General features: G+C 38.9%; 1 protein-coding gene across 2 annotated transcripts; it reads left to right on the top strand.

Annotated features, from left to right (window-relative positions):
* The first annotated feature begins 10,499 nt into the window (after positions 1-10,499).
* Positions 10,500-52,664, top strand: PLPPR5 (phospholipid phosphatase related 5). Of its 2 annotated transcripts, XM_030455124.1 has the most exons (7): positions 10,500-10,765; positions 31,663-31,795; positions 34,026-34,276; positions 42,891-43,067; positions 44,698-44,817; positions 45,136-45,150; positions 52,565-52,664. In XM_030455124.1, the coding sequence occupies exons 1-7, from the start codon at positions 10,535-10,537 to the stop codon at positions 52,595-52,597; spliced, it is 960 nt and encodes a 319-aa protein (XP_030310984.1). In that variant the 5' UTR covers positions 10,500-10,534; the 3' UTR covers positions 52,598-52,664. The 2 variants fall into 2 exon arrangements, with proteins under 2 accessions (XP_030310984.1, XP_030310983.1); XM_030455123.1 differs by lacking the exon at positions 45,136-45,150.
* Positions 52,665-62,633: the final 9,969 nt, after the last annotated feature.

Raw genomic sequence — 62,633 nt, forward strand, 5'->3', positions numbered from 1 at the left:
TTTTCTGATCTTGGAGATTGAACTTGATAATCTATCAAGGTCCCTTCAAACTCCTAACACTATGTGATTTCTGCAATTCCATTAACTATTCCTGGCTTATGATTTCAGATACAGATACAATCCAAAGAGGTGTCACAAAGAAGTTGCTTTACGAAAATACATGAGATTTGAAGTAGGAACTGAATTGGTCAGGCAGTCTTTGTCATTAATTTTGTCCAGGATGTTACAGAGATCATCTTACAGAGCAATTTTCATGACTGACTACCCTTTAACTCCACCCCCACCCCCACCCCCCCCAAAAAAAAAAAAAAAAAGAAATTATTGGTTCTTTTAAAATGTTGCTGACTTTGATATATCAATCATTTGACAAGGAGCATGGAGAGAAACATGTATCTAGAAACTGTATGTGAGTCTCTGATTCCAAGAGATTCTTCTCTTCCTTTTGGAAACAGGCAGGCTTACCTGCTCAGAATCTGAGCCTTGGAAAGGATGTTGCCATACACTAACTAGCCTACATTTACTGCACTGTTCATTCAAGTAGCTTTTGGATAGAAATTCTCTCACATGAAAGTGATTCTTTCACTGTTTTTTCAGTTGCTAATTTATGTAATTAATTTTAGTAATGTTTTACAAAGAAAAATATGTATGCCACAATATATATCTGTTCTGTCATTTCTCAACAGGAATAGTCTGCAGTTAGAAGCAGTACCCAGGGGGCTCTGGCTATCTCTGTAGTATTTTACTTTCAAGAATTGCAACATATTTTATTTGACAATACCCTGAAAAATTAAACTTCCAACCATACCTAACAGGATGATAAATATTCAGAGAGAAGAGGATTTCAACACTAATCATCTACTGAGAGCAATATGACTGAGAAAAAAAGAACTGATGCTGATGAAAAGCATTAATTGTGCTAATGAAACTTTTTAACGTCTTCTACTGACAAGGCAAGCATTGCTTCTTTGAAATGGATAAAGCATATTAATAAATATTCTTTATTTGTAATGTAATCTCCCCAAGCAATTTCTGAGCTTAGCTCTCATAAACCAGTAACACCCTAGTAAGCAATTTCACTGTAGCAGATAATTAAGGACTTGCATAATAGAGAACCAGATGCAAGTAAATGTCCTGCATGTAAGGGCTGTGTCAGTCAGCCCAGGCAGTGCAGAAACGAGCCACCTCCTTCTCTTTGTTCATGTTCACCTGCTGGTACCAAATGTGATTGTAGCAACCAATAACATGAAGCAGACAGTGTTTCTCCTGCTTTTCACAATGCCTGTTTTACTTCTAAAGAATAGATCAAAGCACAAGAAGGCAGTTGCTTTATAAGTTTCATTACTTTATTTCTTTAAAACACCCACAATGGTGATGTTTTTCTTGAAAACTGAAATGAAAAGATTATGTAGAAGGATCTATTCATTACATAAAACTAGTAGAATACAGCCACTGGTGCAGGATTGAACTGCTGTGCCTAAACAGCAATGAAAATTTCTCTTTCCAAGATTTTTTTATCTTTGGGGAAGATTACATGAAGAAAGCTGCTGTGCATCCCCATTTTCACTACCCCTGTTTCAGGAGTTGCAACATTATTGTAAGACAGCTGAGATATTAAGTAGAGTGTGTATGATTAGAACCTGCATGGTTGATAAGCATTTTTTACAGTTGTACATAATACAGCATGTGTGGTTTTCCTAAACTTCTTGTTAACTTTGGCTGTATAACTTTTGCCAAGATCAGCTGGGACTAATCTGATATTGTTCCCATTCCTGTGGAATTGTTTTTCTTCTTTTTTTTTCTGAAATGAAATTTTAAATGTTTCTAGTGGAATTAAACACTGGACATTAGGATGCCAAATAAGTTAAATAATTAGCTTAAATCAAATTTGGATACTATTCTAGTTATTTTGGAAGTAGTATTCAGCATGCTGGATATTGGCATTGTTCTATGAAGAGAAGGTTAATGCCATAAAAATTATGTGTCCTAAGAGGGTTGTATCTTTTTAGCAACTGCCTATTCCATTTCCCAAAGGTTAATTTTTGTGCTGGCCTAGTGAGGATCTAATTCTGCAGCCCTTATGTTCTGAACTCAGATTTCCTACTGATTTTAATATCTCTAAATTAACAGAATTCTTATGGAGGTGGGGTGAGGACAAACATTAATAATATTTTAATGTCTATTTCTGAGGTAGTTGCACTTCATATTTACAGCTTTATCACTCATCAGTCAGTTCAAAGTAAACGAGTGTTATGTGTGTCTGAGAATGGTAGTTTCTGGCAATGTTAAGAGTGAAAACTGCATGGTGCTTAAAGGCTGTAAGAGTAAAGTCAAAACGCAATTATAAAATAAAAGATACTGATCTTAGGTCTGGCAGGTATCAATCCTCAACCAAAATTTATCCTGAATATATTTTATATTCCTTGATACTGTCCTAGCAATGCAGCCTTCTTACTCCTCTACCACCTGCCAGGCCTATGAAGAGACAGATTTGTGTGCATAATCAAGTTCTCCTTATACTTTCCTCCTGTCACACCAGTGTGCTAGTTGCCTGCCTGAGCTCTTGAACTGCTACCTTTTAATCCTTTTGCTCTGGTAGGAGCCTACAGAATTCTCCCACTTACTGAATTTCCCAGAAGAAACCTGCAATTTCAACTTCTGATGTTCTGATGACCAACTTTCTGTCCTTGCACAAATCTCACTCTCCTAACTTTCCCTTCTTTAACCATTTTTTCCCCAAGGATAACATGCCACTTCTTTCTTTTAGTACAGTTGGATGGCTGGAGTTAAGCTGGCTAGCTGGATGAATAAGGCATTGAAAGAGTAAGCATTTCCAAAAGCAGTTATCAAAGAGTTATGTATTAACCAAAAAAGGATACATTTTGTTGCATAGTAATCTGACAGTGTGCCCTATTCTATCTATGATATTCAAATTCTAATCTAATAAATTTCTTACCCTTTAGCCTTACAGTTTGTTAAACATGGAATATTTTTTAAAGGTGAAGCCATCTCAAGTAAGTTTATTTAGCAAAGAGCTTAAAATTTTTCATTCTTAATAATTCATGGTGCCAAAAATATCAGGCTACCACAAAGGATCTTCATAAGCTGCTTTATTTATTTTATCCTTAGTCTGGCTGTTTACCTTTTCAGCTGCTCCCTGCAGTTCAGGATTCACTCCTCAAAGCGAGCAAAGGCTGTTGCCACATCTCTCAGAAGTGACTTTTCAACCTACTTATTTCCTTCCTTGCTACCTTCCTAAGTCTCCTACTAAAGCTTGACAGAATATGTTTTGCCTGGAAAGAAATAATGAGAAATAATGACCAAGTCAAAGCGGTAGCCTCTCAGATTATTTTTGAAGGACCAGTCATGTAACAGGTTTTATGTAGCGCCATATTGGAGCATATGAATACATGTATATGTATATATATATGTATGCATGTATAAGACTCTTCCTTTAGAAAGGGGAAAATGAAGACATGACTTTGTTGCTAGCAGATGGCAAGTGGATGAGTAGTTTCACTTTGTACTAATTCACCAGTTCAGAGGAAATCTGATTTTATTTTTGGATATGAATTACAATAATCAAGTGAATTATGAAAACTGCAGTGGATTACAATTAGAATTGATCATAATCATCAAGAGTAAAGACTGCACATCTATGGGTCAGAGTAAATCAGAAGTAATTCTCAGAATCACAGAAAATTTTAGTGGACTCCTGGTGGTCCTGTAATTCTCCCATGTGTTCGGAGCTGGGCTGACTTCAGTTTTAAGTCAGGTCCCTCAGAGCCTTGTCAATGAAGTTCTGAGTATTTTCAAGGATGTAGATAGCTGGACAGAAGGAAAGTATCTGAATAGTGATGACTGCAAATGGATGCTTCCTGCAATTAATATATTGTAGGAATCCAGCCATTCAGAGAAATGCACTTGCTAGCTGGTGTGAGCAGGCCTAATGGTGATTTTATTCATCCTGGTCTGGGCTTAGCCTTGTAGCTGGAAGGGATTGTACAGGTGGTGTTCTGCAGAGGGTGAGGGCTTCTCAATGTGCAGAGGTCTCTGCCCAGCAGCAGGCTTGAAAAACACAGATTTGTGAAACAAACCAGTTTAGGATATTCCTATGAGGTGTATCCTCACTGGCCTGGTGCTGGTGTCATTCATGGCAGTATCACAGGGCTGTGTGAATGCTTTGTGACTTCGTAGCTGACTACTTTTTTTTGTCACTAGATTTGGCTTTTCCCCTGTCCTGATTTTTCTGTCTTGGTTACATGTTCATGATCAAGCTACAAAAGAAAGGGCTTTTTCAGAGGACGTGTGTGAAAACATGAATGTAACATGAACATTTTGGTGTTGAATGCAAAAGTGTGATAGTCATGGCTCTTGTAGCTCTATGGATCACAAATGCTGAAGGCTACACCAGGGTACAGAAGAGCTGGGCTCTGGATATAATTATTATGAACTGGTCTTTAAATATTTTTAATATTTAAATTTTTCCAAGTAATTTAAGAAAATAATCAGCTCACTTTCTAGCTTTCTTGAACAATTAACTGATAGCAATAAATAGTGTATATAGTTCTGCTTGGTCAATCCTGTTTCCTTTATCTCCATTGAGCCACTGGCTAATGGCATCCTGAACTTGCTCTTTATATGCTTTTCACCTTAATTTTATGAAGTAATGGATAATATCCAACTTGAGAATGGGAGTTCAGGTGTAATGCTAATTAGAAATGTCTGGTATAATTTGTAAACACATAACTAGTTCTAGTGCACAACTGTGTGTGAACAAATCCAGCAGAAACTGTTACAGAGGATATATTGGGACTCCTGCCAGTATGAGCTGCATGCATTAACAGATAACCAAAGCTGGAAGTATGCAGTGATAATGGTGCATAATTTATGATATTATCTTATTTGTGTTTCCCTTTTGAGAGAAAGTTAGTAAATTGGTTAATTTAATCTCATGTACAGACTTCAGCTTTAAAGTATTTTTGGAGTCTTGTATACCTTACCTGTTCAGGATGCAATTGCCAAGGGGAAGCTTGGCTATGGAAAGAGATAACTTTGCAAGTTTTACTATGCAGCTTCCCCTGAATTAAGGAGTCCTCAGTCTTGGAAGGACAACCTCAAAATTCCATGCAGAGCCTCATGACAAAACGAAAGTCTAATTTCTTCTACACACTTCTGGAGGTTTTACATTTCCCCTCCTCAGTATCTCACAATATTTTATTCCCCAGTAGCAGAACTAAAAGATAATGATGGCAAGTGTGCAGAGTGAAAACCTAGTCACATTTTTGCTTATGTGTCATATTTAAAAAATGAGAGGGTGGATTCATCCAGGTAGAGACCAGACTAAAACAGCTCTGCAAGCAGAGAGGGAGGGATTTTTCATGCAAGTCTTCTTGCAAATGAACAAGATCTCCTTCAGTTAAAACAGATGTTTATCTCCATCTCTGTGGTAATTTCAGCTGTTGCTCACAGATCTTTGAGCAATGTGTTTAACGTACGTGTAAAAGCCCTGGTGACTGCCAGAGTCCAGTTCCTATAGGCAGCTAAACTCTAGGTCAGAGCTGAAGTAGTCACAGAAAGGTGTCTAGATGGGTTAGCTGTTTCCTTCCTTCAGACTACTGTGTGTTCAGATTAATGAAAGTAACAGACTGATGATGCTGACAACATGGAGTCTTGAAGAGTGGGCAAAAATTTACTTAAAGCACAATCTCCTATGGATGTGCAGAATATTTAGATGGTAAATTGTATTAATTACCCTCACTATTTGTAATTTTTAAAGTACTGAGAAGAAGACAAATTACAACACAGCAATAATCCATATTCAAACGAGGAAAATTTATTCAGTAATATGTAAAAGGAGTTTTAGGATTGAGCTGTATAACCTTCAGGTATTGTACAAATGTCTGAACGAATTTCAGATTATATATTGACTGTACAGATACATACAGTGTACTGCACAGAGCAGGTCTGTGTTTATTTCCCATTTGACTCCCCCACCATGAGTAGGTTAGTGCTGTGCTTATGTCAGCTGCTGTTCTATGATCTGCTGAATCAATCTTTCAGGGCATCACTGGTTACCTCCAAAAGGGGCTTTTCTCATCAAAAGATATGATAAGAAACAGGAAGCTTATTCCAAATTCCTGAGGTTACTTATATGACTTTTATCAACAAATTACGGCAAAGATTGACAGGCTTACAATCAGCTTGTATAAAATTGCAGTTACCAGCAAGGTGCCTACCAATGAAGAGAACTTCATAGCTGTGGTAATAATTTTCTCAGTGATGGCTTTTTCCCTAAGTTTATCTTAGGTAACATTAAGTAATTGTTATTTGAGCTTTCTAGTATCAGTGTTTCATTTCATTTTGCATACACAAAACTGCGTTCTGTGGTTTTGGTGTTTTTTTAATAATTTTTTTTATTACTACATAGTGGTTGATAATGCTAACAGACTTTAGTTCTCAAGGTATCCAGGCCTTAGGCAAATGGTGTCTCTCTGGCATCCCAAATTTCTATTCTATGAAGAACTTGTACTTCTTAAGTTGAAGATAGCAAGCAGTTTTAAGATTAATTATCATATTGATGTAAAGACTAACTAGGCAACTAATGCGCTGTGACAGCTACTCATTATATCAAGTTCAATCATTTCATTGTTGCCTTGTCCTCCTCCTCATTTGTTTCATCTCCATCTGCTCATTCTGTCATACACTGGCACTGCATTGTATGAGGGGCCCAAGCTTGCTGGGGAAAAATGCTGTCTTCTATGGAAACAGGGTCTAGGTGTACATAATCCTGCAATATAAATGCAGTATTAATACTTATGCTGCTACTAATTCAACATTTTGTCCCCGTGTGGCTCTTGAAAAGTATAATTCCTTATTTGACGCTAATTTAGCTATGTGCAAGTGAAAGTTAAGACTAGAATTGATCACATCTCTCTAGAGCCCTTTAAAAGAAGAGTGCTAGCCTAAGGTAGTCATCAAAGCTTGTTCCATTATTCTTGCGAGTGTTACCATCAGAGGCTGGTATTTCTTTGGATGGAATGAATGACATTTTCAGAGGATGATTCATCCTGTCCTAGTGTAGTAGAGCTTAGTCACCTCCTGGAGTTGTCTTTCTCTGTGAACTACATATTAAGACCATATGGAAAGCTTAGACTTGGTGCCTGACTTATTTGAATCTTACTATAAGAGTTCTGGGCAAGCCCCAATTTCTGATTCTGTGCTGTGCTCCAACTCCTAAAAAATTATTTTTCTCTTGCATTATAATGGTCCTACAAGCATACAAGCAGTGAATGCTGTGGGCTTTAGACTTAAATCACTGCATTTCATTAAACAACGGATACTAATTTATGATCATTAAAATAAAGCACTATTTGCTTTATTGCTTTTGTAGAATTCTATGAATTGTGTGGACCTTTGACCTGACTTACCTACAAATTCCGAAGCATTTCTAAGCATACAAAACAGTAGTCTGCACAGTGCAGCCGTTAGCTTCTATGAAGAGAACAGTAGCAATCATCAGGTGCATTTATATTTTTCAGCAAGTGGAAGTCAGGCAGGGACCCATCCAGATTTTAACTTAACTTCATGAGCTGCACAAAACCAAGCCTTCCAGACATGTTCTAAGGAAAAAAAAATCTTCAAAATGGGAGAAGTGGAAGAAGGGACTGAGAAAAGATGACAGTGACAGAGAAGGCCTGGCCTGTATAAGAATAAATATGCAGTTCATGATTTTTTCAGAAACAGACATAATTTAAAAGATCTTTCAAAGAAACAAATAATTGAAGTTTTTATATACCATCTGTTCTAATGTTTTTTAGCATCTCATAATCTATTCTGTAGTTAAGCCTTTACTATTCAGTAAGGTAACCTGGCTATTTTTCTCATCTAAAGATCTTTATTCTAACTGAAGGTTGAAGAAAGGAAATAATTAATTCCCTTAACTCCTCAGTGAAGTATCAACTTGACAATCAACTACTTTGCTTATTGAACACCATTTTTTAAAATGAAAAATAGTCTGACATTTTCATATTTTAGTTGTTTTTGTTGGTGATTTGACTCAGATCACTCTGAGCTAACTCTGAGATGACTACCAATGAAGCTGATTTTAAAACTCCTCTGACTTAAATCCTTTGTTCTCTGGTTGTAATTCTTTTAGCTGGCCAGTCCACCTATATTTGAAGCACAGGCACTCAAATGAGCTAGGCAATGAAAATGAATATTGTTCCTAATAGTTTTATTATGGCCTGTTGCACACCATGTTTTTAAATGCTTCGAAGATACATGTTGAAGCCTAAATAGTATCACTTTTGTAGAGTAAGAGAAAACCATAAAGACAAACTCTTTTTACTGTAACCCTCCTTGAGAATTCTTGTATTAGACTTACTCTTCAGTCAATATATTCTTACTAGTGTATGTGTAGCAGCAGAAAAAAGCACTCAGGATAGAGATGTATTCCTGTACTACCAGAGATGTTACCAATTTTGTTTAGCCTTAGCAAGAGAAGACCAAGGGCATTTCTAACAATTGTTTACATCTGCCTCGTAGTAGTGGGGTGCAGAGAAAGGAGATTCAGATTCTTCTTTCCAGTTTCCAATGAGAGGAGGATAAGTAGCAGGATGGAAAAAGAACCTAATAGAAAGAAAAAATGGTTGCCTAGAGTGCTTGTGGAATCTCCATCTGCCCTTTGAGGTACTTGACAGTTCACTCATCTGAGCAACCTGATCTGGTAGGTGCTTTGCTGAACAGGTGATTGGACTAAGGCGATTCTTTCCAAAATCGATGATCCAAAATCCTTCAGTGATGTTGACAGTAGCTTCAAAAAAATTATGTAAAAATAGAGCTTTTAATGTCCTATAATTCCTGTATACAACAGCTCAATTGGTATATTTATAAAAAGAAGTTCATTTGCAACAGCAAAGTGCAGGACTATTTCTTTAACCGGTTACTGGAAAAAAGGTTAATTTTCCCCAATGCCAATTTTTGAAAGAAATATGCCACCAGTGTTTTTCTGGGGCATCCACTCAAATAGAGCCAAGGAGCTGAGGGTCTAGTGCTCATTGCAGTCCTGCTGTTGACTCTGGCCTTTGGATCAGGCCTTGTATCCTTAAAATGGGCATATTTGCATGCAATCTCCAGGATGAAAAAGATTTTTTGTGCATGATAATGAATATTGGGCTGCACTAAGGAAATGGGGAAAATAAATTCTGTGCTAGGCAGAATTCACCACAAGATGTCTCATGTCTCACTACATATTTTACACAAAAGTAGGGAGCCATCTGGCTAAGGCTGGTGAGTGCAATGCAAATTACATGATTTAGATTCTTCTGGGGGTTATGATAAGAACACATAAAAATAGACTGGATATGGAATCCAGGCATGAAGAGTGTGTTCTTCAAGGGTGGATTAAAAATAAATGCACAGAGGCTGACTTGACTGAATATGAACAAAAATCTCCAGAAAGGGGAGGAACAGTTTTAACTGCTTAACCAAAGCAGAGCACTAGAAGAAAGATGCCACATTACAGAACAGGGAGATGGAATCTTGTTTTCTAACAGCCTTTGCTAACTAAGCCAAGTGGAATCTTTAAAGCTAAGGTGTCCCTTTAAAGATGGTTTCCTGGCCATGTAACATCTTGGGGCAGCGGTAACTGTCATTCAAGTAATTACCTCATTTTTTCTTTCAATTACTTTCATTTTTCTTCATGTAATTTTTTAAACATTTATATCTGTTGGCTTTGGGAAACCAGACTACAGCCTTCACGTGGGTGAACCATTGGACACAGCTGCCTACTCCTAAGTCTACATGCTATAAATGTGTTTTTAAGTGGAACTCTTCGGTGTTCATAGATGGGTGATTTCTCCCAGCACGGGAGCAGACTCTCCTCTTTCTCTGGGATGTGAGGAAAGGTCCCTCTCCAGCCACCCCTTTTCTTTATAGGTGTTAAAACGAAGTTTTAAAGGTTAATTGCTTCAATAGTTATGCATGTGTATTTCCATACACACGTCCATTTTGGTGCGTTCACAACCCCAGCAAAATAGCGCTGATCCATTTGCCTGCCCGCGCACGGCCGGGGCCGAGCGCCCGGGCCGGGTCTGCGGCAGCTTCAGAGCTCCCCGCGTGCGCACGGGACCCGCACACAGGTGCGTCTGTCGTTCCCTGAGGGCCGGGGGATGCTCAGACCAGCGCCCGCCAGCGGTACCGAGCCTCCCCCGCCCGCCGCCTCCCTTCTCTGGGCCCGGACCGGGACCCGGCGCGGCTGCCGCTCCGCGGGCGGGGCGGGGCCAGGCCGCCCCCTCCCGCCGCGCGCTCCGCCCGCTGCACGAGCCGGAGCCCGCGCTGGAGCCGGTGTCGGAGCGGCGGGCCGGGCACCCCCTGGCCCTGCCCCGCCCCGCCCGGCCCGCACCGCACTGCACCTCCGGCCTGACCGTGCTGCCGGCCGCCGCTCCCCGTCTCCCCCCGCGGTGGATGCCGCCGGAGAGCGGGCGGAGCGCGCCGCCGGGGAGGGGGGCTGCTGCGGCCGCCGGAGCCAACGTACATGCGAGTGCCCTCTCCGCTCACCAGCATGCTTTACTTCCAGATGGTGATCATGGCAGGGACCGTGATGCTGGCTTATTATTTCGAGTACACGGACACCTTCACGGTCAACGTGCAAGGATTCTTCTGCTACGAGGGCGCGTACCGAAAGCCCTACCCGGGCCCGGAGGACCGCAGCGCTGTGCCCCCGGTGCTCCTCTACTCGCTGACCGCAGGCGTGCCCGTGCTGGTGGTAAGCAGGGGCCGCCCGCCCCCTCACTCTGCCAACTTGTTGGGCCGGGCCACGCCGGGCCGGGCATCGCCACGAGCGCCGGTCGGAGCGGCGCGGTCGGCGGGGTGGCTCTGGGTGGGGTTGGCCCGGCGGGCGGGCAGGTTCCCGGTACCCTCCCGGCACCCTCCCGACACCCTCCCTGCTCCCGGCGCTGCGGGGCTGCAGCCCAGCCTCGGCTGGCAGCGCTGCCGAGCCTGGCCCCTACCCATCCGGTGCCCACCCCTGCCTCGGAAGTTTATTTTTAGCACTGGTTTATGTAAGTGCCAGTGCCTCAGTGCCAGCCCCCTTCGACCAGTTCTTATAAAAATAATCTGCTGTTTTTCAAAACGTGTGTCGGCTTCAGGTAGGTGGCCTACCTGAGGGAAACTCACTTGTTACAACCACTTATTTTTTTGGGGGGGGAGGTTTATTTTTTATTTTTGTAGCAAGCTGATGCGTGCAAAGAGCAGGAAGCAATTTTGCTTGATTTAGTTGCCTCCATGTGTCACAGTTACTGATGCATGTGCAAGCTGAGCCTGTGTGTCTCAAATCGAATATGAGCTTCTGTCGATCAGGTTCTGATAGATGTATCCAAAATGAGATTTATTTCGTTAATTTGGTTTCTGGGAAAAGCAGTGAAAAAGTATCTTCCCTTCAAGTTGTGGGAATGTACTGTTTGTCTTGTCAGATCACAAGGGCATTAGCATTGTTCAATAATCCCTGTCCATGGTGTGGAGCAAAACACTTGAGCGGGAATGAGATGGGAGTATATGACTACCAGAAGTGGATTATATGTAAACTGACAATATGCATACACGGTTACACATACGGAAACTCCTTGTACAGATTTTATTGTAATCAACTGTAAGCATTAGAAGAAAAAGAAAATTAAAATAAGAAGAAAGTATTTTTCAGACAGCAGGAAATAGTTTCACAGATTAGCTCTGTGATTACAAGATGAGATATGTCAAGGTGATACTGTGGTAAGCTTACACACAATTCGTTTCTGTACTGTAGCACCATAAGGTCTTAGATGGTATCTGACACAAAACCTCATGGTTAGGCTCAGCCTCAGTACTGAAGACTTTTTTTCTAGGGATAGAACTACTTTTTTTTTTTTTTCAACATGTTATATATTCCCTTGGGTTTGTTTTCTTTTTTATTTTAATGTCAATTAGTTGACCTGTTTATTTATCTGTTTGCTCGTATGATGCCCTGATTACAACTGAGACTTTTAAAGCTTTGTTTAGGGTTTTTTTGTGGTGATGTTTTTCTGTTATTTTTATATGGTGTTTATTTTGCTTTTAATTGTATCTCTCTCTTTTTGTTTGGCTCTAGAAGTTATAAAGATTATATCAGATAGTCACTATGAGCATTTCTTTTTTCTCGTATATGTCAGCAAAATTGATTGGTAGTTTCCATTAATTTCCTGGGTGCTAGATTATTACGTCAGAGAAATCACCATGACATTTTGGGTTGGCAGTCTTGTAATTTGTCTTGCTAAAAGCTAATAATAGAATTCAGTGATGCTTAACTGTGCTTCCTCTCCCAGTCACCAGTCTCTTGGGCAAATGATGTGTATTGGGAGGTCAGGGCATGGAAAACCAAATTTCAGATGCCTGTATTGCATGTCAATTTCTATGTTATTTTGTTTTATTTTAATTTCAGCCCCTGGAAATCTAACTCTCATGACTCCAACAGCATATAAATGAGTTTTTCCAGTGACTTTCCTCTTTCCACATGCATGCTATTAAAAAAACCTGAAAGAGTAAAGTACCAGTAGCTGGATGTGTCTTGGTGAGCATCTTGTCAGCAAAGGGTCTCTTGCTGCTGTGAGACTATAACACAGCTGCTCATCCAAAACTCCTACTGCAAAGCTGCAGTAGCAGACCTGAGTGTCAAGCCATGCAAATAGAGCTAAGCCTCTGGTCACAGGGCAGCAATGTGCATCTGCTGAGATGGAAATAATGAGCTGGGTCATTTGACAGGGATGTATCTGTGAGCACTATGTTAATCCTGTAAATTTTCAAGTCAGTCTTTAAAACGCTACTTCCTGCTAATACGTTCCTGTAGCCCTAGCACTGTATTGCTGCTATGTTTCCATTCCTGAGACTTTCTGCTCCTCTTTCCCATTGCCCCCATGACATCCAAGGACAGATGAAGCAGCTTGTGATGTCACAGGTCCTCAGGAGTCTGAACTGTGAAATGGAGTCATAGAGCAGAAGCAGAGACTTTGTGCTCTGCTGTAATGATCAACTTGCAGGTGCTTTGGTATAGGAAAGGGAAAAGAGGGCTGAAGGAAGGGGGTCTTGCACCCTGCACTTGGAACTTACTGGCTTTGTATATCTACAGTCTTCTGTCAAGGTTTACAAATTATTAACCAAGTATTGGTCAGCCCTGAAGTGGTCAGCCAGTTGGACTAGATGATTGTATGTCCCTTCTAATTGAACAAATTATACAATTTGAATAATTGAACAAAATTATACAATATCTCATAAGTCATATAAGAGCTAGTAAGAAGTCAAATTATTGTGCCATTCACTGCAAGAGTAATCAATTTATTGTCCACTTACAAACATGTCTTGAAGTCCTGGCAACTTTAGACTTGCTCTGAGAATTTGCAGATTGGAAGTGTTCAGGGCCAGGTTGGATGGGGCTTTGAGCAACCTGATCTGACGGGATGTGTCCCTGCCCATGCACAGGGATTGGAGGTAGATGATCTTTAAGGTCCCTTCAAACCCAAATGATTCTGTGATTCATAGGTATTACACCAACCTGTACAGGAATCCAACAGTTATCCTGTAGGTTGAGAAGAGCTATTTACTTTCCTTTCTTCCAGTTGGTGTCCCTGTTTATGTGCAGATTCCATGAAATCAAAGAAGATACATTACAAGGCTGGTTTTTTTGTGTTCTGTGGATTATCTCTAAAAGGAGTATGTACTGTTCCTTATCTGTTAAATCTGTAGTTTTTGTGTTCCAAATGAGGCCCAAATGTTTGAGTTTGTTTATTTCATTTTTTTAAAAAAGGCTGAAAACAACTGCAACTTATCATGTAACAAAACAGTATGCTCCATTCCAGTTTTAGCCTGTTATTGGTTAGGCACAGGTAAAGTAATGCCTTGAGCGAGCAGATATGCCTGCATAAGGAGCATTAGGCACACTAGCAGTAAAATGTTCTACAAAATGTTGATGAGGTTGAAATTTCAGTCAGAAGAATGTAAAAGCCCTAAGAATGAGATTCTGTGATAGAAGAATGAGGCTCCCACAGTGCCCCTGCGGGCTTCCTTTGTCCCATTTGCCTTTGTGACTTTGGGTTGAAAAAGTGCAGCTTGCTTTGCACTCCCATCCTTTTGTTGCCCATAGCTCTCATATCTAGACATTTCTGGTTTACTGAGGAATTCTCAATATGCAACATTCTCAATTTTTCTTTTTTTTTTTCTTTTTTTTAAGTGAAATGTGAAGATGAAAAGAAATATGCTCTTGACTTGAGTCTGTTCAAATATGTAACAAGCATGAAAGTGCTAGTTGAGAGCTCAGTTCTATTTAAGCCATTTCCCAAAGTGCCAGTTCTTGCTCAGTGGGCTGGTTGCTTTTTTAGATTTGTTATGACAGATGTAGCTTGGGAAATATACGTCAGTCCAATCCTCTAACTTCCAGTAAAATGATTTATATAGCTGTGAGGCTAGTGTCTCATGTTTTCAGAATCTATAGAGTGATCAGTTCAGCATTAAGTCTTTCTGGTAGATCCTAATAATTTTGACCTCTTTAAAGTACTATTACCTGTGCTCAAAGATTTCTTAACTGAGTCCACATGCTACTATGGATTACTGAAAATGTTGAAACTTTTAAAGTGATGATTGGTATAAAACTCAATATATTGGACATCTTCCAATGATGTTTTTGAAATTACAACAGTACTGCAATGGAAATTTAGAATTGCACGTCCATACTCGTTTGAATTGGGTAGACTAAACCTCTGAAATCAGATGGAAATGGCTTTAGTTGTAGAAGAAACCCTCTTTATCTTCTTGAAATATGACCTTTTTCCATAACCCTAGAATATATTTGATTAGCTAAAGCTTATTTATGTGTCCTTCTCTTGTTGGCAGATTTGACAGCTGTTAAGACTTTACATGAAGGAACTGACAGAATACTTTGCTTACTCTGTGATCGTGTTGTTGAAGGACTTACTTGGTCTCTGTCTTCATAGTTCAGTTTCACTCTGTATGCACAACTGCAACTCCTTTTCCTCACAGTTTTCTTCTGTTCTCACATTTGTGTAGGTGTGAGTTTGGGGGGTGAGAAGACACCTAAAACTTGCTGCTTTTTTTTTAGTGTGCAAACACTTGAGACTTTGGAAAGCCACTTATTGGAAAGGGGGAATTAATGCCAGCAGGAGAAGTTAGAGCAAAGGGGCAATTTATGTCTATTGCAACTTCACCGAAGACTGAAAAATAAATCACACTGTTAAGGTCTGCAGTAATTGTGTACCAGATGTTAGATTGGCCTCTTGGGACACAAAGCAAAACAAATTCATGGTTGGATAGTGTGATGCTGTTTTTATCTCAGCATTAAACCAGTAATCCAACAAAGCTGTAACCAGGAGGAACAATAACAGATTCAAACCAGTTATGGGTTTTCTTTGGAATTCTTTATCTGTCTTCCTCTTGTGCTGCAATGTCTTACACGAACAGTGCCTGCAGAAGTTATGTTTGTACTTCCAGTTTAATGTATAATTTCATCTGTGCTTGCTATGCATGCTGTTTACAAATGCTGCCAATATTGAGGCCGTATGCTTCATCCCTTGAAGGGCTTTCTTGAAGTAAACGGCAAGCAGATGTGAATAAGGCAGACAGGGTTCTGTTTGCAACAGCTGATTGCCTGCTTGTTTATGTTTAAGTGAGAAATTGTTAATCAAATTGATCCTGCATGATTAGAGAATTTGTACGCATTGTTTGTAATCTAAAATAGTTGGGCTGAAGTAATAATCAGTTTCTCAACCAGACAATTCTTACTGGTACATCATGCAGGATTGGGATGGGTGTCCATAGGATACATAATTAAAGACAGCTGAACTTGAATTCTAAGTAGCTTTAGCTGTGTTTTTCAGCCTTAAAAGCAGTGTGGTGTTTAAAAAGCTTTACAGTGCTCTTGCAGCATCTCTCAGATAATGTCATGATTGTAATGATTGGTGGATGGCCCAGCTTTCATCATAAATGGTTCTTGTTTAGCTGAGTTATGGTACCTCCTAAGTTACAAATAAAAAGCCTAGTTGAGGTGGATATACAACATGTCCAGGTCTCAGAAAATGTGTACATGTGACATGCTGTTTTCATGAGGAATATCCATTGTGAAGATACTTGTCCTTACTATTTATAGAGTCATAGAATGGTTTGGGTTGGAAAGGACTTTAAAGATCATCAGGTCCCAACCCTCCTGCCATCAGCAGGGACACCTCTCTAGATCATGTTTTTCAAGGCCCCATCAAGCCTGTCCTTGAACACTTCCATGAAGAGGGCATCCACAGCTTCCTTGGGCAGCCTGCTGCAGTGTCTTACCACACTCTGAAATACACTGAAAAATATACTGGAAAATCCTACCATCCGCTGTAGTATTAATGGATACTACAATAAACATAGTATTGGAGAGCAAGTAGGAAAGCAGAAGTTAGAGCCTTACCATCTCTGATCAGCAGCCTGACTCAGGATAAGATCACTTCTATTCACCTGCAGGTGGGAATGTATTTGTTTTTAGTGTAAAGCTCTAAATAATCTACAGTAGAAAAATTACTGTATATATAAAGATTTTTTTTTAAAATCTACTGTTAATCTAATAAATTGTTCAGTACCACTTCAGAGTTGAGTTTTGGTCCTGGCTGCCATTTCTTGAGGTAAGAGGCACTGTGAAAAAAACCCCTCTGGTTATACTGCGTAAAAACTCAGCAGGCTGTGTATTCCACTTCTGCTTAGCATTCTGGATAGCATGGACTCTTACATGTAATTTTGCATGTATTTTATAAATGCATCATAATTATCCATTGTATAATAATTATATTTTATATATTTATATGAAAATGTCATTAACCTTAAGTACTTATGAATGTACAGCCAGTTATAAATTTAGTTATATTTTAAGGGCTTCTTTACAAATAGTAGTTTTCCTTCTCTACAGATACTGTTTTTTGCATCTCACCCATGTAGGGTTGAGGAGTGTGTATGTAGGCATTCATTCCTAAACTAGAATTTTTTATTTTCTAAATAATTAAAAAAACTATTGTGAACAGAATTCAGCCCAGCAGTATCCTGCTATTCTATTTTGGTTTGTGGTTTGTTTGTTGTTTTGGGGGGGGGGTTTGTTTCCTTTCTCAGCATAACATTTTGAAACACCCATTGTTTTAGGCTGGTAGCTTTAATGCTCTCTCTAAAAGGGATCTGAGTTACACATTTGGGGTTTTTTGTCATTCTTTCTTTCGTCCATTTATAGTTTGTCTCTTTGAAAATCAAGTATTAAATATTTGAGTAAGTGGAACTCAGCTTCCTGGGATTTCGGGTAACAGGGATTTCTGTGACCTGTCCATAGCAATTTAGGGCTCAGACATGACTGACTTAATTCTGCTTAAAGATTTGTTAATCACGGGTGAGCTGTGCTGCAGCAACCAGCCATGTGCAACTTGCAGCCTGTGGGGAGCACAAAGTGAAGTATTTGAGCTTGACCTACTTTTGATTAAGACTTCTACCAATACATGTTATCTTTTTGGATTGTATTGAGTAAGTGCACAGACTGTCCATAACACAGCTGTACTGACAAGTGGGGACTCAAACTTCAAGCCTGCTCCTGGCTGATGTCTGACACTTGACCTGCCTGTTTGCAGAAGCACGTGGCTGGATGCACAAGGTCATCTCTGCAGAACACGTGGAGATGCCCAAGTTACAGCACATTTCAATTGTAGTTTGATGATACTTTCATAGGTGGAACTCGTCCATAATCTTTCCACTGCTCAGTTTCTGCCCCTCCTATTCCTGTAGGGAGTGTCCTTGGACCTGTTGGGATGTAACTGGGCTCTGCCATAAGGCCAGATTTGAGGCTGCTGCTATTGTCCATTCAGACTGCACAGGAGTCTTAGCATCTGAGAGGCCAGAGGGAGGAACGAGGACTTTGTGCTGCATTGTACTGTAGGCTACAAGCATGTTCATGTGAATGATAGTGAGGACAGTTTGGCTGTTAGGGTGGTCCTTTGCCACCTTTGCCAAGTGGTCTTGCTTGACTCGAAGTCAGCACTTCAGTCAGACTCGTTCCAGAGCACTTAGCAAAAACAGATGAGGTGTGTGGGCAAACTGACCTTGGGATGTGTAAGAACTTCACGGACATCTGCAGCTGGCAGAGTGAATGTGCAGAGCTGGGGTGTGAACTCTGTAGGCTTAGGCTTTGCCTTGGTAAAGGGATCTGACCACCCAAGCAGGAAGTACATTGGACTTTTACTGCTTAGTTGCCAAATAGTAATTGTGAAACTAAGCTTCTCTGTAAAGCACTAGGAGATTTGTGGATTAAATTAATTATACAAGAACTAGGTATGTACTAGTTGTTAATTATCTTAGTACTGGTAGGGATTAATTGCGTGCTACTCTGTTACTTGAAACAGCAAGACTTTCCTGAGATGGAATAGCACATGTGAAAGATTGTGGTGCTGGTATAACCTTCTTATGGAACCAGATTAAAGTTAAGAGTCAGTATTACACTTCTACTTGGTATTTCTTTTGTTTATTCATTAATTGTGATTGTTCTGTGATTAGAAGGAAATCATAAAGCAGAGACTATATGTTTAAAGAAACAATATATTTACATATGCGAGTGTTTATGCACAAGGTGTTGTTAGAAAATAGTCATGTTTAAGTCGTTGATTTGTAGCTATAGCTTAGTTTATGTGTGTTTTTAACCTTGAATGCCAATGGCAAAAACGGTTCACCAGAGAAATGGTTCACCACACCAGAACACCTGAAAATGTTATCATTGAATATGTGAACATACCTTTCAACAAAGCCTTAATTTGAACTTCTTTTTCTAGGAATAAGTATAAATTCCTCAAATAATGAGATATTACATCCAGTGCTGATTAAAAATGCAACATATGTACATATGTTTACATAATAATTATGTATTTTATCTAATACCCCTTTATTGTCTTCACAGGGAAGACCAAGTACCAGCTCTTGTGAAGTCTGCCTTGAAAACATCCATTGTTAAAGCTTCACAAGATCTAAATTTTTTAAATGGGCTCATTCATCCTTAAAACACTTCTCTGACCATTTGAGGTTTTTTGAAGACATTGGAGAAAGCCAGCAACATGCTTACTATTATTTTACAGTTCTATGCAAAGGAAGTGATCCTTTTTAAGATAAAGCAATATACCCTAAATTATGAATGAAAGGAGATACAGACACATATTGAAGACAAATAGCTGGGCTTATTTTGACCTATAGAATTGCAATTAGTTTTCAGAATACTATTGCATGCCTAAAAGAGCTGTTTTTATGCTCTGCTGTCTTCTCAGCAAAATATACAATCTCCCCTCTGTCTTGTAGGCATTTCCTGTACTAGGAATTTTTTGCTAAAATTTCCCACTCTTGCTGCTCCTGTTTCAGCTCATTGGCTGCTGTGCTAATGAGGGCACTTGGGACTTCCTCTTAATTCAAACACTGCATTGTCTAAACTCCTAAACAGGGTCAGACAACATAGTGTTTCCAGCTGCACATCTGCAGCCATCTGGATTTGTGGCAGGAGCAGTGAAATAGACCCTGTGTAGCAGAGTTGGAAGAGTGATGAGAGTGGTGCAAATCATATTTGCAGAAAACCATACTATAAATGCCCAATTTTTGATTTACAGTATATACAGAATCATTATTTAAACCATCATTCTACATATATATTTATCTAATAAATGGGACAGAAATGGGATATGCTGCTGCTTTCCAACGTTCAGTGAAAAAGCTTGCTGGATAATTCAGTGCTGTCCTGTTATTAAGAGGCAAGTAATTATTAAAACTTCTGATGCTCTTAAAGAGTTCTCTGCTCCCACTTCTGTGCCTTCATTACAATACTGTATATTAATTTATTATAGTAACATTATTGAGGCAAAATAATTACACACTGTCAAATTACAGTGTGTGATTCAAGTATGGGGAAAGAGATGCAGGTGAATGGTCACACGTTGTTTTGTACCTGGGCTTACTAGTTGTTTGGGGACTGTCTGTGTCACGGTTTAACACTGGCCTGGCAATTAAACCAAGTGACAGATGCTCTCTATTAATCTCTCTCTCCTCCCTGATAAAGAAAGGAGAGAGAATAAGGGAAAGACACTTATGGGTTGGAAACTAAACTACACAACTTTAATGAAACAGTAATGATAAACAGGAAAAATTACTAAATTTATACAAATATACAGAAAGATTGATACCACGTTCCTTCTCCCCTTTTCCCCCAATAACTCTCACGTCACCACCAAGGCTGCAGGGCAGCCCTGGGAAAGTCCAGACTGGACTCCTGGAGTTGGCAGCAGTCGGGAACTGGAGGCAGGAACACACAGATATGGGCTGGCACGGATCAGGACCATAGGCAGGCGAACGGACGGGATCCTTCCAGGATGCCGGGTGAAACAGGGAATGGGTGAAGAAAGGGAAGAAGGAAAGGCAGGAAGGGCAAGCAGCCGGAAGCTGGAAGCATGGCCTGGCCCTCGTGATGCCTCAAATTTAAACTGAGTATAACATATATGGGATGGAATACTCTGGTCAATTCTAGCATCTATCTTGTCCATTCCTCCCCAAAGGAGGGCTTCTGGTGGACCTCTTTATTCCTTCTGGAGGGTAAAATGTTCCTCAGAGCTGAGCAGCGTCCTTGGCTCTGCACACCAGTCTAGCAGTAACTATAAACGTCGAGTGTTATCAGTCCCAGAGGAAGACACTGTCTGAGAAACTTGCTGTTAATTTCAGCAAGTGCAGCTACTTAGAAGAGACTTAGCTGAAAGCAAAAGTACAAGACAGAAAATCACCTTTATCCTGGCCAAAACCAGGACAGTCTGGAAGAGAGACTTCTGGTATCTTTTTCTTTCTAATCCTTTCTTACTGACTAGCATCACTAGTGCCCATTCTGGAAGTAACATCATGGGTCTGCCTGAACTCATTGAAGCTTCAGAAATTAACTTTGGTGGAGCCAGTTTTATTCACTTCAACTATGTCACTGAAGCACCAATGCAAGTTGCAGACTCTTCTTTTCTTTGAAGCTTTTATTTGTTGGTTGTTTCCTGGCTTTCTCAGGCATTAGAAGCGTGGATTAATAATAAAATCATTAGAAGTGGCAGTGGCTTTTGTTGAGTCGATCTCAGGAATAATATATCTGCAAAATGTGGCTGGCCTTGAGTAGCAAGAAGCAAGATAGAAGTAAGACAGTGTGAAAAGGGTGTGTCAGAGTTTATTACTCAGTAATTTTACAGCTGCTTTTATGTTGAATGTACACATTATGCACAAGTAAACCTGATGTGAGACAGTTTAAATAAAGTCATGGCTTCCCATGCAATGGCTTTTAAAGTGGTTTTAAGTAACTTTTAATGACACCTAGCTTCTTTGCAGTGATTGCTTGCAATGTGAAGACTATTATGCTCAGGAGCAGGCATTACAATTTTGGACTTTTTTTCCTGATTTATCTGACCTATTAAGACTTTTCCCCCAATATTTAGTATGGCTCCCCTCTAAAATTGGTTTGGCTTCTTAGTTTTGTTTTACTATCTTCTTGCTGTGGCATTCATAGCTAAAATCCATGTCCTCACTTTGACTTAAGTATTGCTCTTAATCTGGAGTGTCACATATTTTCACAACTGATCCATCCCATGTTGAATTTAGTGAGGATGTTACCTTGATTGCAATTGGAAAAAGAAGAACCCCAATCAAATATATTGGTGTAACCTTAATGTATTTGATGGGCTGTCAATTACAGCGTAGCCTAAGATAATTGAATAGGAAGAGATCATAGAATCATAGAATTATAGAATCATAGAATCCTAGGGGTTGGAAGGGACCTCGAAAGATCATCTAGTCCAACCCCCCCTGCCAGAGCAGGGCCGCCTAGAGTACCTCGCATAGGAACGTGTCCAGGCGGGTTTTGAATGTCTTCAGTGAAGGAGACTCCACGACCCCCCTGGGCAGCCTGTTCCAGGGCTCTGTCACCCATACAGTAAAAAAATTTTTCCGGATATTCAACTTGAACCTCCTATGCTCCAATTTACACCCATTACCCCTTGTCCTATCACTGGTCACCACTGAGAAGAGCCTAACTCCATCTCCCTGACACTCACCCCTTACATATTTGAAAACATTGATGAGGTCACCCCTCAGTCTCCTTTTCTCCAAACTAAAGAGGCCCAGCTCCCTCAGCCTTTCCTCATAAGGGAGATGTTCCACTCCCTTAATCATCTTAGTAGCTCTGCGCTGGACTCTTTCAAGCACTTCCCTGTCCTTCTTGAACTGAGGGGCCCAGAACTGGACACAATACTCCAGGTGCGGCCTCACCAATGCAGAATAGAGGGGGAGGAGAACCTCTCTTGACCTACTAACCACACCCTTTCTAATGCACCCCAGGATGCCATTGGCCTTCTTGGCCACAAGGGCACATTGCTGGCTCATGGTCATCTTCTTGTCAACCAGGACCCCCAGGTCTCTTTCACCTACACTGCTCCCCAGCAGGTCAGCCCCCAACCTATACTGGGACATCGTGTTGTTCTTCCCCAAATGCAAAACTCTACACTTCCCCTTGTTGAATTTCATCATGTTTCTCCCTGCCCAACTCTTCAGCCTGTCTAAGTCTCTCTGAATGGCAGCACAGCCTTCTGGTGTGTCAGCCACTCCTCCCAGCTTAGTGTCATCAGCAAGCTTGCTGAGGGTACATTCTATACCCTCATCCAAGTCGTTGATGAAGATATTGAACAACACCGGTCCCAGTACCGACCCCTGAGGGACTCCACTAGTCACACACCTCCAACCAGATTCTGCCCCATTGACTACAACTCTCTGACTCCTTCCTTTCAACCAGTTCCTGATCCACCTCACTACCTGATCACCAAACCTATACTTGATCAACTTATCTACAAGGATGCTGTGAGAGACGGTGTCAAATGCTTTACTGAAATCAAGATAAACCACATCTACCACTCTTCCATCATCTATCCAGCTAGTAATTTCCTCATAGAAGGCTATGAGGTTAGTCAAACATGATTTACCCTTGGTAAAACCATGCTGACTGCTCTTGATGACCCCCATGTCCTTGATATGCCTGGAGATAGTGACAAGAACAAGTTGTTCCATCACCTTTCCAGGGATGGAGGTGAGGCTGACTGGTCTATAGTTACCCGGGTCCTCCTTCTTGCCCTTCTTGTAGACTGGAGTGACATTTGCTATTCTCCAGTCCTCAGGCACCTCTCCTGTTACCCATGACTTACTGAAGATGATGGAGAGTGGCCTAGCAATGACCTCCGCCAGCTCCCTCAGCACCCTTGGATGCATTCCATCTGGACCCATCAACTTATGGATGTCCAGATTACTCAGCTGATCCCTAACCCAATCCTCATCTACCATGTCAAACTCCTCATCTATCTTGACTACTTCTGGGGCTAAATGAATCTGGGGCTCATGCGGAAACCCTGCAGGAGTAAAGACAGAGGCAAAGAAGGCGTTCAGCACCTCTGCCTTCTTTATATCCTCTGTCACCAGGGCTCCCAGCTTATACTGAGCCCATTATAATAGGAGTGGAGCTAGTTATGTGCTTCAAAAGCAAGCTGTTTTATTTGGAAGATAACTTTTTAATAATAAAGTGTAGAATTTTTTTACTGAGCTGTCTGTGTAAATTCATCATTATGAATCAATTACTAATAGACAGTAACAAACATAAGTAAAAAGCAGTGATGTTTGTACAGACGAATACTTGTTTTACAGACACACCTATTTTGCCACAAAAGTCCAGAAAACAGTTTTTGTGGAATCTGACAGGTTTTTTTCAGTTACATTAAAATACAGGGTGCTTATACTGGTTGTGTTTGGTCCATCTGTTTCAGTTATTTGATTACTGTGGGGTTTCAGTGGCAGTGGCTTTCCTTGAGTCGATCTCAGGAATCTGCAAATTGTGGCTGGCCTTGAGTAGAAGCAAGATAGAAGTAAGACAGTGTGAAAAGCAGGAAATTCAGATATTCTCCTTCCTCTGAGCCTGTGAGAACAGTTGGCTCCAGTCATATGCTGACTGTAAAACCAGTACTTTGTGACCAGAATCTTTAAGAGATTCCTTTTATGTGATCAGGTTTTATTCAAACAGGGATGAAAGACCATTTATGTTGAATTTTGCACTTGAAAGTTCATCCTGCGTAGAAAAGTGCAGTTGTGCTTTAAGCCTTAGGTTTGAAATATAAAGTAACATCGCTGTTGGAAATGGTTGTTGGTATGGGTATCATAAGTGTGCTCATCAAGGAATAATGTTTTCAATATGCACAGAGGGGTTAAGATACCCATCTTCCTCAACAGACAGAACAAAGCACTGTTTCTTGAGCAGGGAAGAAACAAAGAGGTTTACCAAGGGCAGGCCAGAAGGAACCAGAATCTTCTTCACATGTATCACTTGAAGTCCACTTGAACTGGACTTCCTTGATGCAGCTGTATGCGGAGCTGAACATGCTATATGGAATTAATCTAGTAGGGCAGAAGAAATGGTAGGGCTTTGAGTGTTCTGGTTTTCTTTCATACATGTTATGCTATTTTAAAAGTTTAAGCTAAGTACCTAAAGAAAGTTAACATATTGATGTAATTTTTTTTTTTTAAGAATTCCTAATTAAATAATCCATGTAACAACTACCTTCTTCAAGTGTCACTCAGAGATCTGGAGATTAACATTTGCTGATCTCTGTTCATATTACAACCCATCTTCCTAATGAGATGTTTTTGTATAGCTTGGAAACTCAGGATACTGGCTTCCTCATTTTTGCAAAAATAATTTGAGAACAACTTAAACTCTGTATGAATTCCCTATTTTAGGAACCTTATATAGAATGTAACTCTGAGGTGACTTTGCCTTTGGAAATGTGAATTGATGCTTTTAGAAGGTAGTATTTAATTAATTCTTTTCAATTCTCCTCACCATTTTTCAGATAAAAATTACTAGACTTTTAGATATTAAGGCTTGTCTTTAGAGTAGTATTTTTTCTGGTTTTGGGGTGTTATTTTTTAAAATTGCAAGATCTCAGTGTATGAGTAAAGGAGTTTTCAATTAAGTCCTTCACCTACTGTTTTTTGGACTGTGCTGACCAACAATACTTACCTCACTCTTGTGAAACTGTGCCAGCTATTGGATAGTTTTTGAGCCAAATTCCAGACACTTGCTTGGCCCCCAGACTGCCATGCTAGCATTACTGAGTTTGTTTTCCAAGTGTCCTGGCCATTTCTACTGCCCTGGGGACCTGGTGACAGCATGCTGCTGTTCAGAGGTTTGCCTGTTGGGTAGCGCAGGAACGCTCTAGAGGTAAAGCCATCTGCATACACAATCAATATATTTAGGAAAAAAAATAAAAGAAGAAAAAACCCAACCAACCAAACAAAAAAAAAACCTAAGGAAGCTTGTATAGACACTGAACTTAAAAATATTTCTTCTTGTCATATGGTAAAGTAATGACTGAATGTGATTCAGTGAATGATGAATTTGTCCTTGTTGAGTTATGTGCTCTTGGGGTTCACTAGAAGCTCTCTGCTTGTAAATACTTGAGTATTGTGTTCCTCTTGGTTTCAAAATAATAATGTTTTTATGAAGCGAGCAGCCTCTACCAATGTCAGGTATTGACTATGGGTACAATGTATTCCAAAGAGCAGTAAAGAATGCTTCCCTACCAGAAGTAACATTAGCATTTAGTAGCATATACCTGTGCTCAGCACTACAGAGAAATATGTAAAGCAGGTAAGACTTTTAGATATATAATCCTATGCTGCTCTTTTTCTTTTCTAATGGGTCATGTCCAAATATATACAAAGAAAAAAACACAAAATTTAAAAAAAAAAAATTACTTGAATTTTTTCCACACTTTCCTCTAGAAAAGCAATTTTCTTTTCACATCTTTTATCTAGACCTTTAGAAGCTTCTGTGCAGTTTGGTCCATGCTGAATGCAATGGGGAATATTTTGTGTTTAATCAATAGCAGACAGATTTACCTAGGACTTATTTTTTCATTTTCCTCAAAACTACTGACCATTTTTTACTATAGAAAATGTGCTTCTGTGAAAATGAACCAGGGAATTTGCTGTCAGTTTAAGCAAGCAAGAAGCATGACGAACAAAAAAAAAAAACCCAAACCAAAAAAAACCAACCAAAAAACCACAAAGAAAATGGCCTCAAGGGAAAGCTCTGCATAATGAACTTAAAATTGCTACTGCTGGAAATACTGCTGTTGCTTTTCCTGCTAGGGCTGTCACTTCACACAGCAATTTGAGCTTAAAGTGGAGAGTGGAGCTTGTCTATACATCAGTAAAAACTGAGATTTAGGCTGCTAGATTTTCCGAACTCTAGAGACCACTATGTTTTGTTGTATGTTGATGGCATTTTTTAAGGGGATCTAGGTCAGAAGCAGTCCACCGTCTTGCTAAAAGAAAAAAATATAAAGGACAGGAATACCAAAGCCTGTGGAAGGCATATTTTTAAAAGAAATCTGCTCCACACACTTTATGTGGGAACTCATATGTAAAATGAATGTGGAGGTCATGCAACTTAGATAACAATTTGCTTAGAGATCATCCCCAAGGTTTTTAGCTCTAGTGCCCAGCTTCCCTTTGTGCCTGGTCAGAAAGTATGAGGAAGCTCATTCTAGAGAGGCAAGAAGAGCTGTGGACTGCCCAAAGTGCTCATTCCCTGAAGTGATAATCCCTGGAAGGTTATTTCTTGAAGTTGGTCTCACAGGAGCCTCAGTTATGGTTCAAGTTGTGCCTAAGTGGGAGAAATACAATGCAAAAAAGGTCAAAAAAGAAATTACAGTGCACAGTGTCTTCAGCTTGAACAGTTCAGAAGCTAGATGAATATTTAGTGGTCTTTTTAACGCAATAACTGTTTTTCAGTGTTACTCATCCATCTGAGCTGTTGCTGTAGCTCCAGAATAACACTGAGAATTAGCAGAGAGGGAGTAGTGTATTCCACCACATTCCCTAGCCCATGTGAAATATTTCATGAGCATTTGTATACCCTAATGTAGATGGTAGGTGTAAAAATCCATGAATGTGTACTCAGAAATGTCTTTCCTAATCACAAATAGAGATAATAAACTTTAGATTCCAGGATTTATGTTGCTTAAATGCATTAATATACCCTCATCTATCTTGTTATCCAAATTAATGTTTAAATCTTACTTGAATACTGGTTTGTTTTTTAGGAAATACATGAGATTATAAATATGAGTGTAGTCTCATATGAGGAAGTAGTCCATAAAATAAACTTCATTAGTATTTTAGAAGTGCAGATTTAAGATAATTTATTTCTACAGGTGCTGGCTGTTGTAAACTATCTTTACATTAAGGGAGCTTGTGTGTGAAATTAGTTTACTGAAAATCAGCAAGGTCAGAGCTAATATTTGGAATGAGTCAGGTTTGCCATTCGAAGTTGAAAAAAAGCTCATAATTTAGAACCAAGTTGAGAATATACTGGATGGATGATTTTGGGAAGTATAAATTAGGTTTCTAAATTGACAGGCAGTGCTAAAACTAGGAACAGCTTGCCTGGATTCAGAGAAATGACTAATACATAAAAAACCTGAGCTTATCTGGGAGGAAGGAATCAATGCGAGGAGTGTGTGCTAGATGTGTGCTAGATGGTCTAAGTATCCTGTTCAGAAAACAAGGGGAAGGAACAGGTATCAAGTAGTTAGCAATAAATATAATACTACTACAAAACCACCATGAAAATAAATCAGCTAATAAATTAATCAGGAGCTAAGAGCTGAAACAAGAGGAAATACCAATTTTAGATCTTGATCCTCCCCAACTCTGTTCCTGGCTATTGAATGCATTGTCACATCACAGGCAGGATACAACTGCCATGGAGATGGTTAAAAAAAAATTTCCTATTATGTAGATTTTGGTGGGTTAATAACTCTTTTCCATGCTTCCATAAAAAGAAAGGATTATTTGGTGAGGCTGGACCTTGAGTACTGTGTTCAGTTTTGGGCCACTTGTTACCAGAAAGAGATTGAAGTACTGGAGTGTGTCTGAGGAATAGCAACAAAGCTGTGCATAGTCTAGAGCAAAAGTCTGAAGAGGAGCAGTTGAGGCAACTGGGATTGTTTAATCTGGAGAAAAGGAGGCTCAAGAGAGACTTAATGCTCTCTACAACTAACTGAAAGGAGGTTGTAGCAAGGTGGGGGTTGTTCTCTTCTCCCAAGTAACCAGTGAAAGGATGAGAGGAAATGGCCTAAAGTTCTGGCAGGAATTTTTAGCCTGGATATTAGGAAAAATTTCTTCACTGAAAGGGTTGTCAGGCACTGGAACAGACTGCCCAGGGAAGTCAAGGAGTCTCCATCCCTGGAGGGACTAAAGATGTGTAGGTGTGATGCTTCAGGCCATGGTTTAGCGGTGACTTGGCTGTGCCAGGTTAACAATGGACATGATCTTTCCCAGACAAAAAAATTTGTGAATCTACTCTAAATGCTAGTTATGAAGTATAATTTAATATTAAATATCTTTATGTAGGGTGATCTTGTGTATTTTGCCTATTGCACTTTATACTGTGCATCAGGACTAAAGGCCTTCCCTGCAGTTACAGAAGGAAGCTGCACGTAGAACAAGGACATGATTGCTACCTGTCAGAGCTTAGGCTGCTGCCTGTAGGGCTATCATTTTTGTCTTGCTTCTACTGGCAACAGTTATGTACACTGCATTTTTATTGAAGAACTGTGAAAATTATTTTCATATATGTTCTTTAGAATACTGGAAAGCCTGCACGTTGTATTGTTATTCTTCAGGTGAAAATTGTTCTTTTCCTTATGCTTCACATGCTGAAATTATATGTTAAAATATTTTCTTAACCTTCGGCAAAGATGGTCTTTAGCAGCTTTTAACACCAGTTAAAATATGTGAGCTAGGAATTTTAATATGTATCATTCTTCCGGGAATCTGTTCAGTGAACTAAAGTAGCGTAACCTTGTTAGACAGAATAAGGTGAAAGATAGATCCTCACTTTGACCATCCCAAATTTTACCAAACCTTGTGCAGCTCAAACCAAAAGATTATGTTGTAAGAGCTTTCAGGTTCTCGGATCCAATCCTTCTCTGTAAGTTTTTGAATATTCGTAAAACTTCATGCCCTGAGATTTAGCCTAGAAGTACACAAGTAATTGTGTTCTTCTAAATGTCATTTGTTGACTTGTTGCAAGTCACATATGAGGTGCAAGGGGTGATGGCAGTCCTTGAATACGAGAACTATTCCCTCCTGGAATATACCAGGCATGCAAATTATGGTAAAGAGCAAGAGGGAGATGGCCCTCCCTATCCTCTGCCCACATAGAACTGATTATTGCCGGTGCTGCCAGAGAGAAGGGAAGGAATTTCACTGGAAATCTGCACCTCTCCTGGGACTTCAGCACTGAAGGAAGAAGACTGAAAAAGAGGAAAAGGATGTGATGACCGCACAGGTCTTCTACAACCAAAACTCTTTTAAGATTCTAAGATTTTCTTCCATTTCTGAAGCATCAGTAGGCTGGTTATTGAGATGAGCAGTGCTTATGCTGAAGGATGGAGGATGGAGAACAGCTCCAGCTGAGCTGCCAGTACAAAAATCCCCAAACAACAGAATCTGTATTTTTTTGTTAAATTCCTATCAAAGTAAAGTCACAGAGGCATAGAGATGAATGCCTGTTACGTTCAATGGCCAGTCCCACTCTGATAACTCCTGAGGTTGTAGAGCTCTAGGCCTTGTATAGCAAAATTTTTGTGTTTAGCAGATTTCTGCACTATTCTGACCATTGCACCTCTGTACCCACTCTGAGATTATTTTTGTGCAGAAATAGCTGAGAACAAAATAACTCCCTGCTGTTCTTGGGGCACAGGGTTTTCTTCATCCAGGTCACCATCGAAGACAGAAATCTAACAAGGAAAAACTTGTCAGCAGCAAGAACCTAGATGCAGCTGGTGAAGACAAGTTGCTGAAAGTGAGGATCTCCTTTCTTGAGAGCCATAGGGGTCATAGGGCTGAATTATCCTTATTGTTGACATATTTTTGGTGAGCTTGAATTCAAGGTTGCATTAAATATGATAACAATCATTTTTTAATTATAGATGAAGGAATTGTACTTCAGTATGCTGAAAGTTTGCTTGCATAAAATAGAGAGGGAATGGTTGTTAGTTCAGCTTTTGAAATTTCTGTTTCATCTAAAAATTTCACTATGATCTGAAGACATTGTAAAGTAATAAATGCTGACTGTTTCTGCGACAAAGTGAATTTTGCTTTTTACATTCTTGCCACCACAGGTATTTGTTATTTGTGCCACATGTTATACAAGAAGCACTTTGCCTCCTCCATGTGCCACAATTAGCCCAAAGTCATCTGTATAGTTCCACAAAATAACTAAGTAAGGTCATCAACTGTGTTCTTCCTATTGATAGCTCTGCTTGTGAGCCATCACCCATAGCAGCTAAAGTGCTGCGTGGAGAACAGTTCAGATCTGTTGTGGTACATTAAAAGGTTTATAATTTCCTATTGGAACAAAGATTCAGAAAAACAGAGGCAGATTTAATGCGAGGTTAGATGGCATTCTTTCTTGTATTTGTGTAGTATTAGGACTTCAGTTTGCTGGTCTTCATTCCTTTTTATTAAAGTGTGATGTACCTGTCAATAAGAGTGACTGCTTTTCATAAAGAAGAGCCTTTCCTTTAAGTCACACAGTGAATCAAAGTTGAAATACAATGGTCAGCATTTGACCCTTCCCTATTCTTTCATCATCACTGTGCTACCTGCTGTAAAGCTTCAGTATCATAGTTTTAAATAGATATATGCTTAAGTCTTGGCTTTGGCTATTAAGTCTCAATACCATAAATCTAATAAGTAAATTAAAGGTCCTGTTTTGATAGTCAAGTAATACACATCTTTGAGGGGATATTTTACATTCAAAATCTGTTTTTCTTTTTTTTTAGTTTGTGATTTTTTTTTTCACCAACTCTAATGTGATTTTTCTATAGACATGAGAATGTTATTCATTTTGGTGTAACAGATGCAAGACCGGCCGTGCTTAGTATTAAAAATATCAGTGGTGGCATTTTGTTACAGCATGAGGAACAAAGCAAAAGCCAGGCTTGGTAAACTTAGCCAACAAAATATGAATCAAACCCTCCTGGCAAACCAGTCCTCCAATGTGAACAGGAGCTCTGTTGAGATATTTTTAATATTTTTTTTCTTCCCCTTCCCTCCCTATCATCCAAAATTTAGAGTTCACCCCTGTGAAGTGTTGTGTCAGTGAAAGCTGTATGGGAACGGATATGTTTAGCATCTTTCATGATTAATCCTTCACTTTGATCTACATCTTGTGCATTATGTGATCTGTTCTTGAACTAATAGATTTCTTTCTCTTTCCTCTCAACCTGAAAACTAGGTTATGTTGTATTAATTCCAAGTCCTGGGTTATTCTCTCTAATGCAAATAACATAAAGGAAGCCATAAGGCATATTTCTCTTGTAAGAAGATTAATGTACAAACTTAGTTCACTTATCTTGTCTTTTGTGTTGGTTTGGTCTTGTTTTCTTAAGATGAGGTAGCTGTCTTTGTAATAGTAGTATATTTTACTTGCTATAATCTGATGTACCATTTCTCTCCCCTTTTTTCTCATTCCCTAAGATTATCATTGGAGAAACTGCAGTGTTTTGTCTACAGTTAGCTACAAAGGATTTTGAAAATCAAGAAAAAACAATATTAACTGGAGACTGTTGTTATATAAATCCATTGGTGCGCAGGACCATCAGATTCCTTGGTATGAGCAAAATTAATGCTTGCATTTTCTGAATGGTTAGACTAATCAACTAAGTCTTAATTTTGACCTGGGGAAGATATTAAGATAACCATACAACGATTCATGTGTAGTCTTAACTCAGATGCAGTGAGCTCTCTTTTTTTGGAGTAATAAATTAAACTTCTTGGAAAGTTGGATGAAAAAAAAAAAACTGGGACCACAAAGGGCAAAAACTACCAGCAGCCCTAAACCAGGGGACGTGAGGGAGATACCCTTGTGCCATATCTCTAGTAATCTCTAGATGGTTTTCTTTTGGTTACACACATACACATAGCAGCCACAGTTGAAAGCATTGGGATATAAATACGTGTCTAAGGCCAAGCCTGGTTTAAGTACTTTCTGAGCCTGGAGTTAGCATTATAGTCTCTAAAAGAGAACTGTTAGAGAATCCATGCTCCACTGAAGCCAGCTGTGACTCCCCCACTGACTTTAGTAGATAAGAGATGTCATCCTTTCTACTTAGTTCATTCTAAATGAGTTTGGAGGGAGAACTACCACCACTCAATGTGTATTGAGTATTCCTATATGCTGCTTTTAAATATGTGCAGGGATGCCACTCCAGGGCTCAGTTCTGTTGTTTGCTTCTAACTCATGATGGTATCTAACAGAAACAGCTGGAGGGACAAAGCCTTGGGGCTGCTAATCCTCCCTCCCTGCCCCAGTCACAGGGGGAGGGAGGGGATGTGCATCTGTGCCTGAATTTGAAGTGTTTGTGTAACAGCCATGCCTGCCTTCTGAGAGTGCAATTGCTCACTGTCACACTGGTGATAGAAGTCATTAAGAATGAGACTATCTTGCATAGGTTTGGAGGAGATGGGAATTGACGATGAGGAGCTCCTCCTGCTTCACTTCTGGGTAATCAGTGTCCATGTTTCTTCCCCATTTGGTGGGCCCTTCTTTGCTCACAGAAGCAGAAAAAAAAAAAAAAAAAAAAAAAAATTGTGAGGAAGGGAGGAGCTTAATAGAGGCCTTCACACTGTTGTACCAGATGAGGCGTCACTACCCATTATGCTCACACAAAGTGATGTGGCCACCTCTGCCGGGACAGTGCACACCCTCAGGGCTTGCTGAAAGGGCCCTTCTGTGCAGGGACTCTACTAGGCACAATCTGCTGCTCAGCAGTGTCTAGTAGTTCAGGCTGAATTAATCTTAGAGTGACATTGCTGACCAGCCAGGACCCCAAAAATCATTCCCACTCCTCTGGCTTTGCTGAGGAAAAAATTAACCTTGAGAAATGCACGTGTTTCTTTTGCATCATGTTGATGTGGTGTACATTCATTAAAGTCCTCCTAGTGCCCCTTGAAGTTGGGAAAGGTAAAGTAATTTGCCTGTGGAAATGTAGGGGAAATCTGTAGCTCAGGAGGAGTACGAACATGCATCTGCTGATTTTCCTCCCAGTCATGGTACTGTGCATTTCCTTCCAAAACTCATTTCCACTTCCAAAGTTTACTAAGGGACCTCAGAATAGCAAAAGTCTGTTTTAAGTAATCAGATACATGCGTTTCCATTCAAATTAATGCATACATGTACTTAGTACTTTGCTGATACGCTGATGAAAAAACTTGTTAGCATAAGTAGCTCCTCAAATACATAGATCATTAGCTCACTGTGTGGATTTTGTGATTAATATGCCATGCATAGAGCTGTACCCAGTAGCAGGTAGATGAAGACATCTTGTGCATGGCAATATTGAATTCTTCTTGAGCTTCTTGACAGCTACAAGGGAAAAGAAAATGTTTGTCCAGTATGTGTCACAGCTTCTCAAGTTACTTCTCCATCAAGGCCTGACTTTCTTGGTTCTCAAGTAGATTTATAGGATAAAGCATTTGCTTCTGTCCCTTCCATTTAGTGAACATGGACAAAAGTTAGATATCAGTACAGCTAGCTACCCTGAACAGTGGAGATTCATGGCTAGTAGGCCTGGGTAAGCAGGCTACTAGTAAAAGAGATGAGCATGCTTCTCCAAAGGGTGGAGAGAGTTCAGGGACAAAACCACACTGCAGCATTGCTGCTGCAGATGTATAGGAAAGTTCCATCTCCAGTGTGAACTAGGATCTTTAGGGTAAAATATATGTTAGGGCTTTTTATGTTTTTAGATGGAAGGAGCTGATATATTATTATGATAAATGTTATAATATGTTGCCCTGAAGTGAAATTTTGAGGAAATTTAACTCTTTTTTTCCCTCTTTAGGAATTTATGCATTTGGACTCTTTGCTACGGACATCTTTGTAAATGCTGGACAAGTAGTAACAGGGAATCTTGCACCACATTTTCTTGCACTTTGTAAACCCAACTATACAGCACTTGGATGTAAACAGTATACACAGTTCATCAGTAGCGTACATGCCTGTACTGGAAATCCAGACCTCATCATGAAAGCCAGAAAGACATTCCCATCCAAAGAAGCAGCACTAAGTGTATATGCAGCTATGTATCTGGCTGTAAGTATATTGTACTATTTAATGTCATTGTATTTTTAAAATCAAACAGCTCACACTGTGAGGGGAGAAGGGAGGAATGGGCAGAAGATTAGACAACTGTTGACTGATTTTATGTATGCAAACCTACTGTGAGTTATTGTGAGGCCTTTTGAGCATTTGATTCATTGGACTTCATTCTTACAATTACAGATGTGGTGGTTTTCTGGGCCTTGAAGAGTAAGGCAATGCTGAGAGAATGAAAGTTGTCCAAAAAAGGTTATAGTTTTAGGGTAACCAAGTTCTTGTTTTACTTTTTCCTCATTCTCAGGGAATGTGGGAGGAGGCTTTGTTGTGTGATAAAGAATAATGGTAGGACTTGCTTGTGACTGGTAGCGGTTTCTTTCCTTTGTAACCCAATAGAGATTGGTAGAATTGCATATGTCTATTCTTTGGTGGCATGAAGCAGAAGACTGGGTAAGTGTCTTATCTCTGCAGGTTTTCTGAGATCTGTGTGTGTCTTTAGATACCAGGAACAGTATTTCTGGGTAGCTCAGTGCTCATGCATCATTAACTTGGCTCTAATTCTGAAATGAAGTGGGCAACAAGGCAATCCAGCCCTGCCTCTCTTTCCCCTTTCTGATTCAAGGATTCATGATCAGGGCTGGGGTAAAAGCTGATGTTTACTGCCTGACACCAGAGCACTAGAGGCTTGATGAGAAGTGTGGGGAGCAGGTGAGAAGGAGAGTGATGAATGAATCTTGCTTAAGTAACTCTGCAATACTCCCTGGCTTATTTTGGAGTGCACATCATTCTAGTCTTAAGCAGAAGCAGATCTTGTTTTTGTAAAGTTGTCCCCATTGCATGCCTATGGGAGTCTCTTACCTGACCCGTGCCAGTAATCAGTCTTTTGTAGCCCTTTGGATGGGCTCAGGGCTGCCCTCATGATGTCAGTTTGAAACAAGGCAGGTGTGTGTGTATGTCTCCGAGGTCATTGCAGGAATTATCCCTTAAAATCTCTCAGTATTTGAACAGTGGCCTGCCTATGCATGTATGTATGTGTGAATATGTGTGTGTTGCTTTTGAGCATATATTTAATGAGCTGACTTTCAGTTCCTGATTTGTCTGGAAACTGGTACTTGCCAGCATGGCAAAGACCCCAACTCCATCCACAGACAGTGTGGCGACTCCGTGCTTCTGAATATGACTTTAGAACCTGGTGCTGAAAATCTGCAGCACTGACAGTAAGATTTACCAATTGTTCCTTGTGACAACTGTTTAAGAGATATGGATCATCAATACAGTCAAGTGTTATCTGCCAATAAGAGATTAGCAATAAAATTCTGTTCTAACTTGAGGTAAGTGTAAGACTCCTAATAGTATTGCCTTTATTTGGGGACGTATCTAAGGCTTTACTTTGCTGAAACATCCCTCTAAATTTGGCTTAAGCTATTTTAGAAAACATTCAGCATTCTTCATTTTTATTGCTCCTATTTTTCTCATCCATCTGTAAAGTTGGATTACCAATGTTGCCATGACTCATAGTAACTAAAGGAAATTAACTTCTGCCAAGAAGGAAGGCAAATAGCATTTATACATTTCAAAAGCTAAAAGTAGACGTTTGTAAGGTCTAATACCTAGTACAGATGGCTTTTGACATGCAGATGTTATATTGTCTGTGGTCACTATACAATTAGCAATGTCAAAAGTTAAAACTGCTATGATTTGTTTCATGATTTTATAATCTTTCAGTAACTGCAGCAATGAATATACCCTGTGCCAGTACTGTTTTGCTGCATGATGAATGATATTCTCATCATTTAACTAAAGCATTAGAAACTGCTTGCAGGACTTCTGATTTCTTACAAGCTGTCTATTAAAGTGCATTGCTATAATGTATTTAGCTGAGTTGTAGCCTGCAAAAGTTGTGTCCTTTATGGAATATTGGCAGTCTTTTTTTTTTTTTCCTCTTTCTTTAAATCCTGTTGCTATAAATACTGTTATACAACAGGGAAATTCAGTGTTCCAGTCTTTGAGGTAGTGTCCCTACACTGTCATGATGTTTATCAGGACTGTTGGCCCTGAATAACAAGTTTCCCATCACTGTTCACTGAAGTAGGGTGTTTAAACAGTGGCCTGGTCTTGGTATGAGCTGTGTTTTAACAGTTATTGAAAGCATGGGCATAAAGGCCTCCATATATTACTCAATTAGTATTTAATGAGCTTATAATCTCTTATACAGAATGTCCTTTCCTTTTTTTAACAAAAATATTTGGGGGAGAAGGAAGGATTGTCACAGATTTGTCCCTGGACATTTTAGCTAGCTGTGCACAAAGGGAAATCAACTTAAAGGCAAAAACAGTCAAGAAGCTGGTCCAGAGTGCTCTTTCTTTCTCTGAGGTGGCAAATTAAACAATGTCAAACTTGTGTGATTTCACTAATCCACTCATTTTAAAAAAAAAAGCAACCCATGATTTATTTAAAATTCCTCTATCTGGTTCCATTTAAGTACAGCCTTGTACCTAACACCTAGCATCTGTGCAGATTGTCTTGTTAACAATAGCTTCTTGTTAACAATAGCTTCTTTTTTCATCCAAGTTCTTGAGACTTCCTTTTTTCCTCCTCCCCTCTTTTGAGAGTTGGTGGTTGCTATGGTAACTCTGAATTTCCCTCCTGCTCAAAGTACAGTCTTTTTAAAACAGTAGTATTGCTAATATTTAGACCTCTCTGTAATGTTTGCTTCCATTTCTTTCTTACAGCGCCTATCAGGGAAGACTTAGCAATGGAGATGTTGAATGGCAGCACTATGGTTAGGTGTTGTCTCTACCCTGCTCCAAACAAAGACACTTTCAAAGATGCATTACCTGTCTAGGCTTTTAGGTTTATTTTTTGCAGTGTACTAGAGTCTTCAAAATGAACCACTGTAAATCTATTCCAAAATCTGTAACAGTCTGGCTGCTAGCTGAATTTCTTCTTAGCGGTATGCTCAGTTTTTCTCAGATCTTCAGTTTGCTTGTTTTTTCATGAATTGTGTTAATAAGTTCATTGCGTCAGCTTTCACCTCTTACAAGCATTGCAATTCACCCTTTCTTAGATGGAACAGCATCTGCTACCCTAGGTATTATGGCAAACACTGCAAATTTATTAAATAGAATATAATTGTATAAGCCACATTTTTATATTTCTAAGCAGACATAGCCTGGGCAATTAGGGATATGTTTTGAAGCAGCCAAATATGCACATACTTTTTTTTTTTCCACAACTGAGAGGCCCAGATGAGAAGCTGTGAATTTTTTTTAGAGAATTTTGAAGTGATGTATGAAGATTTAGTTCTGTTCTGTTCCCATGAATTTAAATATGAGATTTGTGACTACCAGTTGTCCTTTGGTGCTGCATATCTAAGGGGATTGGTCATTGCTAGTTGTAGTTTATAGAATGAATTAAAATTTTCTTAATATTTTGCCTTTTCATGGTTTGTCTTACTGTGTTGGACAAGAGCAGTTGGCAGCCAGCCTGTCTGCAGGGCAGTGTTTGAACTTGGTGTTACTGAATGTATTTCAGACTTACTTTGGATTTGTAATGATGGAAATACAGGTTTAATGTCTTGGTAATTTATATAGTCCCTAGGTCTTTAGGCTGTTTCTGTTGCTTTGTACTTGGAATCATTGGCCTCAACTATGGCCATAGGCAAGTCTAGCAGGTAAAATTGGCAAATATCTTCCTGTCTGCAGAGCTTTTGCAGGGCCTGTGATCACTGTTTCTGTAAAATTCTTGCTCCTGGCTTTCTGCTGTGTCGTTTTTGATGTATACTGTGCTTACAAGTCACTGGGAGAAGACAGCAAGGTCACAGTTCTGACACCATGGTGACATTCTGCTCAGTGTCACTCCTTGATCCAGCCTTTAGGTGTAGGTCTTACCTCTGCTTTGTCTTGAAGTGCCTGTTTGCCTCCAGCTCAGTGGGCAGCTGGTGGAGGCATGACAGGCCTCTGTCTCTGATAGTCTTTTGGGTATGTTCAGAGCCACTTTATCAATTCAGTGTTTTATCCATTCTTTGGTAGGACATTGAAAAATTAAATGGTTCTTTTTTCTGTTTTTAACAAAAAGCGGTGGGAAAGTGGAGTTGCTTTTCAGTACCGGGTGCAGCAAGTAAAAGTACACCTTCTTTCTGACTGTACAGCATGCATCACGAGCTTGATATGTTTTTATTTTCAAGCTCAATAGTAAAATATCATTACAATTTGATCAAGTGACAAGACCTCTAGATATTTCTTGTCAGTCAGTTCTTCATTACAATTCAATTGCTCAAGATAATCTCTGTAGGCTGCATAAGCTTTAATTAATATTTGGGAAAATCCTCCAGTTCTGATGCATTGCAGGATACATCTTTTTGTCTCCAGTTGTTTAGAATTATGGCTGTGAGGCATTCATAGAGGGAGACTTAATCATAAGGTCCATCATTTCTCTTCCTTTTGTCAGTCCAGACCCCTGAATTTGAAAGCCAATTTGTGTCTAGGGTCATTAATAATTATTACAAAACTTATGGAGAAAGCTGGAGGAGACTTCAAAAGCACTAAAAAAATCTTCAGTGGGCAGTTGCAGAAAGGCCCAGATGATTACAGAATATAATTGGCTTGCTCTAGAAATAATTTGACTCAATAATTAATCAAGGAAGCTCAAGAACTTTTAGACTGTCAAACAGGATTCTAACTAAACATAAAACTGATATCAGACTACCCTTCACTACAGCACACTCTTTTTTCAGCTTTTGGATCTCCAGTATATTTAGGTATGATTAACACAGAAAGCTCTGCATTCTTTAGGTGGAACAGCTATTGATATCTATTACTTGAATTGTTAAAGATTCTTTTTCTAATGATAGTGCTTTATAAAAGCAAAAAAAACCATGATGTAACTTATATTTGGAGAGCTGCCTGAGATAGGTTCTTGTACAGTGATTCCTTCCCCTTTGTGCTTGTTGCTTCATGAGTCATTATTGCCAGCCCACTGTGGGACTGCTCTGTCTCTTTCTCAGTCCCCCAGACCATCTGCTTCAGGGAGGGCCGAGACAGCAAGCACAGGAGGATCTTCCTACCTACATCCCTGGAAAAATTAACCTCCCTCCTGGCTGGTGCACACAGCCTGCTATCTCGCTCCACTCTAAAATGACACTGGGACCTGTTACATGTTTGTTTGTGTAGATGTTTGTGTGGGTGAGGCTAGAGGTCAGCTGGAAGACAACGACTAGGAAGAGCTTACAACACAGCCCAGGAGGCCACTTTGTCCTGCATTTAACATACCATTCCTGTTCTTCTCTTGTTTCTGTATGAATTTGTTTACTAGATTTTGGACATATTTCATGTAGGTAAGACTTGGAACATAACACTCCTGAAAGCTTTCTCAGTATAAGCTAAGTGCCACCACTGTGATTATTCCTTATATTATGAGGTGAGAGAGTAATATCAGGAACCTCACAGGCAGCTTTGTCTTTGCTGATGATAGTGATGATTCTCACTTTTTCAAATACTTATTTTCAAAGCCACTTCTGTTAGGTTTTTCTTTCAATTTATAAAGTTCTCCAAAGACTTCACTTCCAGTGTCTTGAATACTGAAGGTCAAATGTTTGTGCTTTCCTGAAAATCTAGTAAATTTTGGTATACAGAATGCTCAGATAACATCCAGCTCCATAATATGACTCTCTGCCTGTATCTACTTGCTGGTACCACCTTTATATATTTTCATAATAAAATCTTATGGCAGAATTTCTGTAAGAAGATGACTCACCACTGATCTGATGTTGCAGGAGAATGTGCAGCCTGCAAATTAACTCTGACTACTGTATCAAGCCTTGACCTTACATAAATAAATCTTGAATGTTGGTCTTGTTGATTAATTTAGCAGTTTTCTTTAATTAGATTCTTCCTCTTCAAATTTCTGTTCTTAAAAGGAACAGAGATGCACTTGTTCAGTGGACATTTTTAGCCATGTACAAATATATATTGGCATTCATTCTCACTACTGTTTCAAATCACTGAGCTATTTTTCTTTAGTATTTATGAAAAGTAAGATGAGAAAAGTCGTCTTTTCAAGATATTTATTCTTTGCCATACTTTTGTATACTGGTTTATAGATTACCTTCCAGAATCAAGAAGAAAATAACTCTTTAATTATATTTTATTCTTAGTGCAAATCTTAGTTTATTCTTAATTTTTTATTGAGGTGACTTATGTTAATAGTACTAGAGCTGCAGAAGGGTTGGGTTTAAAATGGACATCTATGAATCTTGCTTTTGAAGAGTCTGCATTTGCTATGTAGAGTTTTACAAATATAGAGACTCTTTGCTACATTGTTTCAGGAAAAGTTTACCTTGTTTCTATTGATTCTTTAATATTTTAATATAATGCTCTTCCTAACGTCAGTGGTGCTTGTTCTCTAAAGAAAATATAGAAATGGTACCTATTCTGGCAGAAGCCTCAGGTTATTGTGCACAATGGTCTGGGCATGACAATCCTGACTGCTTTTACAGGGTCTCAGCAAATGGTGATCTCTCGCATGAGGCACAAGATGAATCTGCAGTTGTTTCTCCTTGGTTCTTTGTCTGAGTAGAGATTTGAAGGATATACTTGACTGTAAAAAATTCTGAGAACTCTTCAGTTTAGTTTTGTACTGAAAATGCAGAAGTTTGACTGAAGCACTACAGAATCTAGTATTTGAATTATACTGCTTTTTGATTTCAAAAAAATTGAGGCAATCTTGGGCGATGACCAAGTGCTATAGATAACTGAAGTAGATGTCACCAAGACCTGCTTTAAACAAGCAACACTTTTTGAGTTGATTTTTCCTTCTCAGTTGTAATTTTGATTCGATATGCCACAATACAGAATTAAATGCGCACTGCTTCCTGCCAAGTTCCCTGTGTCAGCCTCACCCAAGCTGTATTTGAAATCTGGTGGTCTTGCTGCATATTCAGACTATCAGAATATTTTTCCCTTGCACCAAATGTTCTAAAATGTAGTGTGCATGTGGATAATACTTGGTAATATCAAGAAGTACACTGAGGCTGACTAAAATAGAAGATTGCTGCATAACTTGGCTTGCGCTGTTCTTTCTGTAACTTGAAGGAAACCATTGGAGCTAAAAGGCTGGAAATTAAGTTTGTAGTTTTCTCAGCACTGGTAAGATTAACTTGGAGAAATACAAGGAGTTAGGATAAAAGAATAGTCAGCAAAGGGAGAAATTTTATTCTTGAAATGTTCTAGGATAAAGAGAGGAGAAACATGGTTTGGAGGTTCACCCAAAACAAAGCTTTGCTCAGTCTGCTTTAGTTGAAAGTTTACTGTTCATTACAGTAAGGTCACTGAAGATGTATGTGTTGTAGTACTCTGCTGTGATTTTAAGTTTAAGCTTTGATTCATCCTCTAAGTTATGGATCTTTCTGTAGTGTATTGAACAAAGTTTGTCAGATGTTGCTATTTTCAAATAAGCTCTGACCACTACTTCCTTCACTTAATTCATCATAACTTTAATCACACTTTCTAAACTTTTTCACTGGTTTATTGTAGCACTTTATAACGGATTACCTAGTAAATGAATTTGGAGTTTCAGATAGTACAAAAAAACCCAATGAACTGTCCATTTGTTGGCCAGAAAGCTACTGGTGCTTCAGTGCAAATGCATCTGTTTACCTTTGTCTAAACATGATGGGTTCAGGGATTTCAGTGTTTTCATTGCAGAAACATCTTTTGCAGAAAGTAAGTCCTGTTTTCTTAAAAATCTAGTTAATTGAAGAATAATTTTGCAAGGGAGAATTTTCAAGAAACCTCAATGCCAAGATTCAAGAGAATGAAAATTAAAAGACTTAGTACTATTTTTTTTCCATTAGTCTGTTATAGGTTGGAAAGAGCTGGCTTAAACCTAAGAGTCACTAAGGTATCCTTAGGGCAGAAGAGCTGCTCTGTCATCAGCCTTTTAATTCACTGATCTTGTACAGGCAGAGTTAGGCTGCAAGCAGGGCAGACTGATGCATAAAAATTTCTACCTTTAGACTGGTTTGTGTGCTGGAGGGGTTGTACTAAATTATCTTCACTCACCATCAGTGAAGTACAGGGCTGCGTTGGTTCAGCACTAGTTGAAACTATTATATAATGCATTTATAAAAGTCAATGCAGGCATTCTGTTGAATTCTCTGCTTTTTGGCAAACCTCTAGTTGATCACATGGAGAAGTTGTGTATCAGGAAGAAGTTATTTACTAATAAAAACAGGGCCTTGTTGTACAAGCCAAGATATTTTTCTATTATTGTGAACACTGCACAGTGAAAAATCAGTCCCATTACCTCTCTGTGTAAATAAATACATAGATTTGGAGTAATAGGATAGACTTGTCTGATTTGCATGCTCTTCTGGGAGCTTTTCAGGGTCACATAAAAAGTACTTTTGTTGTATGGTCTATTTCTTTTTCTATATTCCTGAAAAAAGGGTGTGATGACTTTATCTAGTGCTCTACTTTCCTGTTTCTTTAACAAAACATAACAAACTAAACCCAAATATACATAGTCTGTTCAAATAAAATGTTAAGATTTTATTTGCCAACTAGTGGGAAATATCTATCAGTCTTTTACTTTCTTCCTTTCTAATTTTCAGATGTATATCACCAACACAGTAAAGGCCAGAGGAACAAGACTTGCAAAGCCTGTTTTGTGTTTGGGCTTAATGTGCTTGGCTTTCCTTACTGGAATCAACAGAGTAGCAGAGTATCGAAATCACTGGTCAGATGTAATAGCAGGATTTGTAATTGGAATATCTATAGCAGTATTTTTGGTAAGTGTGTATCTGTGTCACATCTGCTTGAAAAAACTCAGTGTATAACTTTGTCTCTCTTAAAAAAAAAATTGTGAGCCTTGTTTTGTTGGATAACTAAATGACAAAGAAGGGGTTTCTGATGTTTGTTTTTAATGAATTAATTATCAGTTTCCTTAGTTGTATTTGCATACACTCAGAAATGTGAAGTCAAGAAAAGAATGATCAAGGTATCTCTATTAGCTTCCTTGTAAACCAGATTGTATAATTTCATCCTAATTTTTTTTTGCCTCAAGCTCCATTTTCCTAAAACTTATGCCAGTCAGAATAATATTTATTAATGATTTCATGTATAAAATATTAAATTAATTCTATTGATACCTATGCTGATCAGAGAATAAGTAATATTTCTTTTTGTTTTACTTGAAAGTAACCCTACTGAATTTTTTTCATGGTAATTCAGTTTGAAATTATGTTGAAATTTTGTTCTTCTGTATCAAAAAATCCTTGTTTAGCCTTTCACTTTTCTGGAACTGTATTCGAAATTTGAATTATAGTCACAGTTTACAATGACTAAGGACTGTGTCAGCTGCCACTAATCTGTTTTCACTGATCACTGCAGTGCAAGACTATGGCATAGAACAGTCACTGCTATTTACTGCTTGCAAGTTTGTCTGCTTGGCAGCTAATAATTAATACTCAATACACCTCTGAATTTTTTCCCCATGAAAAAACTTTTGAGTTTAACTCTTGCATCTCAGTATCTTGGATCTGAAGACTTGACTTGCCTGAGAACTCCCAGAAGGATGGCTGAAGTAGATGTTTTCACTCCTCTGAGAGAAGCGAAGGCAGCATTAGGTCTCCTTTAAAATATGCTTCCATGTGTTCTATTGCACACAAAGTTTCCAGGACTTATATTTCCTTGTTCATTTTAAGGAAGTCTTTCCATTCTGTTTGTGTCCCCTAAGTCATTAAAGACAACAGAATATAGATCTGTCCCAGCATTTTTTTCTTGTATTTTGTGGCACAGTTTTGCATAAACTCCATTGAGTAGCATGACATCAAGTTTAGTTAAGTTTTGAAAAAAACATGAAAGGATAAATATTGTTCATCTAAGTGTCTGAAATAATAGAAACTCTAACAGACTGTTATTTTTTACATTCCTAAATCCCTGTATGATAGTCGCTGGTGCCCTGAGCAAGTTTAGCCTTTAGTTCAAACTTGGGAATGATCCTTGCTTTCTTATTCCCCCTTTCTCACAGTCCATTTGAGAAAGTCTTTGCTAGTCAAAACTTAGATGGTACTGGTCCTCCATAGGAGTTTCAGGTAATTGGCATAATCTGCTGCACATGCTCTGGACAGCTACTTATGACATTGCTAATAGTTGGTATTCTATTATTTAGCTTTGGTAATGCATTTGCTTTTAGATAAGAGGGGTTTTTTTGTTCTCTGGTGATGCATCTAACAATAAATTGGTTGAAAATCTTTTTTCTTCAAATATTAATTAAGGATTTAGTATAGAACACAAACTTTTTCTCTTAAACTGTGACTAAAGCTGGTGTCAATTCTTCCTAATTATGAATGTCAGGATCAAAGCTCAAAAAAATTAGTTGCTCCTTAGCTATTTTGTTTATCTTCTAATCCCTTCTAGGTTGTTTGTGTGGTAAATAACTTCAGAGGACGTCAGCCAGAACATGAACATTCTCATATGGCTAATCTGGCCCAGATGCCTGTCATCAGCATACCCCGAGTAGAAAGCCCATTAGAAAAGGTAATGTTTAACTTTCTCAAAAACAATTAAATACAATACAGCTTTTTAGGAAGCATGTTCCCCAAACTCTTTTGACAAGAGTGCCAGGGTACTTAGATTTGAAGTAATGAGACATGGCAGTGAAGGAGAAAGAAGTGAAGAATTAATTAAGAGACAATCCTTGGGAGACTTTTCATGTCATCTCCAAGAGCAGTCCTTACCTATAAGTCCAGTTTACTGCTGTAGTCATTGCCAAGTCCATGGAGTCAGGCTGAGTAGATCTGAGGTTTTCTTTCCTTGTGTTTCTCAGGTAAGTTTGATTAATGCTTTGACTGCGAGTCCACAGAGCTTGAAGTGCTTAGAAAGTAAAAAAAAAGTAAACCCCAAGTTCAAGGGGTTATGCAACTGAAGTATGAGTGGCATTTATCCTATTTCTTTAGGCTAGTGTTGAGCATGGGATGCAGTCCCTTCTGGATCGGCTGTTAGGGTTTTCATCTTCATGTACCTGCTAGGCCCAGGACAGGGCACCCACTTGGAAACCCTGGGGATCTGACAGCTGCACTATCAGGGCAAACAACTGAATGAACATGCTAATAATAGAGAAACATACAGTCACTGCACGAAAGCCATGATCGATTGCCAAAGCAAGTGGAATTTTGGACTAAGGCATGCTAGCGATAGTCTCCTGGGTATGCCAAGACTTTTTGCATCAGGAAGTGTTTAGAATTTATTTTAGTTTCCTGGAATAAAGTTTTATGTTTTTTGAAGATGACATGTTATGTAAGCATTAGATAATCTTATGTTTAAAAAGAATTAAGAGCAAACAAATGTTTAAGTAGACAACATAACCAAATAAAGAAGATATTTTAGATATTTTTACCAGGGGAAAGTTGAAACTACAATTCGAAGTTTGAAAGCAATTCTACTTTTTCTACCAATTTTATCATTCACTATTTGTCAGAAATCTTTTCTTGGTTTATGCCCACAGTTGAAGACAGTAAACAATTCAGCACTGCGTAGGGCACTATGTTTATGTGGTGTTCTTTTAAATCCAAATTACTGCTGATATTTTTTCATATTAAATATAAGAAGAAATGTTTTTAACTGCTTCTCAATCTTTCTTAGTCAGTTAGTCATGGAAGTTGTCCTTTGTAAGCATTGCTGCTAGCCCTGAATTTTTAATTCCTTGAAGGGAAAAAAAGATTTATTTTCAGAATTATCTAATGCCTTTTTGAACCAAATGTGTCTAAGCTGCTTCTGCTGATACCTTGTCATAAAATCTCATTTGCTTGAACAAGCATTTATATGATGAATGTGAATCTTCAAAATAATCCATTCAGTAAACTTTCTGTAAAATGTCAAAACAAAACAAGATGTCAGTTGGCCTAGGACATACCACATTAACGACAGTGCCTTGTTTATGTGCTAAGTTCCCTTGTAATAGAAGCCATTTCTGCAGCTAAAAAACATCATAGATAATGAAGGTATATTCTTTGGCAGTTTCAATTTTTAATTTTTTTCTGGGCATAAAGACCTCATGTGAACTTAGTGTACCTGATGTGACACCCTCTCACTCATGATGGACAATGTGTTTTTTCCTGAGAACTGGCCTAGGCAAGGTTGAGATGTTGTGGGAAAGGTATAGGAGAGCATGGAAAGGTGGTAGCAGGAATAATGTTTGTTCTGCTTGAAGACTACATCATCCATTTCAGAACTGGCCAGGACTCTATTACATGAAAGAACTTCTTTCCTTCTGAACTCATATTTCTGTGGCAGCAGAAGGTAGCTGCTTGCTGTCATGGAACTTCTCTCTAGATAATTAAATTGGGGACTGCCAACAGGGTGTTACAGTTGGTGAGATCTTTGTATATGGGTTCATCTTTGTGTTGCAAAGCCTTTCTTCTTTCCAGACAGAGAGGATGAGGGGAGATTTTGCTGTTGTAGGGAAATGCTTTCTTCTCTTTCCACCCCCAGAAAGTTTAAATCTAAATTAGCAGATAATTTATTAGAAAGTTAATCACATTTGAGTACTTAAGGTGCTGAGTTTTTGTGCATTTTGTAATTTTTTTTTAATGCTTAGTCTGGAGTTTTAGATAGAAGTCAGAACCTGTTAAGTAAGTCACGAAGAACTAAGGTCTAAATCGAACCATCAATTAACTGCTGTCAAAAAAAGAATTAACTTAGTTTTTGCTAAAAAGATGCTAAAAAGAAAGAGATGCTAAATAATTTGTGTGCTTACTTGCCTTTTATGTTACAAGTTACATTACATTGTATTTGAGTTAGGGCTGCTCTAGTTCTGTATTCTGAATGCACATATGTTTACATTTGGCTTATTTTAAATCAGTTTTTCCTTATTCTCAGTCTGCGTGGCCCTATACCAGTATTAAAGTGAGCTTACTGTTAGACATCAGCTACTAAGAGTAGCACAAATCCTGACTTACTGAAGTTCTGGGCTAAGGCAGCACTAGAATGAATCAATACAACTCTGCTCTTGGTATTTAAAAGCAGTAACTCCATGGATATCCGTGAGCAAGTGATTCAGAGATGCTGTCTTAAAGAATGACTTCATTAGAAATGCCTCCTGGATGGGACCTTGTTCATTGCAGTTGTGTTACCAATACACCTGTAAATCAATAAACATGTGGTGTATCACACAGATCTTGTAGCACCTTTGTGTTTTCAGATCCACCACTTGTTAGTCCAGAGCTTTTTTTTTCTGCTGGGGAATGAATGCTTGGCATGCTCTCTGTGCTGCCACTGTCTGAGTTCTGGTAGAGGTCAAGAACCACATTTGAAGTGCACTTAAATAGGAATATGTGTATTTGTATTATTCTGAACTGAGCTGCTACTGGTTAATGACAAGGGTAGGTTGCTATTTGCATGGCACTTCTGTTCAGTTGTGGTGCATGCAGATGATGAAGCTCTTCTGCACGGATACCCTTTCTTTATGCACTCAAATAAGCCATAGTTGCAGAGTGTCTCCTTGAAAAATCCTTTTCAGAGCTGGCTCAGCAACTCAATTTACTGCCTTCACCTTAACAACATTCATCCTCAGAATTAAAATAATGAAAGCCAAGAAACCTCATCACTCACCCACCTACTCCTTTTTCAGTCCTGTCTCTGACTTTTTTCATGTCTTACAAGACAATTGGTGTCTCAGATAGCTGGCACCCTCCTACATAAAAGAGGCTCTCTTCCTACCACAATCAAGATTAGAGACTCTTGTCCTTTTGTAAGAGTTACTGAAAAACTGGGAAATTGGGATGTCCTGGGTAGTACCTCAAAGAATTTAAAATTCAGCTTCACCCAATGCAGTCACAAACTATTTTTTCTGTTTCAAGGGAGACTGAAGTTATTTCATGCTGAAGTCAAGAGGGCTACTGTGCATCTCGTAGTAGCTGCTAACTTTCTTAGCCCTTTTAAAGTTTTTTTATTTTTAATTTTTTTAGGTATTCTAGCTTTGAGATTATTAAATACAAAGGGAACGTGGAGCATTTTGTGGCTAATTAAGGCACTATAGTGAATACAGAGGTAAGAGGTTTTAGAGGGGAGTGTTGGGTTAGCAGAGGCACTATGGTTCATCTCATGTGGGATGAGATGACTACTGTGATTTTAACTACAATCATATAACTACTTCATTTTAACTATAAGAGGTATAGATATTGTGATGCATCCTGGAAGTGTTTTCAGACTGGGGATGTGTTAAGGTTAAGGCTTAACCAGAATGGGAAGCTTTCCCTTTGTATTTTTGATGAGCTCAGCTAAAAGCATAACACATTATTTATTTATTTATTTATTTACAACTTTTTTTTTGCTCGTCGTACTATGGGCAAGTGTGGGAAAAGGTTTGTGCCTTTCTGTCACTGCAGAACACTTCTGTTGAAAAGCATCCAAATACTGCTGTGCTTGATGTCCAAAACTCTACAGAGGTATCGTATCCATAGAGAATGTTATAGTACCTGTATGTGAATTGCCAGGATGGCTAAACAGGAGTTCACATACTTCAGTGAGTTTACAGGCAGATTTTCAATTCCATAGCCATACTTGTTCTCTCTTGAGAATATAGTATGTTAAAGTAAATACAATACATTGTTTCACACACAGTAGGGCACCCAGGAGAGGCAGCTTTAAAAAGACCATAAGCAATTTTGTTTCAATGTCATTTATTTGCATTTGCATTCATGGCCTACTCTTCTGCTTAATTCTTCATCTGGACAGTTTTACAATAATTAGTTCTTTTTGAATTCAAACTGTGATCAACACACCTAAAGTTCACATGAAATAATACTTTCATGTAGGAAATGGAGCAATATATTCAGTGTAGGTGTTATGGAGTCAAGGTATTAGTAACAGTAAAGAAGATTCCTTGCAAGGAAACTTCTTCAAAGCAGGAATCATTAGGTTCTTCTCCTGTATATCAGGAATGGACTGTTTTGAACATCTTCATATAAGGCAGCAAACATTATGCACAAGAGCACACAGTGTTTTGTGTAGGCTTGGAGCAAAGGCAGCTGCAGTGTGGCAGCAGTGTTCTGTGTAGGTCTGCAGTGTTGAAATGGGGAATTCCAGTTAATTCATTAATTTCTTTAAAAATGTGATTCATCCAGTAAAAGCATAAAATACTTTTGCTGACCAGGAGAATTTAATGACAATGTTGTTATTATTGTGTGATAAATTATAAAAGTATACATTAGCCTGAACTACCAGAGTAATATTTTAAAATTTTATTTTAACAAACTCTGTGCAAAGGACTGCAAACAAGTTTTCAAACTTCTGTTTTCAAAAATGGAAATGTTGACTATTTCTGAATATTTCTAGCTGTATTCATGAGAGCAGAACAAAAATAATTTTGGTTAAAATATTTTTTGTACAGTAGTGAAAGTTGCAAACCATGGAAACCATTTTTTTAGGGTTTTTTAATGCTTTAACAGAAATCAATTAAAATCCTAAGACAGACACGTATGCAATATTTACCCTCAGAAACCGGCACTGAAGGTTTAGCCTTTAGACTTTCATTTTTCTGTTAGTGGTGTTAGAGCATGATAATGAAGCATGCTTTGTTTGCATGGTGCTGACACCAAGCTGATACTGTCAATATAGAACAACTAATACAAAAGCTGGCATGCCTGTCTCTGAAACTGCTGCTCTTGAGCAGACCCTAAACATATTCTTTTTTTTTTTTTATTACTGTGGGGGAGAAAATGTCCCCTGGAGCTGGAGAAGCAGAGGTCTTGTGCGTGGCTTTTTGCTTGTTTGCTGCATCTGTGTGCTGATGGTGTTAGTGTCTCACACTGAACTTGGTCACAGTAAATGTGAGCAGAAGCAAAAGAGCATAGTAAGAAAGTTGAAATGCAGTTATTCAAGAAGGATGCTGTTTTAACAGGATTTTTTTTTTCTGTAAAGTGTCTCAGCAAGGCTTACTAGGAGTTTTTCCTGAGAAAATAACACATGAAAAAGCATGAATACCCAGAGGGTTGCATGAATCTGTATAAGTGTTTCATGTCAGCAAGTGATTGGTGTTGATCTGGTTATGCGTCATGCTGAGTCCATTAGATATGAATTGACAAGTCTTCTCTGGGCTCTGCAGTTGGTAACTTAGGTGTCCTCTCTAAGGTTTATGAGGAATAGGGATTTTCTTCTTTGTTCCTGTGTTTCGTGCTCTGCATATCCTTCTGAGGATGGTGACTTTCATTTGGGAAGTGTAGCTGGCAGGAGCATGAACCACATTCTCCTTTCCTAAGTAACAGTTACTCGATCTTGAATTAATGCCACATAACAGAGCATTTGATTCTCTGTGTGACAGACAAGGGTGTGTCACTTAGAGAAAGGAATAGCACATAGCAGGACTTGGAAGTATTGATTAGAATAAGTAATGAGGATTTTTTTCCTTCTAACTTCTCATTTTTAAACCCTCCTATTTATCAACAAAGTGAATAATATTAGACTGCAGAAAAAGATCCTCACAGCAACTCCACAGTGTTCAAGTTGCCCAGTGTCTTGTCTTTACTTTGCTGAAAGTGGGAGATGGCCAGCCAACTAAAATACTTCTAAATATTAATGTTCTGTTTTCTATCTGGAAAATCTAATTCTGCTTCTCTTCTGCAGAATGAAAATCTGAAAAAAGCAACATTTGGTAATACTGATTACTGAAAATATTTGCACTAAAAGTTGCACACTAATTCTATTTTTTCTAATGTTTTTTTTTAAAAAAATATGCTGCCTATGGTTTAATTGTTATTTATTTAAAATATTCTATTTTGGGAAAAAAAGTACATAAATGCTTACTATTTGGTGCTGTTCTGTTATGAAAGATGTCATAAAATACAGCTAGAACATGGCCAGAGCTAAAATGCATACTACAGGGGAGGGGGAAGAGTGCTTCTCCTCTTGGACAAAGTACAGTTATGGCACAGTGAGAGAGGGAGCAGAGCTTGATAGTCTTGTTTGGAGAGCAGGGAATAAGAGGCAGATCACTGATTCTCCCACTCAGGGTACTTCTAAATTCCGTTCTGTAATGTGAAAAATCAAGGGTGGCTGCCTACCTTCCCCCACACAGGCTGATAGACAAATGTGCAGGCAGCATAATAAAGAACTGGGAAATAAACAGGTGTTTGGTGGCCACTGTTTGTCTCCAGCACTTTCTGTGGTGTGGATGATAAGGGATTTTCTGAAGGACTTGGAGCAACATCAGTTAAGCACAAAAAGTGAGATCTATCCCAGCCCCTATGGGTTATCCACATCCCTCCTCCTCTTCAGCTTACACCTCCTCTCATCTGACTCTGGCCTGCCCCAGGAGGTGAGGTGATAAGAGAAATCTGCAGTGATTTGCACGATATTATTTCGCTCTGTGCATTTTTCTGGTGGAGAATGAACACCTGACTCAACATCAAAGTACTTTTTATTTGTCTTATGCATTGCATGTTTTATAAAAACTGGTGGCAATCAAGGGTACTGTGGGCCTAAAGGAAATGTGCAGTTCCTTTGGATCATGCACAAAATCGTGCATCTGAGTCTTCACCTACCAAATGTTTGTGATGGAACTTGCTCAGGTTAGACCATTAAAAAAGTAGCAAAGATGCTGTGGGTTCAGAGTCACACATAGGGTATTCATTTGTGATAAACATCTTCATATTCATAAGAACTCTCCTGTTGAAGGAAAGAGAAGTATAACATTGCAAATGAAGAAGACCCTGTAGTGATCCTGAAAAAGAAGTGTTTAATGAATTCCTCACTGCTGAATGCAATTTTGCTGTGGCATTTTGCTACTTGATCCTATGCTTTCAGGATCATGTGGATCAATTAATCTTTTTAAAAAATGCAACATAAAAATTGTATTTCCACTGAAATAGAATATTATAAGTCTCTCAGAAACTGTCATTTTAATTTCTAGGAATTTTGCTATAAGTTATGAATAAGGCATCAGTAGAGGTACAGCTAGTCCAGTTATTCACATTGTTACTTACATTAAAAATGTCCCATCTAAAACTAAAATCTTGTAGAACCATTGCACCTAGTAACATTGTTCAGCATAGTTGCAAATCCAGTCTTTTCAGCAGTTAACTAAGAATTGCTATAGGAGAGAGTGAGTGAGTGAGTTAATGAGTGAGAGCACTGTAGTGAAAACCAGTTGTATTTACATTGGCCTGCAACAGACTCCAAGCAGAAGGCTGACCCTAAAGCTCAAGGGGCAGGAATTTTCACACTGGCAACTGATGTCTGTCTGTGGGGTTTCTGGGTTTTATCTGCTTGTTTTTCCTTTAACTCGTAGAACCACATCACGGCCTTTGCAGAAGTCACATGATGTTGATGCTGATGTGTGTTACTTCCATTGGACTTCATCTCTTTTCACAGCCCACACATGATAATTGCAGTGTATCAAAATAAGAAATTTTTAGAAGTCCTCTTTCTGACTTGATTTTTACATCATGAGAATGATGCCAACATTTTGAAGAATTCTTAAATATTAGAATATTACTTTGTGGAAAAAAATATTAACTGTTTACTTTTTGATGGAATGGGACAAACTGAGCACTAATTACATTTATCTGACAATACCCTCATTTTTGGCTTCTCCTTGTTTTTAACAGTTCATGTACTTATTCCAACAGTATTTCATGTTTTGATTTGACTTTAGTTTTTAAAATCTACATTTTTAATTCAGCATGAACTTGTTTCCATTTGAGGCAGTTTCAGTGTATAAGAACTAGACAAATATTATGTTCTGTATGAAAATGCTGTTTGCACATTGTATTTCGCTGTTGTCCATGTAAGATATATCATTCAAACAGTATGTTATATGTAAGACTGGTGCTTCTGCTTTTGAAGGGAAAAAAAATGCCAATTTTTACTGTAATAAGTATTGTATCATAATTAAAAGTTTATTTATTTGGGTATTTTCCTGACATAATTGTAGTTGAATTGTTGTTTTGTAGCTCTTGAATGTCTTGAATGATATATATGTATCTAGGTTAAAAGAAATGAAAATAATGTAGAAAGTTTGATTATTTATATATTCGTTACTACTAATGATAACCTATGGAAGGTTAAGGGCTCCATTCTTAGCTGAGCATATCTGATGGAAAGCTGTGCTGTTCATGAATCATTTAAACAAATTATCCAGGAAGCCTGCATCCTCTGATATTTGTTATACACCCTGATATTAATCTGGGAGATTGGGTGCTGAGGTAAGACCATCACTGGCTTAGTGGGGAAACTGCACGAGTTTTTACAGTCCATTTTCATATTGAAGCATTCACAGAAATAGCTTCATAAATTTTCTTCAGCCTAACTGACCAGGACAGGCCAACTTGCCCTTTACAAATCTTTCTGTCTCTGTTTGTGTTTCAGGCCCATATTCATGCAAAACAAAACAAAAAACAAACAAACAAAAAAACCCTGCAACAAAAACCTCTGTCAGTTTGTATGGTGTTGAAAAATTGATTTTCTGCAACATCAGGCAATGTGATCTTATCTCTTATCGCTGTGAATAATCAAATTGATCCTCCCCTTCAAAAGGCATCCTTCCTATTAATGGTGAAGCTGTCCCATAAAAATTGATGGCCAAATGGATATGACTGTTGCAGACATTGATGTTGCTCTTAACAACTGCCAGACAGTTTTCCTCTGGCAACAGCTGATTCAGTGCTATCATTATAGAGACATTGAAAACAGTGACATTCAGTGCGGGCTGATGAACATTCTAGGCCTTAAATTTTCCATAAATCAGGGTACTTCCTGTGCATTTATCATTGTTAGAAAATGTTCGAAACATAAGGCTGTAGAATCAGGTATATATTTTCTATGATGAATTTTAATGCATTCCTGCATAGGCATCCAGGTAACACCTGCTTCAGATTTTTTATTTTAACCTCTGCTTTCACTAAAATACAACTACCTAAATAAATAGTTCTTGGCAAGCAGGGCAAGGCCAAGTCATCTTTGAGTGCAATAGAGCCTATCTCACAAAGTCATTGTGCTAAGCTGAGAATAAGGGAACACAGAAATACATCCCTGGGGAGAAAAGTCCTAGAATAGAGCCCTTATCCCTTAGTAACAATGTTACTTAGGTGACTGAAAATCCAGCTTTGTTAGACTATCAACTGTGTTTACAAAATTGTAGTAGGTCCAAAGTTTGTATCACCATCTTAGGCACACTCACTTTTCTCTTAGTCTAGCTGTTTAGGGTCCAAAGTACTAATGATTTCTCTGTGTGCAGATTTAAATGAAATCTTCACTCTTTTTTGCATGGTAGCAAACCTGCATTTTTTCTATCTGATTTATAAGATTACCAAGAGATTCTTTTATGTTAAAAGAGATGATTTTTTCAGTGTACTGTACATCATCAGCTTGTTACTGGTCTCTCTCTCTCAGGATCTTTCCAGTAAAATATTTGGGTTAAATTTATCATATTATTCCTGTGAACCAGCAATGAAAAAACAAAAAGAGAGACAGTCTGCGGTATAATGTATTTTTAAATAAAATAATTTTTCATTCATTTGTAGTGTATTTTTTTTTTTTACATAACTGCTCTGGATATATTTTGGTAGCTAACATACATGTAATGAAATGATGCTTTCAAGTCAACTGGATTTGGTGATTTATTTTCACAATTAACCAGTATTTCCCACAGTTAACCACATTCCTTTAGATGTGGTTCTGGTGAAATAGAAAAGCAGGAGAGGAAGAGCTGTATTATAGAAGAGTCCACAGCCTGTTGGTGAAGGACTCTCCCCAGGAGGTCAGCATGCCAAGCTTCAGACCCTACTTCAGTTGATTTTCAGAAGAAGCAAGAATTTACTTATCCCACATCTCCACTGCCCTGGAGCTTGGGCCTTCACTCTTCCATTCTGGATTGAAAAAGCTTTCAGTGTGAACAGTTTGTTGGGGGAAAAAAAAAATGTAGGCATTTTCTGACTAACATGGCTTTTGGGTGGTTGCTTTTTTAAAAAAAAAAACTCCCAGTGAAGAGAAGAGCGTATGACAAACAAGCATCATCTCTCATTCAGGGAATATTCTGGTGCAGAGTGGTTCCTAATAGAAACACTGTAGTTGAAGCATCTCAGTGGTTTTGAATGCAGCTGGTTTTATGATCCTTGTGGACCTTTTCTGTGTGTACTTCAATGAAGCAGCTCCTCACTCATTTATAAATGAGATGTTTAAGAAGCCTCTTTAATGCTATATGCTGCTGCATTCCTAAAAATGGAATGAGGCATATGAGGACACCAGCTGGGCTTGTATCCATACCATTTCAGATTCCCTTAAATGTATTCTGCTGTTTGTTCATAATCATGAGCTTCGTAAGATGTATGGTGATAGCATCTGGGATCAAATCTCTTCAGCTTTTAAAAATGTTCATTTTCACAATATGCATTAAAAGAGGATAATGTTGGTATTTTGCAGCTGCAATTTTCTTTGCTGTTTGCTGGTGCCTTCTAATTTTGTTGTCCAAGATCTCAGTGAGTGTGACAGTTCACTTGCACATTAAGTTAGCAGGGAGCTTTTTGTACTTTTCTGAAGTCTAATTTGGGTATTTTCGAGGCTTGCTATGTGGAAAGCAAAGTTTTAGGAACAGATAACCTGAATCTGTTTTGATCAGATACATTTCAGGCCATCTGCATAGCTATAGCCTTGGGGACACTCAGGAGCATCTGCAGGTAGAGGGGTGAGCAGAGCTCCAGGCCTCTCAGCATCTTCCTCCAAGCACATCAAGAGCATTTTCACCAGGCTTTGTTGTGGAGAGCTGACTCAACCCCAACACACCAAACCTTTCTGATGAACACCAGCACTTTTCAGCTCCCCTCAAGTACCTTTGGAAAACTGGACAGATTAGGGAAGATATCAAATCTTCAACCTGAAGTGTACTATGAGCATGACTGAAGTTGAAGCCTGCACCTGTGGACAAGTGCAAAACCAAATTAATGGGGACCTGTCATAGCTTCAGCTCATGGCCTTTTCCTCTACTTTCTAGGCCTTTTGGTTTTCAGGGACTTCCAGAAAGGAAAGTAAAGGAAAGCTTCACAGTTTTTCTGCCCACTCAAAACACCTGTGCTTAGGGTTATGCCAGTATAACTCCTTCTATGGGCCTCTGGGAACATTCCACTAAAACAGTGTTGCTTTTTTTTCATCCTCTTCTGTGTGAGGATGGATGAATAAAGTCTTTAGTGTTTTCAGGATTGATCTGATGTTCTTCTCAGAGGGACACCCCCAGAAGTACTCTTGTCAGGGTGGGAATTGGAAGCAGTAGTGTGACTTTATGATAGGCCTGATGCTTTCTCTGCACTGGCTGAGCTGCTTTGCCAATGTAGGACTCTTACTAGATCCAGGCATGTTTGATGTTTGATGATCAGTCTAGCTGGAAACAGTGTAACTGGCTACGGTATAGCCCATGCTCAGACTACTATTTTCCTAAAGATGATACTGACATCCAGTGACATCCAGTTCTCTGCCTATCATATCTTTTAACTTTCTTCCATTCCAGTTGCCAGCTTCTGATACCATGTTCTGCTGTGAGATGTGATAGTCAGGTGACATAAGGGGAGAGCAGATACCCTTACATGTCTTCTGTTCTTGGTCTGTTACCACTAACAGTGTGTGGAATGTGGAAGGAAATTAAGTGAATTGGGAAAATTTAATTTGGAATACAAGTATACACACACAGGTTCTGTATAATTCTAACTAATCCACAGGCAGCCTAATTCAGATAAACATCCTGAGTCATTTCCTGTGTGAACAGGTCCTAAGTAATTCATTTTTCATCCATGGGATCTCTACTGTATGTATCTTCCACTAGTGACTACAGCCCGAGCAGTGCACAGCAGACAATTTTGTGAAATGATCGCATCAGCAAAATAATCATCTCTAAATCATGCAGCTGCTAGGGGCTTCATTAGTAGACTGTTGGCAGAAGACTGCTGCTGTGCTCTGAAGGTGATTAAGAATGGGCATATTAGTAATATTCAACTGTGAAATTACTGAATCCATCCTCTAAGGTGGGCACTTCAGTAGAAGCCCCAGAAAAAGTTTAAGTCCCCCAAACCAAAATCTTTCCACCCATGTTCTCATCTGACAATGTTCAGATCTAAATAGACAAATAATTTAAAAAACCTGTTTTTTCTGGAAAATCTCTCCCTAAATAAGCATGTTATACATAAACACCTACTCTCTACAGTAGGCATTTGGAGAATGGAGAACTTGTAGCCTTGCTGACAGTCTTTAATGTGGTTCTGACTATGAGAGCCTTGAGTTGTGAATTCCTAGGATTGCTCTGTAAGAAAGCAAATAACCCTAACAAAGAGAGTAAACGTTTGCAACTGTAAAAGAAAAGTTGAAGAGCTACAAAATTAGAAGGCCATGAAATTCAGAAGCGGGGAAAATATCTTCTTGAACTCTTTAGCAAATGTGGCAATTTGTGGCACATTTTCTGTATCTTTCTAACTTAAAATATCAGTGCTTCAGGATGGCATTTCTACATTTTTTAGATACTGCAGTAGAGCTGCTGTTCTGGGTCTTCCCTTTCTGCTAAGAAATCATCTGCTATTTGGTCCTCTTTTGCTACTGTTGCTTAAGGTAGCAGCTACTCTTCCTTCCATTAGCAACCTCTATTTATACAGTCACAACAGACAATGTGATACTCCATTCAAATATTCTAAAAATGAGTCTAATGTAGTGATTAGTGAGATTAGTATTTAATATTTTTCTGAGCAATTAGAGAAAACAATATAAGGCTGTAGTCTTGGAGTGCATAGTCTGCTAGAGAAAATTCTGTCATTGGCTTATATGCGTATTCTGTGCAGTCATACTCAAAGACAGTGGGCACAAGTGCAGAAGGGGGGGAACAGAAAGACTAGATGAACTGAATGAACTGAATGAATATATTGTCAATGAGGGTTTTCCCAAACTGATTCTTTTTAGGAAAGAAACAAACCGAGTAGGGACTTGATGCCAGCTGATTTTGTGTCAGAATTTAGTCATTCTGGGTCTCCTATGGAAATGTTACCTTCTTATTAGATAGATTAGATAGATTTCAGTCAGCTATCATTTTCCTTAGAATAACAGATAATCACAGGGGGTTTAATCTTCAGTTCTTTATCAGATTAAATGAGATTAAACTCCCATGGCATTGGGAGTACCCATGCTGCTGCCATACTGTGCTGCTGCTTTTTATTTCCCACCTGAAGACCTTCCCTATATATTTAAGGAAAAAGGCTGTATTTTTTTAACAATTAAATGGAATTTTTCTTTAGTAATCTGTTGATATGAATGTAGAAGTTAAGAAAATCTCTCTCATGGATGTAATATCTTGAAAATTGACTTCTACATCAACATTGCTATAAACCTGAAACTAAAAGCTTCTCATAGTTGGTCAATGGAAGAGCCAGTTTCTACAAATCTTGAACACTGTGATGGTTGATACTACAAGGTTTTTGTCACCTGCATGTAGTGGGAAGAGCCTTTCTTGCTCCTGAGGCTCGACGAGCTACTGGCTTCTCCATTGCCTCACATCAGAATGAGCTGAGCTTCTCTCTGTGGGTGTGTGTCCCACCTTTATTGGCCCCCTGGTAATAGGGGCCTGCCCTAACCAGGCACAGGTGGACTCACACCCACTCTTTGGCAACTCGAGGCACCTGGTTTATCTTGTTTCTCTACACCTGCAAGACTTTTTATGACCTGATAAAGCTCAAGTGTGTGATTGACTTCCAGGTCTATCACTCATTTCACTATGGTGGTTTCAGTTGGAAGGACGGTTGCTGAGAAACCTGTCAGCACAAAAAGAGAACAGTACTAAATTTTCCCTCTTCTTCCCCCCTCAGTACACCTGCTGTTTTTATTAAATGGCTACGTGCTGTCTTCATTTTATCACTCATCTTCTAGCATTTTTCTTTCTCCTTAGATGTGACATTGCTGTGTCACATTGTGTAGTAACCAGCAAGTATAGCTGGACAGAGGCCTTTGCCAACAGAAAATGTATTTTTCTGGTGCAGATATATGAATATGAAAGTTAAAAAATGCAGTGAGGTAACAATTATTTTAATGGGAGTAGAGCAAGAGCTCGTTTTAGAAAAAATGGAGAGGTAAGAAAATAATAGATAAAGGATTAAGTGTGAATACAAGTGGAATTTGAAAGATAAAATATGTAATGACTATTGACAGAGGATGTCACTCACAGAGTGTGAGAATTTCCCCTACATCTGTTAAGGCAAACAGATCATACTAGATGAATTCATGACACTGCAGATCTTACAGATAGTGGTCTGACAGTCATGTTTGCAGGCACAAATACAGCCTGAATTTGTGACATGTCACAAATTAAGGGGTAAAAAAAAGGACTATGTATGTCATGCCTTCTGCAATATAGCAGAAAAGAAAACTGATTAAGAAAGGAGCAGACAATGTCCTTGTCTATTCTGATTTGTGTTATGCCGGGTGGGAGTCAGAGGACTTGTTCCAGATTTAAACAGGGTACATAGCCAGGGGTGGGAGGAGTGGTTATGTATCTTTTTATCATTTACAAATCAGACCATATGTTTGTTAATTCTTTCAAATACATATGGTATTTGGGAGCAGCACTCCAGATATGACGCAGCCTTCTTGTGTGAAGCTATTAAAAATTACAAACAAAGATGTACAGAAGCCAACAGGAAAATCCCAATCACCATTACTCCCCTTCAGCCATCTTGTGTCCCCCTTTGCTGTGAAATTCACCCTTCTGAAACTCACATCACACCCTGACTGAGCTTTGAATATGATCTTAATTACAGGCTGCCTGATACAAATCTCGTACCTGCTCTCCTTAGCATCTCTCCTCTGCTCCCACTCTACCCTGCACTCACAGGGGACTGGCAAGACTTCAAACTCAGCTTTTGCATTGGCTGTGAGAAGGGGACAGCTGGCCCTGTCACTGCTAGAGATGAGGTACCCAGTCATGCTTCTTCCTTCTGAGGTAAAAGGATATCAGAGATCTTCATCAGGACTGCATACTGTGGGAAACTGAGACACGGTCTTAGTTGCTGATGAGTCTTTGCACATTTGTATTATTATGTTAGTGTGGTTCTTTTTGACAGACCTGGTTGTGACAGGAGGCTGCAGGCGTGTGTAGATCAGTGGTTAGCCCTGGAAGAGTGAAAGACTCACCTGCCAGATGGAGAGTGGAATAATCATGTGCATTTATCAGCTGTGTCTCCCAGAAGCTTTAAGGCGCCCTAGCATAGCCCTTTTCTAGGGCAGTATGTTAACAGAATACACTTTCAGTCCATCATTTCTTATTCCTTGAGGATGAGATAGATGTGATTTCAATTCATTCTCTGTAACAGATGCTATTGTATTTTTTTTATATGCCATATTCTTATTATTGTACTTTTTGAACTTCCTCACTCTTCCATATTGTGGAAGTGCTAATTACCAGATGGCATAAAGAGCTTTGCAGTATGCATTAATCTAGCTTCAAAAATTTTCCATTACCCTTCAGTGCCGTTCCTCTCTGCTGAATTTTACACCTCAACAGTGTTTAAGCATGTCATCTTCTTCATTGTTGGGTGTTAGTTTTCAGTTTAGCATTTTGCTTAGAATATATAACAGACAAATAGATAGCTTTGCCCTGCACTTTGCAATATGTAGTTTCCCATTTCCCTGGGGTGGTAGTAGAATTCTGATGTTCTTCCATTTGTGCATCATTGAACACGAGTGCTAGTTTCAGTGCAGAGGAGCAGGCAAGGAGAAACACAAAACTTTCCAAGAGCAAGGAGCAGTGCAGGCAGCGATGTGGTTGTGCTGTGCTGGCACAGTCACTCCTGAGACTGAGGAAGCTCTTCCATGAGCAGGTGTGGTCCCTTCAGAGCCCTGTACTTGTGTTCAGTCACACTGAATATATTTTCTTTCTTTGGCCATACATTTCTGTTTCTGTACCAGCAGGGTCAGAGTGGATTAGGTAATGCCAGAAGCACGTAGGCTCCCTGACAGGTTTTCACTTTCTGTTGTCTATCTCTTCAAGCAAGCATGCAGCGTGCTGATTTGTCAGTGCTAGTATCACCTCATCTGTCTTTACATCCATCCTTCAGATATGAGTGACCATGTTTTTACCAAGGAAACAACACAGTATTTACTTTCTTTCCTTGTCTTAGTGCATATTGTGACTCCCCCTTCTATTTTAACACAAACCAATATGCAACAGGAGTAGCAGTGTTTATGACTGTACTTGCCTTCTTACTACATACCCAGGTACAAGCATGATGTGATTTGTACCTGTTAGACTGTAGATTCTTAGCACTATGAATTGTGTGTATCTGAGTCTGCAAGGTACCTCATCAAATGGGGCTTTCATCCCAAATGGGACTTCTAAATGTCATCTATCATCTTCTACAGACACACTGATAAAAGTGTCCAAGAACATTTGGGATCCCACTGCTGAGCACATTATCTGCAGACCTCGAATGGTGGACATAGCACAGAAGTGCTTCAGCCAGCCTGGGAACTTGAAAGAACAGGCCAGGAAATATGAGCACTTTTAATGGTGCTGAACTCTCTTGCTGACTTAAAATTGAAATTAGTGTGAAAGGAGGAAGCAGAAGAACAACAACAACAACAAAAGAAAAGGACAGTGAAATAATTTTAAGAAAAGATTTAAAAAGCTATTTGTATACTAAGATTCTGAAGCGGAAAAGTAACTTACTCAAGTAATTAAGCATATCTGATGAAAAATTACCAAAAAAGGATCCACCAAGAAGGGAGCTTTCCAGACATTTTATTTAAGAAACCATGTGAACACAAATAAACAGATTTCTAACAGACTAAGCCTTTTGCTGTGCCATCCTGTACAGGAAATTGCAGTCTGTGATCAGTGTACAAAAAGTATAAATTGACTATATTTACAGACTATGTTTATGTAACAGGGATTTGATTTTTAACCTGCTTTTCCCTTTTTGGAGCTCATCATGATCACTTTGCACAATCAAGTGGAGCTTTGCTGAATATGGGTGTGCTGACAGGACTTTCAATAATCAGCGAGATAAAAAGCAGCTTAGGAGCTGGAGGTGCTGGCCACTGAATCTGTTGTTCACTGCTTCCCTTATCACACTCCCTCGCTCCTATGAAGAGGTTACAACAAAATCACTTTATAACAAAATCAATTTATGACATTAGCAGTAGAAACTGCTGATGTTTGTAATAGCGTTACAGTTTCCAATTACAGCAATTGAGATGCTTCTAGATAAACGGTCAGGCAATTTAGTTGCAGTTTGACTCCAGGTATCAGAGTCCTGAGGTTTCACACTGCTCATTTATTTCTGGAGAGATCTCGGAATAGGATTTGTCAGAGGCCTAGGGGACATGGAGAAAGTAGTTAC

This window comes from Calypte anna, chromosome 8, assembly GCF_003957555.1.
Source record: "Calypte anna isolate BGI_N300 chromosome 8, bCalAnn1_v1.p, whole genome shotgun sequence".
NCBI classification, from domain to species: Eukaryota; Metazoa; Chordata; class Aves; order Apodiformes; family Trochilidae; genus Calypte; species Calypte anna.

What these genes read in the sequence shown, in the direction of transcription:
- PLPPR5 (XM_030455124.1), top strand. Translation starts at nt 10,535, where the DNA reads ATGCGAGTGCCCTCTCCGCTCACCAGCATGCTTTACTTCCAGATGGTG. An exon ending in CAGGACCATCAGATTCCTTG is followed by an intron (nt 31,796 to 34,025) that starts GTATGAGCAAAA and finishes TTCCCTCTTTAG; the next exon opens with GAATTTATGCATTTGGACTC. An exon ending in ATGCAGCTATGTATCTGGCT is followed by an intron (nt 34,277 to 42,890) that starts GTAAGTATATTG and finishes TCTAATTTTCAG; the next exon opens with ATGTATATCACCAACACAGT.